General features: G+C 40.4%; 3 protein-coding genes across 5 annotated transcripts; all 3 read left to right on the plus strand.

Moving 5' to 3' along the window:
* Nucleotides 1-19,792: 19,792 nt before the first annotated feature.
* Nucleotides 19,793-23,671, plus strand: LOC141647002 (basic leucine zipper 34-like). Of its 2 annotated transcripts, none has more exons than XM_074455029.1 (5): nt 19,793-20,654; nt 21,015-21,105; nt 21,353-21,479; nt 22,622-22,829; nt 23,398-23,671. In XM_074455029.1, coding segments are annotated over exons 1-5 (1,089 nt in total). In that variant the 5' UTR covers nt 19,793-19,992; the 3' UTR covers nt 23,399-23,671. The 2 variants fall into 2 exon arrangements, with proteins under 2 accessions (XP_074311130.1, XP_074311131.1); XM_074455030.1 differs by having other exon boundaries at nt 19,885-20,654; nt 22,622-22,834; nt 23,398-23,505.
* Nucleotides 23,672-36,228: 12,557 nt separating this feature from the next.
* Nucleotides 36,229-38,671, plus strand: LOC141647004 (ABC transporter I family member 17). The gene is made up of 4 exons (XM_074455032.1): nt 36,229-36,580; nt 36,665-37,003; nt 37,985-38,172; nt 38,302-38,671. Exons 1-4 carry the CDS (start codon nt 36,532-36,534, stop codon nt 38,551-38,553), a joined length of 828 nt encoding a protein of 275 aa, XP_074311133.1. The 5' UTR covers nt 36,229-36,531; the 3' UTR covers nt 38,554-38,671.
* A 13,593-nt stretch (nt 38,672-52,264) lies between these two features.
* Nucleotides 52,265-57,267, plus strand: LOC141647006 (14-3-3 protein 9-like). Of its 2 annotated transcripts, none has more exons than XM_074455033.1 (7): nt 52,265-52,500; nt 53,610-53,916; nt 54,557-54,644; nt 55,734-55,843; nt 55,925-56,073; nt 56,849-56,898; nt 57,009-57,267. In XM_074455033.1, the coding sequence occupies exons 1-7, from the start codon at nt 52,437-52,439 to the stop codon at nt 57,012-57,014; spliced, it is 774 nt and encodes a 257-aa protein (XP_074311134.1). In that variant the 5' UTR covers nt 52,265-52,436; the 3' UTR covers nt 57,015-57,267. The 2 variants fall into 2 exon arrangements, with proteins under 2 accessions (XP_074311134.1, XP_074311135.1); XM_074455034.1 differs by having other exon boundaries at nt 52,296-52,500; nt 56,852-56,898.
* The last annotated feature ends 3,681 nt before the right edge of the window (nt 57,268-60,948 follow it).

Consider the following 60,948-nt stretch of genomic DNA (forward strand, 5'->3'; position numbering starts at 1 on the left):
TTCACCCAAATTCTCTTACTTCAACCGTGTTGTTAGCTCTCCCAAAGCTATCCAACAACTTCTTTTGTTTTCACGGTAACCTTTTAATGAGTGTTGAAGCCATGATTTGAAAACAGCGGGGGTGAGAATTTAGTAGGATAAACCCAAAAGCCATAATTTGAAAGAATTCGCAAAATTTAACTATCCGGTGCTTCATAATTTTTATTCTCCGGCTTGAATTAGTGCCCCTACTAACCCGCCTTCACCACTGGATTCTGCTGATTTTCTTAAAAACTACGAAGTACTCGTACTAGTTTTGGTTAAATGCTAATAATTCGAGGAGCATTTTGGCCCCTCGACAATGTATGACTATTGCCCCTTGCTTGATCATGTACTCCCTGGAATAATAAGACAATGGAAGGTACCAAGAAGGTCGTACTCTCTCCGTCCTGATCATTTATTGTTCTATTTTATTTTAGGGTGTCTCGGTTAATTGTTATTCTTTTTATTTTAGGATTGCATTTGATGAGTAATTTGATATTTCATATTCAATTTGGTCCACTTATTATCTTATAATTAGTCGCTTTCTCTTTTTTTGGTCTTTGTGCCAAAGTTAAAAAATAATAATTGATCGAGACGGAGGGAGTATAGCATAGGAGAGCATGTGAGTTTGATTTAGAGGTAAAGCAAAGAAATTAAGGAGAAAAGTTTAGAGACAAATCACATGGGAAGATGTCCATTGATTCTCTAATTAATATGCTCCCTCTCCCTACGTATCCTTACAAGAGCCAGCTCATCACTTTCTCTATTTCAATACGTAACAATTCTTGGATAAATATTTGTGTTATTCCTTTTGGTTTCACATTTCAGCTAGTTTTGTTTGTGACGGGCTAATTCCGTTATAAACCTGTGACCTCTTATAAAAAGGGAGAGAGGATAAGGTGGGGCACCCCCTTGTGCTTCCCACTCATCTCTAAATGGGTATTTTATGAGAGGAAACGATATCCGTCACAAACAAGTTTGTGACTGATATCGCCCGTCTTCAATGAAATTTTGTGTTCACATTTTTGCATTGTAACTGGTTGAATAGTCTTACTTCTTCTGTCCCAGTCATTTGTTTACCTTTAGTTTTACCATAAAGACTAAGGACGGATAATGAATGTGATAAATTAATTAGAAAATCTTTCTAATATACATATACTCCGTAAACAAATGAATGAAACACTTTAAAATGAAATAGGTAAACAAGTGATTAGGTCGAAGAAAGTATATCACTAAAATTGTCTAAATTTCATTTAAGGATATACACAAGAAGTCGATAGTTTGGAATAAATGGTAATGCAAGTCGTAAATTTTTATTTCAGACGGGTTATTTTCCCTTTGAAATAAGACGGACAAAATGTAGTCATTTTACGATAAAATGTTTTATTTTCTGATAAAATGTTACCATCATTTTTAGGATAGTTATAATATTTTATCATTAAATAGTTACTTTTTATTAAAAAAATAGTGACATTTAATCTGTCTTATTTCGGACCGTATGCAAAACTAATTGAATGCTAATTCAGTGACTCAGTGAGAATTGTGATGAAACAGCAAAAGAGTAGATGGAGCAGAGATAATATAAATGCATACAAATAGAGACCAATGATTGATGATGATCACCACTGACTTTCATGTGCTACTGAAGCACATGCATCTCTCGCATGCACGAATATTTTGATGCTAATTTAACCATTTAGGTTAGCCTTTTTTGCATTTCAGTGTACCCTTAGTTACATGAACGTGACTTTGTCGTACGAATATATGCACGGTCGTATATGCTGACACTTAGGCAAAATCTCACTTATGACGGAGATACCCGTCGCAAACTTGCGACGGGTACCGTTTTGTCTCACACAAAACCCATGGGGGGAGACAAAGAGCACATGGGGTGGGACACCACCTTGTCCCCCCTATTCGTTTTGTGAGTAGAAATACCCGTCGCAAGGATTCGACCCGTCGCAAGGGAGAATAGCTGATACACTTATACACTTGGTAAGTGGATTCACTTGGTCATGTTAGTTCGGACCGGGTTAATTTTGCGTTTGCAAGAATTCGGGCCATTTTTGGATTTGAGTCATTTTTTAATCAACTATTATCAAGTTATTTATGAATAATTAGTCAGTGTGTATCATATATTATATTAAAGCTGAAACCATCTGCCACGTGTCATCGGCAGATGGCTTCAGCCACGTGTTAAATGCAAATAATTTCAACCTTATTATAATTTTAATATAGTTACCTAACTCGAATCCCGTATTAAAAAATTGTGGGTAGATACAGTGTATACGTCGTGTAATTTTAGGATAACAATTGTTAAAAAAATGGAAACCTATATAACCATGCTCCTTAAAATCTGCGTCTAACCAAGGAAACAATTTTCTTTGTCCATAATTATCTTAATCTCTCATAGAGTATCTACAACATTTTAATTCTCAATAATTTGATACATTTATGGTATAATTATGCATGAACAAAGAACCGTAAATGGTTTCAAAATTGGAAGATATAAGATGTACTTCGTCTTGCCGACGAGTAAAGAATAGGCAGCCATTCACCATTTTTATTTCCTTTGCTTACTCATAAACCTTGATTACTATTAATGGGCTGAATGCCAAATGAAACGTAAGTGCACTAGCTTCTTGATTTATTCCTATTCTTTGCATATATAGTGTCTTAACTGCATATGTATGTAGCTAAATCAAACCTATTTATTACGAGTGTTAGCGGTGAGAAAAACATATACAACGGTTTTGAAATATGAATTCGATTTAGATTATACAAGGTTTCATACATAAGATACATATTTCCGTAAACGCGATACACGTTTTTTTAAGATCTTATTGGTTCAAGTAGAACGAAGTTTAAAATGTTTTTTTCTTTCTAAAAAAGAAATACAAGTAAGTAATCACAAGTTAGAAAACGGTAAAATACTACAAGAATCATATATCCAATTTAACCGGGTACTTGGAAACCGTATACCGATTTAACCGGGTTGGATTTGTACAGTGACATTTAGAATTTTAATTTTTAAATTAAACAGTATTTGTTCACCACTAGCGAGTGGTGGCCTAGCATAATATTGCACTTTGATCAAGAAAATAATAGGTAAAAAAAATTAGCACATGTTGTTAAGAATAATTACTTTTGATTTTTTATTTAAATTTTGACTTAAATATTACTTAAACTTTTTTTTAATCAACATAGAACACAACCTTACTTTTTTTTACCAATTTGTCCTACAATCAATTTTTTTTACTAATTTGTCCTAACTAAGACTTTTTTTACCAATCTGTCCAACAACCCCTACTTTTTTTTTACCAATTTGGTGCTTTAGCCGCAAAAAAATAGTAGTACAAAATGCTAAAAAGCGAAGTTAAAGTGCACTCTTAAAAACCTCAAAAAGTCAAGCATGAATAACATAGCACAAATGTCGGAATAATATTAAGTTGTAGGCATATATTTATGATAAGTATCTTTCTTCTCATAAATAGGTATTAAGGGTCGTATGGATTAGGTCATCTAAAACCTTTCTAAGTGAAAAATATTAAAGCGGTCTAAATCTACAAATATAATAAGAGTATCAAAAATTTTAAGAGTACTTTTAAAATCTAATGTGGTATAGAATATAAAAGGTATTTAAAAAATGGGTGGGAATAAATGTATATGTATATACTATAGTTAGATTTGGCATAAGTATGATCAAGCAAATGGTGGAAAACGTAATAAAAAGAAAAAAGAAGGGGCGGTGTCGAGGGTAGGAGGTCGTGATAAGGGAGGGGGTCGATCACAATGGATGGGTAATGATGAGATAAGGGGTTGAATAGGGGTAGGAGCAGGGTAGGAGGTCGCGCCTCGGGTAGAGTCGGGGGATGGAGGTGATGTTAATTATTAGAGGGACGGTGGGGGGCGTAGGGGATGGTGGAGGCAAGAAGAGGTATGGGTAGTTGAGGAGGTAGGATATTGGATTGGAGCTAGGTTGTTGGTTGTGAGGGGCTGATGAGATATGGGTTGAAAGGGAGGTCGTGATAGGGGATGGGTCATAATGGGTGGGTAATGAATAATGATGGGGTGAAGAGTAGCATAAAGGTTAAGAGAAGGGTCGGGTTAGAGGTTAAGCATGGGATGGGCCGGGATGGTGGTTATGCTAGAGGTACGATGGGAGACGTATGAGATTGTCGAGGCAAGAACGGGTTGGGAGGGAGGTCTTGGTCCGAGGTGTTGGGTGCAATCACCACGGCGATGAAGGGTCTGCTGGTGGGTCTTATGGTAGTAATGACGAACGCTGCTTCCAGACATCCATGTGATGACAAATGAGAGAAGAAATGAGAGAAAAGGTAGTGAATTGAGATGAGAACAAACAAGAGAGGTAATATAATAAAAAGGCGTAAAACAATGAGTAAAATTAATTGTATAATGCATAAATAAATAAGTTATGAAATTTACAATAATTTGATATCCACTTTTCAGATTTCACTTCTCATAAATTAAGAGTCGATGAAAAAAAAAACGAGTACTTCAAATAATATTAAGCAACATAAATTTATCAAAAGTGTAAGGTTAGATAAAATAATTTTTTTAAAATTTTAGTAATTTACCAACCAGAAAATACATAAACTTGAACGTTTAATAATAGTTTTCGTTACCACCCGTGCAGTGCACGGGTTTAAAAACTAGTTTAAGTATAGACATTCACGCTGGGGCTGGGACGGCTGGGTTATGGTCGTTATGCTAAGTCCGGTCAATTTAGATTCGGATCAATATCGAGTCTTAAGTTTGGGTGGTCGAGTCATTCTGATCGGGTCAATTTTTTCATATCTCAACTTATATAGAATTATTCTTACAATAATATGTTTAATTCATCTAGCACAACCGTAAGTTCGGAAGAAAAATAAGATAACATTCCAGTGTAGTGTAAAGTCTCGATATTATCCTCTCACTCACATTGATCATATATGAATCAGATATGAGTTATTCTTACATATGTTCAATTTATCTTAGCACAATTGTATGTTCAGAAAAAAAAAAGTGGAGTTTTGATATTACTCTTTCACAAATATTAACCATAAACAAGGACTATTAATAAAGCCTTACACGGAGTATAAAATAGTAGAAGTATGTGAGAAGATAATACTGAAACTCGGTAATATTCAGTGACTTGATTCTATTGTATACAATAGGTTTTTTTTTTGTCAAAATTACCTTGTATTTAGGGGTATTTGTAAAAATAGTATCTTATATTATTTTTCTTGTTTTAGACTATCTTTATTTTCTATTTTTTTATTGGTCAACAACTACCTATGCTGGAAATATGTCGAGATTTGGTCGATTTAGCAACAATAACCTATCTCACATAACTCTAATAACATCAAATAACAATTAACAACTGTGTCCAAACCACAATTTAATTTCAAATAAACAAATTTTATATTTTCACATTTTAACAATAACTACGAACATATACTAAAGTTAAGCATATGTACATCTTGACTTCCCAATATCGAACCTAAGCAAGATTAAAATATAAAGGGGAGTGCTATGGCGACACCAGGTGTTACCGACTTCGGTAACACCCTAATAAAATAATATATTTAAAGAATAAATAAATAATTTATTTTTATTTATTAATCAATTATGCAAAGGTTAAAAAACGGAAGTTTCGAATTGTTCCGGGTGTAATTCCAGAGCAGTATTGTTTACCACGCAAGCTTGGTGAATGGATGTCTTTCCTTGCCTTGACTCTTCCTCTCGGTCTCTCCTGAAACAATGAACGAACTGAGGGCTTGGCTTTGCACCGAGCGTACTCACTCCGACGCTCAAGTCAGTGAACTTAAAGGGATTAAGTTGTGTGTTACTTGACAAAGTATATTGTAGAGAGATAAATGAGTTTATACCAGATGAATAGTGAGTTTTAGGTTAGATTGTGGATCCTTTTCTCGTTGAGAGAAGTGGAGTATTTATAGACTTTCCCCTTTTGTCACGTAGTGGCCAAGTGGCCAAGTGGTTAGCAGGTGGAAAGACTGTTCTACCCTCGGCCGATGGACCCATGGCAGGCCGGTGGGCCCTGTTGACTCCGTGCCGAGGGGTCTTGGATGTGAGTACGCGGATGTGTCTCTCGGCTGACTGATTGACCAGCCGAGACCCAAGTGACAGGCCGACAGGCTGCGTCGGTTAGGCTGTCCAAGGTGTTGTCTTGCTGTGGATATCTTTGACCTTGCTCAATATGTTGACTTGGTCAGCGGGTGCAGAATATGCCCCATCACGAATAAAAGTTGTTATTGTTGATTCAACCCAGACAGCCGTTTTCTTCTTCGCTATTTCCGATTCAAAGCATCACTTATTAGTAATCAATCATACAAATTTACTTGTATGATTGATTATTAAATTCAATCTTTATGATTTTGCGTATAAATACAAAGCGTATTAGACGTCTAAATGTGTAATCCACCATAATTCAATTCAATCTTGAATTCTTGATAATTTCATAGCAATGGCGATCGATCATCTTACCGAAAAATTGTTGCGTTATATTTCATGCTGGCTATTCTTTGCAAATGTACAACCAGAAGTACTTTTTTCTACATTAATAAGAGGAGCAAATCCCATATGTTTACCCTAAGTTTGAATGCAACTCTTTCCATGGGATATACTTTGTGCGTTGAATCTTTGATTACTCGATTATTAATGCGGCTCTTGCAAATTAGAGTAGGTGTTTTTACTTGCAAATGCATCGATTATTAATTATGTCCTGCCGGAGATGAATTGTCTCATATTATCGTGCCTGTGTTTTTAGCGAACTTCGTCTTGAAAGCAAGTAAAATTTCCATTTTTACCCTTTCTAATGAATCTATTTATTTAAATGGAAAAGTTGAAATAATAGATAAATTTTACCAAAATACCCACGGTGTTACTGACTTTGAGTAACACCCGGTGGCGCTGTATCATTTTCCAAATATAAAAGCCTCATGTGAGATAAGTTAAAGCTGGAAAACTGGCCAAACTTGTCTAATCTCTTAGTGATGGGGCATATTCTGCACCGATGACCAAGTCAACATATTGAGCAAGGTCAAGGGTATCCACAGTAAAGTCAACGACTTAGACAGTCTAGCCGGTGAAGCCCATCGGCCTGTCACCCGGGTCTCGGCCAGACAACTCGCCAGCCGGGACACAAATCTGCGTACTCATATCCAAGACCCTCGGCGAGCCTGCCACAGGTCCATCGGCCGAGGGTATAACGGTCTTTTCACCTGATAGCCATTTGGCCACTTGGCCACTACGTGACAAAAGGTGAATGCCTATAAATACTCCTCAACCTTCATTGAGGAAAGGATCCACAAATTGACCTAATAACCACTATTCATCTGGTAATATCTTCCTTATCTCTCTACAATATACTCTTAGCCAAGTTACAACAACCTCTCTCTAAGTTCACTGACTTGAGCGTCGGAGTGAGTACGCTCGGCCAAAGCCGAGCCCTCAGTTTGTTCATCGTTTCAGGAGACCGCAAGGAGGATTCAAGCAAGGACATCATCCTACTAGCTACGAGTGGCAACAAACATCTGCTCTGGAATTACACCCGGAACAATTGGCGCCGTCTGTGGGGAAGACACTAGAAGCTAGTCACATTCATTCCCAAACAACAAAAACAAAAACACAAAAAAAAACCCACCCAAAAAGCTAAGATGTCGAAACAACAAGAGATAGTCGCAACCGACGAAGCCACATTCTACCAAGATGATACATTTCACCATTCTGGAGTAGTACAACCCTCCACCGGCGTAGTAGTCCAACCGGAATTCGGAATGCCGATAATACCGGACACGCCGCCGCCCGCCAACCAGGTCACCATCATGGGACAGGTGGTTGACGTAGCAAAACTGAAGACACTCCTGGACCTAATTGGGAGTACACCAGCTCACATAGGCACGCCGACACGAGCGGCGGGAGCCGTCCAGGAAACCAGGGCCCAGAACGTGACTCCAAGAAACTTGAACGGAGCATTGGGAGAAGCAGACCCTATCAAGACGCCGGAGGAGCCCAAAGTGGTCGTGGTAAACGTAAGTCCTTCTCGCACTCGGGAGAGGACATCGCCGCCGCAACACCGACGAGGAACACCCGGGAGAGCAGTGAAGCCCCGACTCGGGAGAGTCGGAGAAGAAGCCCGAGCCGGAGAAGAAGTCCCTCCCGCTACGAGGAGAGAAGCCGGACTAGGAATGCGAGGAGTCGGTCGCCGCGTTTCATCCGACACGTGGTCAAACAGCCCCTCAGTGATTATGTCCTAGACACCGCCGTGCCAACCAAGCTGAAGTTGCCGGCGTTCACATATAAAGGAGACAGCGACCCGACCGACCACGCCGAGGCTTTCGAGTCTTACATGTCGGTATGGGAGCAGCCCGATGAGGTCTGGTGCCGAGTTTTCCCAACGACTCTGCATGGGATGGCTCAAAACTGGTACAAGGGGCTTCCCGACGGTTCGGTATACTGTTTCGCCGACCTAAAGGACGCCTTCTTAGCCCAGTACTCTTGCAACAAAAGGACGGTCGTGGAGACGTCGGACCTCCTGACTATCAAGCAGGAGGAGGGCGAGTCTCTACGAGGCTATATGAAGAGGTTCGACGGCAAGGTCCAGCAGATTCGGGAAATCAACCCCGAACTCGCGGCTTTCGCACTGATGAAGGGCCTCCCAAAGGGAAACTTAAAGGACGAGCTCATCAAGCACGGGGGTTTGGGCCTGGACGCCGCCAGGAAGATGACCGATCAGGCCATCAAGGTAGAAGATTACCACAAGACCTGGGTAGGCCCCAGCGACGCCGAGCCCTCAGAGAGGAAAAGCCGCCGGGATGATAGCCCGGATGAGAGGCGCCGCGGCGACAACAGGTCACGGTCCGATAAGTCCGCCAGAAAACAGAACTCGGCGGGCGCCGGGGGGAGTTCGGCACCTTACTGCGAAAGCGAGCGACGATGATCACACCCCCTGGTTGTATCCGCGCAGAAGTCTTCGCTCCGAGCAAAAGCGAAGGTCGAAGTGGGAAAGGCCCCCTAAGCCGAGGGGCGACGGTGACACAAGCCAATACTGCGAGTACCACGGCTACACCGGCCACTTAACAAACGATTGCCGACATCTGAAAAATGCCATTGAGGAACTGATCCGGAAGGGAAGCCTAGGCAAATATATTGCCAGAGGCCGAAGAGAAGATGCCGGCGGATCAAATAAAAAACCCGTCTTAGAACAGAAAGGAGTAATTAATGTCGTCATCAGGGGCAACGAGGACGCCGAGTCCACTCGTGGGTACAAACGGCACCTGAATGAGCTATATCAAGCCATCAACTTTGTGCCCAACTTAGCAACCCCCGCTTCCAACATCCCCGATATGACAATCGGGAAGAAGGACTACGAAGGAGTCGTCGCTCCTCACAGCGATCCACTGACAGTCCACCTAGACATAGCCAACCACTTGGTGAAGAGGTGCCTAGTTGACACAGGCGCTTACACAAATATTATGTACGGAGAATGCTTTCTTAGCCTCGGTCTGAAGGTTGAAGACTTGACCCCCTGCACCAGCCCGTTGTACAGTTTCTCTGGGGCCGGCATGGTACCCCTGGGGTCAATCAGCCGCCGAATGTTCGGAGACCGAGGTGCAGCCAAGAACGTTATGTCGGAATTCGTGGTCATTGACGGCTCATCCGCCTACAACGTCCTCATAGGCCGAGACACCCTGAGTGAGGCTGACGCGGTGATGTCCATCCGGGCCCTGACATTGATGTATGTCTCTGACTGGGGGGAAGCGCATAGACTCGTCTCGAAGAACGAGAACGATGAGGTGGTGAATACCCAAGTATCCGCCAGAGGGTGCAACCTGCAATCCTTCAAAGCGGCGAAGAAATCAGAAAAGGGGAAGAGCCCATCCTTACGACAGGATGGCAAGCACACGGATACCACCGTCGGCATGGTAGAGGGAGCGGAGACCGAGGAGGTAGAGATTGACCCAGGCCGCGCCGTGACTATCGGTGTCGGCTTAAAACCAAAGTTCAGAGCCGCTCTCCTAGATCTGCTGAGGGAAAACAAAGACGTCTTCGCCTACTCAGCGGCCGAGATGCCAGGCGTGAGCCGGGAGGTAATCATTCACAAGCTAAACGTACTCCCCACCGCTCGCCCTGTCAAGCAAAGGATGAGAAACTCCTCGGCCGAGAAAGATGACGCCATCAAAGCCGAGGTAGATAAATTACTAGCAGCAGGCTTTATTATGCCTTGTACTTATCCTGAGTGGTTAGCCAACGTCGTAATGGTGAAGAAATCATCGGGGGCATGGAGAATGTGCGTAGATTTTACCAACCTTAATAAAGCATGCCCCAAGGATTGTTACCCTTTGCCTCGGATAGATAGCTTAATCGACGCCACGGCAGGCTACACCATGCTGAGCCTGCTAGACGCCTTCTCGGGATATCACCAGGTATTCATGGATGAGGAAGACATGCCTAAATGCGCATTCATCACCGCGAACGGCACATACATGTACAAAATGATGCCGTTTGGCTTGAAAAACGCCGGTGCAACGTACACCGATCGGTGGACAAAGTATTCCAAAGTCAAAAAGGGCGGAACATTGAGGCTTACGTCGACGACGCTATTGTGAAAAGCAAGTCCGACAAGAGCACTGGCCGATTTACGGGAAACATTTTGTTCGCTAAGGAAATACAAGATGAAGCTCAACCCAATGAAGTGCAACTTCGGGGTCCGGCGAGGTAAATTCCTCGGTGTGCTCGTCGGTGCGGAGGCATTGATGCCAATCCGATAAAGTCCAAGCAATCCTAAATCTGCCGGAACCAAGGAATCGAAAAGAGGTTATGATGTTGGCCAGGGAGAATGGCGGCTCTCGCCCGTTTCATCTCTCGATCAGCCGACAAAAGTACCCCATTCTTCAAAGTGTTGAAAGGGAATAAAGACTTGGTGGGGGAGGAACAGAGCGCGGCTTTCAAGCAACTAAAAGCTCATCTTCAGACTCTCCCAACACTTTGTCCAGCCGATACTAGGGGAGACGCTATACCTGTACATAGCGATTACCTCGGCCACGGTCGGGCGCCGTGATCATCGGGAAGAAGACAAACAACAACACCCAATCTACTTTGTCACCATACATGCCCGCCGAGAGAAATTACCCGCTAATTGAGAAAGCAGCTTTCGCCGTCGTCATTGCCGCAAGGAAGTTAAAACCCTACTTCGACGCTCATCCCGTGACGGTCCTAACCGACCAGCCTTTGGAAAAAGCTTTGGAGAAATTCGAACAATCCGGTAGGCTTATCAAATGGGCGGTAGAACTCTCTGGCTTCGGCATTCAGTACAAACCAAGGCCTTCGATAAAGGGGCAAGCACTTGCAGATTTCCTAGCCGAATGCACATATCAAGAAGAGCCAAACCCAGGTGTATGGGAGGTTTACACCGACGGCTCCTCCACGACGAACAGCTCGGGAGCCGGCATCCTTATCATCAGCCCAAACGGAGACGAGTTTGAGTGCGCCTTGAAGTTCACCTTCTCGGCCTCGAACAACGAGTCCGAATACTGGCGGTGATAACCGGAGTCGAGATGGCCAGAGCGCGGAGCGGAACACATTGTGTTAAAGACGGACTCACTTCTGGTTACTAACCAAGTCGAGGAGAGTTTGAGGCTCGGGATGACGGGATGGTAAGATACTTAGAAAGGGTAAAAGCCGACATAGCAAAATTGAAATCCTTCCAAATCCAATGTGTCCCCAGGTCCGAGAACAACCGAGCCGACGCTCTCTCAAAACTTGCCAGCTCAACCGTCAAAAACGTTAGCCGAACCGTGCTTGTAGACATCAGGAATGCGAAGAGCATCACTGAGACCATCGGCATGATAGGGGACGTGGAAACCGAGACAACATGGATGACTCCGATAATGAAATACAAACTCACAAGTGAGTTCTGGGATAACCGCAATCTCTCGGCTAAGCTCAAAAGGATCTCCGCTGGTACTTGGTATTCGAAGGGGAACTATACGAAGGTCCGTAATAAGACCACTCTTGAAATGTGTCGGCCCGACCGACGCAGAGCTAATCCGACGAGAGATTCACGAGGGCATATGCGGACACCACATGGGGGCAAGAACACTAGCCCACAAAGCTCTCCGAGCCGGCTACTTCTGGCCCACCATGCTTCAAGACTCCAGAACAAAGACCAAGAAGTGCACGAACTGTCAGATGCATGCCCCGGCGATACATGCTCCTTCCCGAGACCTACAACCGGTGCTTAGCCCGCTTCCTTTCGCACAGTGGGGGATGGATATGCTAGGGCCGTTTCCAACGGCCTCCGGAGGAAGGAAGTTCCTGATCGTCGCCGTCGATTACTTCACCAAATGGGTTGAAGCTGTAGCAGTACCGGCAAAGACCACAGCGGCCGTCGAAAGGTAACGGGAGAATGTTATAACCCGTTTTGGATTGCCCCAAGTCATGGTATTTGACCACGGCCGAGAATTTTGGAGTGACGATAATGAATGGTTAGAAGAGCTTGGCATCAAGTATGCGTATTCCTCCGTCTGCCACCCACAGAGCAACGGACAGGCGGAGGCAGCCAATAAGACAATCCTCAACGGTTTGAAGAAGACAGTGGAAGACCTTAAAGGAAGATGGGCCGATGAACTACCCGGCGTCCTGTGGTCCCTACGGACCACCGAGAAAGAAGCAACAGGGTACACTCCCTTCCATTTAGTCTACGGATCCGGCGTCCTACCAATTGAAGCGACGTGCGGCATTCGAACGGCTACCTTTAATCCAGTCGAAAATGAGGAAGGCCTTAAAGCCTCCCTGGATCTAGTCGAAGAAAGCCGAGATACGGCACGCCTCAACTTGGCAGTATACCAAAACCGGATGAGAAGAGCCTACAACCGAAGAGTCCACAAGAGGGACTTAAAAGTAGGAGATCTAGTCCTAAGAAAGTCGGCCGCCACCAACAAAGGAAATATTCACGGTAAACTAACGGCCAACTGAGAGGGTCCCTATAAGGTGATTGAAGAAATGAGGCCGGGTACATACCGGCCGTGCATGGACATGGAGGGCGTGCCTTTGATGAGCCATTGGAACACCGACAACTTAAGAAAGTACTTTGTATAGCGGCGGAGGTGTCCAAACCCAATGTGGACACCCCAACGCGTGATCTTAAATGAAGAAACAACCAAGTTTTCCATCCAAGTGCCTGTCCTCCGAAATCGCCACCCAAAGAGAAGAATTGCTACCGAGCCATAACCCCGTTACCTTGGCAATTGGCCGAGAGCGACGGGGACACAATGACCGGTACGCTAGAAGAATTGCTACCGAGCCATAACCCCGTTACCTTGGCAATTGGCCGAGAGCGACGGGGACACAATGACCGGTACGCTAGAAGAATTGCTACCGAGCCATAGCCCCGTTACCTTGGCAATTGGCCGAGAGCGACGGGGACACAATGACCGAGACGCTAGAAGAATTGCTACCGAGCCATAACCCCGTTACCTTGGCAATTGGCCGAGAGCGACGGGGACACAATGACCGATGCGCTAGAAGAATTGCTACCGAGCCATAACCCCGTTACCTTGGCAATTGGCCGAGAGCGACGGGGACACAATGACCGGTACGCTAGAAGAATTGCTACCGAGCCATAGCCCCGTTACCTTGGCAATTGGCCGAGAGCGACGGGGACACAATGACCGGTACGCTAGAAGAATTGCTACCGAGCCATAACCCCGTTACCTTGGCAATTGGCCGAGAGCGACGGGGACACAATGACCGGTACGCTAGAAGAATTGCTATCGAGCCGTAACCCCCATTACCTCCGCAACTTGCCGAGAGCGACGGGGACGCACCGGTCAGTACATCAAAGACGTTGCGCAGTTGAGATATGCATTCGAACTGCCTCGGCCGTACCAAAGGTAAAAACGAAGGCCCTCAATTAATAACGCAAAAAGGACAAACAAAGATGGTTGATCAATGCCTCGGCCAAGCCAAAGGCCAAAAGGATAAACTTTGTTAAAAGAGTTGTAAGAAGAATACAGACGACGGCCGTCCCCATAGGGGTAAGCCTAAACACAACCTACCAAGAAAGTTTTTACAAACAAGGGAAAAGAAAAGCAAAAGATTACAAGCATGTCAATTGAAGCGCCAAAAGATGGCAGGGAGGAAAGGCTCAATAGTTGGCCCCCGAACAGCTAAGGCTATCCGAGATGCCGGGTGAGTCCGGAGACGACCGCCCGTCTCCCTATGCCTGTTGCTTCCCTCCATCGAGGCAAGCAGCATCCACGGTGCCGGCTCAAGAGAAGGCTCGACATTTTCGGGCACCTTTAGCCTCTCGGCCTCCTTTTCGGCCTCCTTTGCATCATAGGCCGTCTTGGCCAACGCTATCCGAGCGCTTCGCCGCCTCCGCCTTCTCGGCGGCGGCACGCTTCCGCACTTCAGCCATCTCATCCAGGAGCTGGTCATATTTATCCCACGGGAAAATGCCGTCGGGATCGAGCCGATTGCCTCCTTGGCCGCCTCCTCGGCCTGGTCCGGAATGAACGCACATTTTTGGGAGGAGATCATCTTGAAGCATGTCAATATCCTTCTCTTTTTGAGCAAGGATAGCCAGGTGTCCCCGAGCACCTCCGCCGCTTCGGAACCGATCCTCCCACTCGTCCCTCTTGGCAACCACGGCGTCGTAGGCACCCTTATACCTCTCCAGTTCCTCCATCATCTTGGCCGTGGCGCCATCAGCCTCCTCAACCTTGGCCCTCTCGGCCTTCGGCGGCTTCTCGGCCTCCTCCGCACGCTTCTCGGCAACACGAAGATCCAGCTTAGCCTTACCGGCTTCCCTCTCGCGGCGAGAGAGATCAAGCTTGAGCTTTGCAATCGGTGGCCCAGTTGGGCCGCGGCCTTTTCTCGCTCCATGATGAGGGAGGCGGCTAGACGGCTCCATTTCCCCAACCTCTTATATATTCTCTCACCCTCCGCCACGAGCTCGGTAGGAGTAGCCTTCTGGGGTGAGGAGTCAACGGTGACATTCTTGTCACCCGCCTTCTCAATCGTCTTTTCAGTCGCTTCCCCGCTTGCTGTTCGGTGCTGAGAACGCCGCTGCCGATGATGGATCTACAAAAATTTACACAGGGCATCCATGTCACCGTGCATTGACACATCAGAAAGTCTGTCATCGGAACGTCCAACGAACCGGCTAAATCCGAACCACAAGTTAGATCCGTACCAGTTTGGACCCTCTTTTTGGAGGGTGGTAGAGGCGAGCTTCCCCGGCAAGATCGGTGGAAGCGGACGGTGGGTCTTTCCTCTTCTTCGGAGAAGGGACCTTAGCAACGGTCACCTCCTCCTCAGTAATGTTGATCACCTCCACATGATCCTTTTGGACCACCGGGGCGAAGAGGAGTTGGCGTTGAAACCGCCGCCGACTTGACGCCGCCTTCTTCGATCTTTTCGGCACGCCCCCAAGAACCCGTGCATGGGCCGTCTCCGATCCAACCCCTAGTCCGCTTTTCCATGATTTCGTTGGGGATAGCTGCGATCTTTCGAATCACCGTAGGACGCAGATTGACAACCTTCCCGTCCTTGTCAAGCCCTAGCCTCTTCAAGTCCTTCTCAGACAGATCCCGCCCAAACCGATCTGCAAGAAATCAAACAAGAGTTACATAAAGGAAGTAAAACAAGGCTCTGAAAAAGAAACATAACAAGCAAAGGTGGGCCTCACACCGACCCCACTCACCCCAAAGTGAGGGCCGGTATGAGGCCGACGCGGCATAGCAAACTCATCCTGGATAATAACCGAGTCGGGGCGCCATCCCTCCTTAGCATCAAACAATTTGACGCCCGCTTCTCATCCCAGAAGGGGGACAAACGAAGCGTCCATCTTAACCTTCTTCGCCCCGGGTGATGTGTTTCTCATACTCATCCGGGTCTCACACCGTAAGTGAACGGGGCTCGAAAGACCGAGGCAATGGGTAGTCATCCGGCACTGGACGTACACCCATCGCCCTTGCCGATCTTTGCAAGAAGTGAGTTTGTTCACAGAGACGTAGCCCGCTTCGTACGCTGTACCACCCCACTTTGCCGGATTTTGACGGCCGAAGACTATGGAGGCGGCGAAACAAGTTAACTGATGGGACCTCCCCCCTAAAAAGACAGATCCATACAAAGCTGACTATCGTCCTCACGGCCAACGGATGCAGTTGGGCCACGGCAACGTTCATAGCTTTGATAATGGCCATGACGTGCTCATTCAAAGGAAACCGGAGCCCATACTCCAGATGCCTAATATACACGCCAATATGACCGGGGAGGACAAGAGACCGCCCGACCCTCCTCGGGGATAACAATCTTATACCCCTCACCGAAGGAGAAATGATCTCCGAAAAGAGCCTCTCCGGAATCGCTTGCGAATTTATTCGTAAATACACGGTCGAGGCGGTCGTGCGAGCCTCACCATGATCCGGATAGTCGTCCTTCCACCATCAACGGAGCCCCCTCATCATCGACATCATCCTCATCCTCCAACTCCTCCGGAGAGGCGGACCAACGGCGGGAGAGGGAGACCTAGGGCCCCCAAACCTTAACGGGACGGCTTCTAATATCTCCTCCTCGTCAAAGCGCGACGGGGAACCCCGGCAGAAGTACTAGCCCCGGCATCAACAGAGGACATGTTCGCAAATTACTAACGAAATAAAAGAAAATTTGTTTGATTACCTTGAAGAAATACACTCGCCGGATCGAAGACCGAAGATTGGAAGAAAAGAAAGCCCTTGAAGGTTTAGAGAGATGAAGATTTTGGGAGAAAATTTTGAAAATTTGAGGAAATGAAAGTAATGGCCAAAATCACGGAGTAACTACCCTATTTATAGGGAAAAGCCCATGAAGAAGGACCAATCGGGCACACCCATGAAGCGTCAACCAATCAAAGCAAGCGGACACGTGTCAGACATGCAACCACGGAATGTCAATCGTTGCAACAGTTGAATGTCAATCAATGCTACAGTTACCAAGCATATTCAACACGCCCATTCACATCCCTTCGCCTGTTCATCTCCCTCAACAAATTCCTAGGCACCTGCTCTCCGCCGGCCGCATGATCGACCAGGCCAGGAAGCACCGGCCGGGGGCAATCAAAAAGAACCGGCACTCTCAGCCCTGGTCTCGGCCAGCGTCACCTCCTTTTCCACATCGGATACCCTTTACGCATCCATGTGGAGGGGGGATATGGTACGGCCTAACAAGAACCACGCCGATGCTTCAGAAGAAGCCGATGCCAGAAATTTTGCAAAAATACTTGCGCAGAATATACGCTCAACATACATCGGAGCCCATACCACGGCATAGACTACGCTGGGGGCAAATTGATGGGGCATATTCTGCACCGATGACCAAGTCAACATATTGAGCAAGGTCAAGGGTATCCGATTATCCACAAAGAAAGTCAACGACTTAGAGTCTAGCCGGTGAAGCCCATCGGCTGTCACCGGGTCTCGGCGGACAACTCGCCACCGGGACACAAATCTGCGACTCATATCCAAGACCCTCGGCGAGCCTCGCCACAGTCCATCGGCCGAGGGTATAACTGCTCTTTTCACCGATAGCCATTTGGCCACTTGGCCACTACGTGACAAAAGGTGAATGCCTATAAATACTCCTCAACCTTCATTGAGGAAAGGATCCACAAATTGACCTAATAACCACTATTCATCTGGTAATATCTTCCTTATCTCTCTACAATATACTCTTAGCCAAGTTACAACAACCTCTCTCTAAGTTCACTGACTTGAGCGTCGGAGTGAGTACGCTCGGCCAAAGCCGAGCCCTCAGTTTGTTCATCGTTTCAGGAGACCGCAAGGAGGATTCAAGCAAGGACATCATCCTACTAGCTACGAGTGGCAACAAACATCTGCTCTGGAATTACACCCGGAACACTTAGCATTAGATAGTTATTGACCAAAAAAAAAAAAAAACAAAGATAGTCAAAAACCAGAAAAATAATTTAAGCTAATATTTTTACAAATACCCTTAAATATAAGGTAGTTTTTGACAAAAAATAAAAAAAAAATAGATGTATCGAATTACTACAGGAGAAACATGGTAAAAAAGTGAGAATGGCGCCAAGAGGGGCCGACGGCACGTGGTGGCTGGATTCCCTTAAGAGAGAGTCTCTCACAAAAGAGGAGAATAGGAGTTAATTAAAGAAGAAAGGCGACTTTCCCAGTAAAACCGTTGAGAACAGACACTCAAACTTCTACACAGCCTGTTGCTAGCTGTTTCTTTATACCTTGTCCCATGTGACCCACCACTTGCACTATTGCACATTTGCACTATTACAAAATACTGCATTACCCTCTTCCTCTGGTCTCTCCCTCAACAAACCAGGCCACCATATGTCCATATGTACCCTTAACCGGTTTAACTAGTTATTTACGTTTTTATACTTGTGTTACGTCTTCTGGGCTAATATGTAGACTTGTTCATCAACTCAAGAATGTGCTCTAAGTTTTTGCATTGTTTGAATTGGTGCAAACTTAGGTCATGAGTGTAATACTCCATTAAACCGAAGATATTATTCGGGTGGGGTAACCCTTTAAAATGGTTCATTGGTTGACTTAAAATCTGACTAGTGGTTAAAGGGATTGAAAGTACTACTCATATCAACAAAGTGGACTTTCTTTCTGGTTATCCATGTGGAAGAACTCATAGTTAAGCGTGCTTAGCTGAGAATAGTCTTAGGATGAGTGACCTTTTGGGAAGGTTTCCGGGATGCGAATGAGTGAGGACAAAATGCGCTGGAAAGGACCCGTGTTGATATGTATGTCATGTATACAACGTGGCGAGCTACCGTGAGTGACCGCTCCCGACCTTTGGTTTGGACTGGGGTGTTACAACGAGGACTAAAAATTTAAAATTTGCTTTCAAGAAGCTTTACAAAATAGGTGGAAGAGTGTGCGTTTTCCTCTGATCTAATCTAACTTATCCAATTTAACCCATTTTTAGTCTTGAATAGGGGTGATAATGAGTCAAATCGAACACGAGCTAACTTTGCTAGGCGTGTGCTCATGAAACAAAATTCAAGCTCAGGGCGATCTCGAGCTTGAAAAAATTGTACTCATTATCAAGTTTGCGAGTTTAAACCCGAGTTTAAGTTCAGCTCAAGCCTATATATAATTTCATAGTTTTTTTCTTTCAATATTTTCAATAACACAAATGGAAGATAATATATAAAAATATTTGACGAATTGATGAGAACATATGATATGATGATACAAAGATATAATCATGATTAAAATATTTTCATAAAATAAGAGCAAAAGCTAATTTAATCACACAAATTCGAGTCGTTCACGAGTCTTTCAAGTAAAGCGAACGTTAATCCACCCAATTTTTGAACCCCTCAACTCACATTTGATTTGATATAGTATGATTGGCACAAAGTATCATTTAGTGATCTACTTTCAGTATGCAAACATATTTATCACAAATTCTTGTTTCATGCAGGATTATCCGTTATAAACTCAAACCAGTCAAATACCATATTATCAGCTTAGCTAGGATACAACAAAAGCAAAATCTTGTTTTATTTATATCAGTGATATTCTATTTAATCCGATTTAACTTTAAAACAGGTATCTTCGCTAATTACATGTTTATATCATACCTCAACTCATCAATAAAAAAAATAGACTTTAGAACTTGGGTCATGGGAGTTGGGAGCCACCATTTTGATACCTCCAAATTCTCCAAACATCTTTTAATCATCACATGAAATTCAATTTCTTTTAGTTAGTAGTTACACTTCCTAGTTCCTTCCCTCCTACATACATATATATACCACTCCAAACTTTTACTTAAAAAACTAATATTTCCAACATTTTCATACCATATAATACATATACATATAGATCACTATACTTACCACCATACACAACATTTTTATTTTTCTCAAAAAACTAAAACTATCATTTTCAAAAAATGGCACAATTACCTCCTAAAGTCCCAAACCAAAATTGGCCACCTACATTCCCTCCACACCAAAGAATGCCACCCTTAACCACCCCACCACCGCCACCGCCACAACAAAAAACCCCACAACCCACCTCCGCCTCCACAATGTGGGCCGACGAGTTCCTCGACTTTGCCTCAACAAGACGAGGGACCCACCGCCGGTCCATGAGCGACTCTATCGCCTTCCTCGAATCACCTCTCCTCGAACAATGCCGGAATTCCCTCCACGCCGGCACCGGCGCCGGCGGGTTTGACCGGTTGGACGACGAAGTTCTTATGTCGATGTTCTCTGACGACATTTCCGGTGGTGGTAATGGTATGGTCGGACAACCTTCTTCGCCGTCCGACCAGAATTCTAATAACGACGACGATAACAATAACAATAACAATAACAATAATAATAATAATAACCGTAATAACGGTAATTATGGGGGTAATGAAGGTGATTTACAACGTAAATGTTTACCTAAGAGTGAACCGGGTGAAGTTGAGAGTGATTATTGTATGGGTGGTGTAACTGTTGCTGCTGGTGATAATAATGCTAATATGAATGTTAATTCATCGGAGAATAATGTTAGTAATCATTATGATGCTGATCCTACTAGTTTCGATCCGAAACGTGTTAAGAGGTAAATTTTTGTATGTTTATTACTGTCGATTTTAACTAATTTAGTTGATAAAGTATACCGCTGTATCCAATAGGTGATATACTTAAAAAAGTCGGCTTTTATATTCATAATTCAGATGATTAATCAGATACCAGTTAGCTTAATTGGTAGAACGGTTAGATCAATGAATTTTATTTATAAAATCGAAAATATATGTCATAATTCAGATAATTTGTGATACCACGAGTTTAAACTTCATATATAAAGGACCGTTTCACGCTGTAAGTAGGTTTTGTTGAACAATTGTTAGTTTGTTACTCATTGTATGTTTTAAGTAGTGTTACTAATTAATTTTTGTTAATGAATGGTGAAATTAATCAGAATTTTAGCAAATCGACAATCAGCTCAACGATCAAGAGTAAGGAAGTTGCAATACATATCGGAGTTAGAGAGAAGTGTAACCTCATTACAGGTAAACAATTACTTGCATAAACATCATAATTTAGCCCTAGTAACATCATTATGAAGCCCTATTAGTTGACTAATTATCGTTTTACGCAATCGATCCATAATTTGGCAAATACAAGTCATAAACAACATGCAATTGATATATTAAGAATCAGGCAAATTATCAAATAAAACCGTTATTATATGTTGTATGTATACAACAGTCTTGTAATATTTGTACGTCTCATTTATTGTTTGTAAATTTATTTTAGACGGAGGTATCAGCCTTGTCACCCAGGGTTGCGTTTTTGGACCACCAAAGGTTGATTTTGAACGTGGACAATAGTGCGATTAAGCAAAGGATTGCTGCCTTAGCTCAAGATAAGATTTTCAAAGATGGTTAGTTGTTTTCTTAATTAATTAATTACCGTCTCTAATCTCGAATTATGCATCGGATTATCTTAAACAATTCTCAACTTGTTCTAGTTAATTAATTACAATGAATTACGAATTAATTGATATCCGTATAGGTATATTATTGATTTGATCGATTTCATCGATAACTAAATTAAACGAATAAGTTGTGTTATTTGTGTCATTGTGTGTAACGTCTTTTCAATTTAGATCCTCCCAATTTCCTCGTTTGTTCATTTCTTTCCATTTTCTCTCAATATCAAAATTTTGTTTCAAGACAATCTAATCATTATAATGATAATAATTTAGAATAGAGAAAATAGAAAGAAATAAGAGAAATTTAAATAAAAAGGATTCGTACTCCCTATTAGGATTTTGGATGTACAAAAGGGACGCTAATTATAAGTATAACATGACAATGTATATGAGTATATGTTATAAAATATAGTTATGCGTGCTAAATCGTTGTATTTTGATTACAATTTATAAGTCTAAAACTTTGGCCTTCATTATCGACTGAATTATGTGACATCGTCTATCGATAATTAGATAACACCCCCTATTCAAATATGCACCTTCATTATCGACTGAATTATGTGACATTGTCTATCGATAATTAGATAACAGTACCATATGTTCAAATGCACCTACCAGATTCTTATTTCTTTTAATTTGTGAGTATATTTTCTATGCAAATGTACATTGCATGAGGACCAATTAAATCAAAGTCACTTAATCAAGGGCACGAGGGTGTTAATGATACCCATCAATGCCTACTCTTTTTTGGAATAATTACGTAATGTGTACTATGACCAACTTTATTCTATACTATTTGATGCAAAGCATATTGACAAATGATCTTGAAGTACATTTGACATACTTGTTTATCAATCAGTAATTATTGCGTAAGACGATTTTACAGTATGGGATACCTGGTTTTACGTTGTGAATGGTTCCACTATATAAAAAGACAACTAATTTATTACAGAGTAGAAATGATTGATTTTTTTTTTTTTTTTTTACAAAAATAGAGTATCTTATAATATGACCGTTTTATTCTAAAATTTGTGTTCATAAGTCATACTGACATTAATGTAATAACAATCCAAATAATTGTACATATACAGCTCATCAAGAAGCATTGAAGAAGGAAATAGATAGGCTAAGACAAGTATACCACCATCAACAACAACAACATCAGCAACAGCATCAAAATATGAAGATGATGGGCGGTGTCGCCGCTAACTGTAGCAACACCGCCGCAACCGCTACAGCACAACCGTCAATATCCGATCATAGCATGGATTGTTCGGACAAGGAACAACTTATGACCTAGTAAGGTTTTGAAATAAAATAAAAATAATTATGAAAATGACTTTACAAAATGCAAAAAGAAAAAAAAAAACACTAGTGTTTAGTGGGATTTACAAACTTGTGCATTCACGTGACATGTTTCCCTTTTATTTTCAACCTTTAATTTTAATTATTTAATTACGAGTATTATTATTATTATTATTATTATTATTATTATTATTGTTTTCTTTTTTCTAATTATCATTTATTAATTAATTAATTTCTTAGATCTACATACACGTGCCACTCAATTATTCGAATTTTTTTTAGTTTTCTAAAATTTGCTATTTATCTTTATTTTTTAACTTTTTTATTTACTTATTTTGGCGGCTTTTTTTTTCATTCATAATTTCTTAATTTAGACAAAAAAAAATATTCGCATTTAAATAATAAAACGAGTCAAATAGATGGATGAGATAAAAAATAAATTGCGTAGGGAAGGACAAATCCTTGTCTGGTCTATCAATATGAGATAGTATTTGACTCGTTTTACTCTTAAAACGGATATAATTATCTTAACAGAAATTAATTACTCGTATTTTTTTACTAGGGATGTGAATTTTTGGGAGGGAGCAAAAGGTAGAAGGAAGTGTGGGGGAGGTGTCAGATTGACTGGGTGTATGTTCAATGTCTCATTGTCATGACTTCTTTACTTTTGTGAGGGTTAATTCTTTTAATTGTAATAACTTTGTATTTTTACGGTTATTTCTCTGATTATTACTCCATTATTCAACTGTATAAAGAACTTTTCATGGAGACATAAAAGTGTATTAATCTTGTGCTCAATTAATAATCAATTAATAATGTCTGTTTAAAAATGTAAATTCTTGTGTAAGACTGCCTGACACAAAAGTTTATGTAAAATTGATTGTGTTGTTTTGTTGATTCATTTTACACAAAAGTTTATGTACTATTCTACTCCCTAATAGTAGTTAGTTAGGACTTAGGAGAGTCTTTTTACTAAACCGATTTGATTCTTATATGGAGTAATATAATGTTCATCCTTCTGAGTAAACAAATAATTAAGACGGATAACATGTCGTTCCTAAGAACAGAATGCAAAATTGTTCTACACAATGTTCTAGTTCTAGATGAAGGCCATTTCATCAAAATGGGCCACTTCATTAATGAAGATTGAAGTTTTCAGTCCGTTTCATACATTTTCATACTAGTTAATTAGCTTTTTCTAACTCGAGCCCAAGTCCACCCTTAATCACTAGCCCAGGTTGGATTTACATGACACTCAAGTATAACCAGTTACTAGTTTGAATGCCCGTGCGTTGCAACGGGGTAATTAACTTATTTATAATGCAAAAAAAAAATGTTATAAGAGTTTAATGTTTACATTCTATGTCTAATGATTTATAATCATATAATCACCCTACCTAATCTTTCGATGTGGGACAATTCTACTATTTATAAGTAATATATTCACCAAACTTGGATTTTTTTCTGATGTGGGACAATTTTACTATTTATATGTAATATATATTCATCAAATCTGCATTGTTCTTCAATGTGGGACAAATAACATACTCAGAATTATACCATCTTTTTTGCACTTAGTTCGACATCCAACCAAATCCCGAATACCGACATTTGCTACTCATTATATCTAATAGTTATATTCAAATTTAATAATATGATCAAGTACTCTCCATTAATATTTGTACGTTGTTTTTCCTCAAAAAAAAAATTAACATAATTGAGATACAAAAATTTCAAAAAAAATAAAAGATTAATATATACGTGGGTTAACTCTTATTTATAATCATATAATCACCATACCTTATACTAATCTTTTGATGTGGGACAATTCTACTATTTATAAGTAATATATTCACCAAACTTGGATTTTTTTTCTGATGTGGGACAATTTTACTATTTATATGTAATATATATTCATCAAACCTGCATTGTTTTTCAATGTGGACAAATAACATACTCAGAATTACACCATGTTTTTTTGCACTTAGTTCGACATCCAACCAAATTCCGAATACCGAATAAAGACATTTGCTACTCATTATATCTAATAGTTATATTCAAATTTAATAATATGATCAAGTACTCTCCATTAATGCTTGTACGTTGTTTTTCTTCAAAAAAAATTTAACATAATTGAGATACGGAAATTTTTCATGGTACCCCTTAATTTTGTCAGATTTTCCATGTTACCCCTACTTTTAAGAATATGCCTATGGTACCCTTGAGGTTCCATTTTTTTGCCCATGGTACCCCTATTGTAAAGGCTGTTAAATGAACGTTAAGTTTGATGGTGTGACAATAAAATAACAATTAAAAAATAATACCCCCTTTTATTGTTTTATTGGTACGGATATCTCAATCTTTTAAATGAAAAATTAATTAACTATACCATTATAATATTGGAAATTTCTCATGGTAACCTTGAACTTTGATAGATTACACATGCTACAATGAACGTTTGTTTTCTATGTTTTTTTATCATAATTAAAATATGTGCAAATGATAGGAACCTATACTCTAATAATAGAATATTTTTTAACACAATTCTAATTATATTATTTAAACGTAGTATATTTTCCACACCTACATTATTTTTCAATATGAGACATATAAAATCTATAGGTAGAAAATATAATGATATAAACTTTTAAGAGCTCTCCAAGACAATATTTAAAAGACTCAAAAGATTTTGGGTTGATGTAAGTTCCAATGATGCCTCTTATTTATAATCATAGAATCACCCACCTTATGCTATATTTCGATGTGGAAAAATTCTATTTTTTATATGTAGTATATTTATCACACCTATATTATTTTTCAATGTGGGACATGCATATAATATACTATGAAATACACCATCTTTAATATGTGCAAACTATATGAAATCTATATATATATACTCTAATGATAGTATTTCTTACTTTGAATCTAATAATATTATTTTCATAATTTTTTTACCGACATTATTTTGCCAAATGAAATGTAAAAGCTTTTGTATAAAAATTAGAAACATCACTTGAATATAAAAAAAAGAAATACAGAGTATATATTATAATAACTAAAAGATTTTCCAAAGATTAACTTAGGTTAGAAATCATTATTGTAGTGACAGTAATACAAACTCTTTTAAGAGCTCTCTCTGACAATACTTAAGAGAATCAAAAGATTTTGGGTTATGACTTCTATTTATAATCATAAGATCACCCTGCCTTATGATAATCTTCTGATGTGGGACAATTCTAATATTTATACATAGTATATTCACTACACTTACATTACTTTTCAATGTATGACAAATAACATACTAAGTACACCATTTTTTTTTTGCACCTACTTTGACATCAACCCGATTTAATAATGAGAAAATACAATACAATACAAACTACTCTCTAATGATAGCATTTTTTTTTGTCACAATCTAATTATATAATTTTCATACGATTCTTTTTTGTCCAATGAACTATAAAGTTTTTATATCAAAATTATAAACATCACTTTAATATAATATAGAAAATGTATATATATATATATATATATATATATATATATATATATATATATATATATATATAGAGTAAAGTTCTAATGAGTCCACCATATATTTTGAGTCCCTAAGTCCTCACTACATCCCTTGGATATCCCACTAAGGATGGTTGAGATTGAAAGCAAAAAAGTATACTTAACACTAATGAGTTTCCTATACACTAATTAATCCACTTTATCTCTCTAGCTTTAATTATACATTCACTAATGGATTAATTATACACAAAAAAAAAATTTTGAGCATAATTTTTTTTTTTGGACTGAAACTTTTATACAAATGTTACTACACTTTCACTGTTTTAAAAGTGTAATTTCAACGGAAAAAAGTGTAATTTCAACGGAAAAATTTGCGGTTTGACGGATTTTATTTTGAAATTTCAACGGAAAAATTTTTGAAGTTTATGAAAATTTTGTTAACATTTTTCCTGTTTCGTTTTTTTTTTCATTTTTTTTTTCGAGACAAGTTTTCGACATTTTAGGATTTTACGAGTGTAATTCTAACAGCAAAAAGTGTAATTTTAAGGAATGTTTTAATTTTTTGTAATTTTATCACAACTTATTGTAATTTTAGCATTTTTCGAGTGTTATTTTAACGACAAAAAGTGTTATTTTAGTCAAGGAAAGTGTAATTCAGTCCAATGAGAGTGTTATTTTATTCCAGGAAAGTATTTTTTTAGTCCAGGCAAATGTAATTTCAGTCCAATGAGAGTGTAATTTTAGTCCAGAAAAGTGTAATTTTAGTCCAGAAAAGTATAATTTCAGTCCACTGAGAATGTAATTTTAGTCCATTGAGAGTATAACATTAGTCCAATGAGAATATGAGAATATGAGAATATGACCAAGTCCATTGAGAGTGTAACATTAGTCCAATAGAAAAAGTGTAATTTTAACAGAAAAAAGTGTAATTCTAACAGAAAAAAGTGTAATTTTAATTGAAATAAGTATAATTTTAATAGAAACAAACATAAAATGGAGTAAAAATATCGCATGAAAACATTGGAGGCGGGAATTTCAAAATTTGAATTTTGAAATCATTGGAAGCATAATTTTTAGCACACAATAGGTAAATTTAAACAAAATAAATTAAAAAAACGAAATAAAAATATAAATGCGAGATTTTTAGCACACAATGTGTAATTTTTAGCACACAAGACGAATTTAAACAATATGAGATTTTAAAAAATATAAATTAAGACGATATTTGACATATGAAATTTGAAAAAAACTTAACTTTTCAAAGATAGATCTAACTTTATGACATAAAACAAAAACAAAAAAACAAAACAACAAATCTAAAACTTAAAACAAAAACTTAAAAAAATAAAATAAAAACAAAAACAAAAAAGGGAAAGACAAATACAAACAATACAGAGTACAAAACACAACAAAATAACCACCATCATTTTACATAACCACCATCAAAACATTAAAAAAAAAAATGAAAAAAGAGAAATGAAGGACGAAAGGAGGCAGGCGGAGGGACAAAAATGGGTGATGGAGGACGGTAGGCGCGGCGCGCAGGAGAGAGTGTCGGTGGTGGAGGCGGCGTGAGGATGGCGGTAGTTGTGGTCGTGGGGGGAGGTGGTCAGTAAGGAGGTGGATTCGGAATGTGGGTGGGCGACAAGTGGTCGGCGTGGCGGGCGTGCAAGGAGGACGGAGAAGGTGACGGTGGCGGTGGTGGGTGTGTCGTGGGTGGTGGGGGTGGCGCGAGATGGTGGTGGTGTCGGGAATGGTGGTGTCGGGAGGGGGTGGGTGGGTGAGGAAAAGAGGGGGAATTTTTTTTTGAATTTTTAGGTTTTGAATTTGTTGGGTTTTTGATTTTATTGGGTTTTTTATGGAGAAGGTGAATGAATTGTGTGAGATGAGAGATAAATGGGTGTGATAATAAATTATATATAGTGAAATTAGTGATAATTAGGGTGGATTAGTTAAGGTAGTGAGAGAGTGGGCTTAATTAGGCATTAATCCCTTATTTTTGTCTTCAATCTCGGCCTTCCATAGTGCTCATCCAAGGGCTTTAAGGAGGACTTATGGACTCACACTTAGGAGGGGGACTCATTTGATCTCAACACTATATATATATATATATATATATATATATATATATATATATATATATATATATATATATATATAGTATAAGGATCAAGCAAGTCCTTCTATCCATATTGAGTCCATAAGTCCTCTTAGAGGCCATTGGATCTTGAGAAATGAAGGGCTTAGATTGAAAGGCAAAATAATGATTATGGGGGGTGATTAAGACTCTCCCTCATCTACTCCCTAATTAAACACTAATCCCACTACATATACCCTCCCCTATCTCTTTCTTACCTTATTCTTTTCAAGCTTACTTCTCTCTCATCCTAACAAAAAAAGACTCTCCTCTCTTCTCTCATTTCTCTACCATCATAACAAAAATCCCAATAAATAAAAAACCCAAAAAATAAAAAAACCCAAAAAATTCATCCACTTTTCTCTTCTTCATTCACCACCAACCACCACCACCACCCAAAAAAAAAAACCAAAAAATCAAAAACCCAAATAATTCATCTACTATTCTCTTCTTCATTCACCACCACCACCCAAAAAAAAAACAAAAAATCAAAAACCCAAATAATTCATCTACTCTTCTCTTCTTCATTCACCACCAACCACCACCCACCCGACACCACCACCGCCGCCGCCAACTCAACCACCACAAAATTACCATGATCTCGTTTTTTTTTTTTTTTTTTTTTTTTTTTTCGTTTTTTTTTTGGTGTTAACTTTGATATTTAGTGTCGTTTTTTTTCTATTTGTTTATTTTTGTTGGTATTAGTTTATTTATATATGTACTATACTTTTTTTCCCTCAAATATCGTCTTGTTATTCATTTTTATCTTTTTCAAATTTCGTGTTTTAAAATCTCACTATTATTTTGTGAGATCCTTTTATTTTAATTTTAGATCTAATAAAATAGATCTCATATAATTTGTTGATTTTAATGTTAGATCTACTAGATAAAAAATAAATTTATGAACAAAATAATCGTATTACTTCCTTGGTGGCCGGTGGTAATTGGTAGTGGTAGTTAGTGGTGATTGTTGTCGGTGGTTAAGTTTAAAGTTACACACGTTCTCTATTAAAGTTACACACGTTCTCTATTAAAGTTACACACCGTCTATATTAAAGTTACACACACGATATATTATTATGGACTAAAGTTATATTAAATTGCCTTAAAATTAAATAAATTTCAATTAATTAATCAGAATCAATTAAAGTTACACTATTATGGACTAAAGTTACACATCGGTGAAGTAAAGTTACAATCGAGAAAAAGCTAGATTTACATAAAATCAAAATAATGTATAAAACAGACTATACAGTTGAAGTTATAGTGTCAAGGACTAAAGTTACACCCTTAAAGAATTAAAGTTACATGATTTTGAATATATAAATTCATACAATTTATATATTATTTGAAATTACACATCTTGTGAATTGTAACTTTAATCCAAGTTAATGCAACTTTAGTTCTTTATGGATATAACTTTAACCTCTTGTAGTGTAACTGTAACAAAATTTGAACTTTAAGTATTGATTTATAAATTTCAATGAGTAAATTGATCTGATAAATAAGGTGATTTTGCATATAAAAACTTGAATTATATAATTTTAAGTCAATTTGATATAACTTTAGAGTTTTACAATTATAACTTCATTACAAATTTGCATAACTTTAGGTAAAAATTTAAACTAAAAAGTGATTTTGTAATTTTAAGAGATGTTTACGATAGTCAGTCAAGTTTATATGATTTTCGTCTTTTTTGATAAATTTATTTAATATCAAGTCAAGTTTTTAGTCCTTTTTGTGTAAATTTAATCTAAATTTGTACATCTTTCGTCCAAAATTGTATAATTTTAGTCAAAAATTTGTCCATATGTGAAACCAACATCTGAACAAGATGAGATTGAAGTTGCACATTATGCCATTGAAGTCACACATAATGATATTGAAGTTGGCATTAAAGTTGCACATAATTACCACAAAATATATAAGGAGACATTTATAAAAAAACAACAAAATCAACAAAACACGACATTTTAAGAAAATAAATATAAGATGAGATTCTCTTTACAAGTTACACATAGTGAGCATTAAAGTTACACATAGTGGCATTGAAGTTACAGTCTTTTTCGTTTTTTTATTTATCTCGAACCAACTAAAAAATGCAACTTTAATGTTTCAAGGATGCAACTTTAGTCGTAAATAGTGTAACTTTAGTCGTAAAATTCATTTTTTTATACCATATAACAAGAGACACAAATAAAGACAAATATATTTATCGTATTTCATATTTAAATAATCATTTTTAGTCTTTTTCAGATTTCTTATTTATCTCGAGAAACAAAAAAAAAAAACAAAAAAAAAGTGAAAAATTTAAAAAACCGAAATAAAAACCAATAATACAAGATCTGAAATTTAAAAACCGAAATAAAAATCTAAAAAAAAAAACCGAAATGAGAACAAATAGATCTGAATAATAAACACACCAAAATGGAGAACACCCAAAATATGGAAACCAGATGCAAAACCGAAACACACATAATTAAAAAAAAATACGAAACCGGATGCAAAACCAGATGCAAAACCCAAAACACATAATTTAAAAAAAAAAATACGAAACCAGATTTTAAACCCAAAAAGATAGAGGAAGGGCGGAGGTGTTGGAGAGAACGGAGGATGGAGGCGGCAGGGGAAGAGAAGCGGAGAGATATGTGGTTTGGTGGGTCATGGTGGCGGTAGATCGAAGACGTGGCAGTGGTAGGGTTGTTTTGGGTGGTAGTGGTGGTTAGTATAGTTGATGTCGTGCGGTGGTGGCAGGAGAGCGGAAGCCGGAGAACGACGGGAAGGGAGGTGGCTGCCGTGGTGTGTCGAGGGCGGCCGGAGGAAGGATGGGCTGCGGTGATGAATTTGGTGCGGTGGTTTGGGGTCGTGGTGGGTGGTTGTTTGTGTCGGGTTTCGAGAAATCTGGGTTTTGAGGCTTGGGTTTTTTTTTGATGTTGATTTAATTGGGTTTTGAGAAATCTGGGGGATGAATGTGGAAGAGTAATGAGATAGAGAGAGGGGTGAGAAATATAGAGAGATGATGAGGGTGTGATAATGAAAGGAGGGGTTGATTAAGTGAAAGTGATTGAGTTAAGGAAATAATTAGAGGAAACTCATTTGTGACCCTCCATTTAGATCAAATCTCAGCCCTTTATCCACTTCATCCAAAGGCCTATAAGAGGACTTAGGAACTCAATAGATGTAAGAGACTCATTTGAACCTTACTCTCTCTCTCTCTCTCTCTCTCTCTCTCTCTCTCTCTCTCTATATATATATATATATATATATATATATATATATATATATATATATATATATATATATATAGGACAATTCTATTATTTATACATAATATATTCACCATACCTACATTATTTTTCAATGTGGGACATATAACATACTAAAAAGTACATATCTTTTATAACAAAAATTTTTGGGTTAATACCTAAGTTTCAAGGATACTTCTTATTTATATTTATAGAATCACCCTACCGTATACTATTATTTCAATGTGAGAATTGAGATACATAATTTAATTATTTAGACGTAATATGTTCATCATGCCTACATTATTTTTCAATGTGAAAGATATAACATACCAAGAAATACATGTCTCTTCTTAAAAAAATCACTATTGTATACATATTATTTTTCTTTGAAGGTAAAACCACCTAGTCTCGATCATTAGATAAAGATCTCTACATTGTACATATAACGACTCATTAACGCTCTATTACTGCATTCAGAAGACAACCATTAGTAAAATTTTTAGTTTTGTACTGTGTCAGGAGACTACCATTAGTAAAACCTTAGTTTTAATTTTCTTGTACCATTAGTAAAACCTTAGTTTTAATTTTCTTGTTCATGTTCTTAACTCTTTCCCGGGTAGTTCCCAACGATTTCCACTTTATTTTTTATATCATATCGTAGATAATGATAGAAATTCTTAAGAGCTCTTTAAAACAATATTTATGAGACTCAAAAAATTTTGGGTGGATACATAAGTTCCAAATATGTCTCCTATATATAATCATAGAATCACATCACCTTATACTAATCTTTCAATGTGGGACAATTCTACTATTTATATGTAGTATATTCACCACACCTACTTATTTTCCAATGTGGGACAAAACATACTAAAAAGTACACAATTTTACGTATTAAGAAATACATCATCTTTAATATGTGCAAATAAAATGAAATTTATACTCTAATGATAGCATTTTTGACCACAAAGCTAATTATATTATTTTCATAATTTTTTTAACGATATTTTTTTGTCAAATGAAATGTAAAAGTTTGATATAAAAATTGGAAATATCACTTGAATATAATTTAGGAAATATACATATTATAATAATTAAAAGATTTTCCACTTTATTTTTTACATCAAAAATTATACTTTCCTAAATTGATTTTTGATGATGTGGACGCTCTCAGATCGCTCGAAAAAACTCTCTTTTATATATATATATATATATATATATATATATATATATATATATATATATATATATATATATATATATATATATATATATAGATTTGCCGACCAAAAAATGTACTGTATGTATTGGATCGATCGAGTTTTGTATAAGACGGTTTTACTAAACATCGTATCAGTGGCGTCTCCAGAATTCTAGTAACTAGGTTTGGTGCCCGGCTTTCCCCGGGCTATCTCTATTTACCGTTAAATTTTATTTTCAATGAAATAAACTATGTTGGAGTTGTCTAACTCACACGTTTACTATTTGTAATATATTTTTCTACGGTATATCCTGTAATTATGATAAAAAGTTAAATTTATTTTCAAATTATGAGACACGCTCACTACCCCGCTATTAATATTATTACTTTCACGACATTCTTTCTTAATATCATTACGTTCACTACTCCCGTGGTTACTATTGTTTCTTTTACTAATTCCTCTATTTTTTTTGTGTGTTAACTTCATTATTCCCGTTAATTTTATCCGGCTTATATTTAAATAAATAAAATATTTCCTTGAGTCGATTGGTTATTTAATTGTTCATACTTTTTTCTCATTGTTACCACTGTTACTTTCACTACATTTGTAGTTACTTTCACTACTCCCACTATCATTATTATAACTGTCACTATTCCCACATTAATACCGTTAATTTTATTAATCTCGTTGCGTTGCTACTATTACTTTTACTACATTTAATTTAATGTATAATACTATGATGATACTACTTAATTCCATAAGTGGGCATGTTAAATTTAAGGAAAATCACTATACTCTTGTGTTTTCTAAATTTAATTACTTTAATTTAATGTTATTTCCATAAATATTCTTCAGCAAGGCATCTTTATATTATACTTTTAACCAAAACTATATAATATTTGCATTGAGATCCCTTTATCAGGTCCATCACACAGTGCTATCGATTTAAAACTATATAGTATAATTAATTTGTATAGATTTCTTTAATTACATTGAAGTCCATTGGTTTCTGAAATTAATATATAGTATTGATTGATTGATTGATTGATGGGGGTAGTAATGGGGGTGTGGATTTCTACGAAAGTTTTTTATCATTGAAAATACCCCTCCTATTCACCCATTTCTTCCCTTTTTATTTTACACAAGAAATAAGAAAATGATTTTCGACCACACAAAACAGTGTGCCCCACATATAATTGATTTTGGATCACACAAAACCTTTCAAAAAAGGAAAGAGAGAAGAAAATTCAACTATCATAAAAACGGAAAGAGGGAGAAAATGAGTGAATAGAAGGGAGTATTATTTTATCATCACTACAAATAATAAAATAATAAAATATTTATCTTGGTCATCCATAACATGAAAACATAACAATTTATATCATCTATAGAATAACACTTAAACATATCGTAATAAAGGTTGCTTAAATGAAAATAAATTTTTTTAAGGTTCATACATAAATACATCCAAATAGCTAAAAGTACTAAATAATATAACTCAAATGCTATAGAACAGTCTTATAGAAGAGTTTTTGTACGGAGTAATAATGCCATGAATATACCAATCGTTGGTTGGCGCAGTGGTAGTATGGGGTTGCGCTTGGTAGGGAGGTCTGCGTATCGATCCCCCACAACTGCGATTGGAAGGGGTTTAATTGTTTAAATACCGTAATCCTTGGACACGCCCCGAAATACGGATCAGTCGGCCCAATGTGGTTCGGATTACCGGATGGTTTAGACAAAAAAAAAAAAAAAATAATGCCATGAATATATGAAATGGGCTAGAAGTTGGAATTAATGCTTGCGTTTTTTGTTGATGATATGGCTCATATGGGCCAGCAAATCTCACCACCCAAAGACCAAAATAAAATCAGCAACTCTCCTATAGAACCGTCCTATAGCATAAGACTGACCCAAAAGAAGAGAAGCCCAAAAATAAAACTTAATTTAATTTATATTTTAACAACACGACATTTTATGATAAAAACTAACATATTTAAATATACAAGTTATTAATATAAAACTTTAGGTTATCAAAATAAAATATTTTTTTTACAAGTTTATTAACTATTTTTTTTTTACTTTTGGTTATTTAATTAAAAAGGTGAGTTATAAGTTAATTGTTTGGGTTTTTGGATTATGGGCTGGTCTCATGATATAAGACGGTCCTATAGAACAATTTGTGAAATAAAATAAAATGCTAACTGTTGGATTTGAACCTGAATGGCAGGGAAAAGAAATTGGCACTCAAACCACTACACCAACTAAATATTACTAAGACAACTGCGCTGCTCTTTTTACTTATTTTTGAAGAAACAGGGGGTGCAGGTGCATCCACTGTACCCCTTGGATACGCCTATGCATCGTATACATTACATATAATGGAGGCAAGAAATTTTTTTTGTGTCTTCCGGGAAGACCATCCTCCTTATATCTAAAAACAATCCACCAAATAAATATTATAAAGTCTTGGGTGTAAGGATTACGGTCCTCCCAGAATACACGAGAACTTTTGTTGAGGCAAAGAGCACCCGAGGTTGATGATTATTCAATATTGTTGACGATGGAAACCATGACTTATATCCAAAAAATACCAAACAATATACTCCTACCTACATGAGTGAATAACCATTTACATGTAATGATAAAATGATTTTCAATAAGTTACTATAAACTCATTTATATATAACTAAATTATTATAGTCTTTTCTATTCTGAACTAAGAGCATCTTTAATAGTTTGTTTTAAGAACATATATTGCTTGCAATATTTTGTAAATATCAAGCAAATTTACGGAGTACCACTTTTATTGAACGCTATTTACCAATGTTCTAGTAGTTAGGCCTGACAAACTTACACGGACCGAAAGATCGGACTCAAATAACCCGTCGTCCTAAGTCAAGACATGATCTTTACCCGAATCCAAATTGACTAAACTCTATATTATTACTCGATCAGAATGTTTATTGTTACACATGAATTATTATCTATAAATAACTTGATAATAATTGATCCGAAAATATTTATAACCCAAAATTAACCTGATTCAAACTAACCTGACCCGATTAACATATTTGTCAAATTTACATGACTACATGATGTAGTGATACCTTATCACATGAATACAACGTTGCATACAAAACTTGTCGTAAAATGGTCTTCTACGTAATCCTTATCAAAACTATTAAGAAAGTGGACAAAATGAAAAGTGAACCTCACGATCAATATCTATAACCCCTCCACTCAAAACCCATTAAAAATATCCCAACTCTCCCACATAATACTCTACTTGTTCAATACAAACTGGTGAAGGTAGCTTCTTTCTCCCTTTCTCCATATCTCACCTTATATTCCAATTATGACGAGAGAACCCGCAACCGTTATCTTTAGTATGCACTGGATAACCCCCAGTACACATGATATAGCTAACAAAACAGCAAACCACATATACCAGGTCAATCACAAACGGGAATAAAGGTTCGAATTCGAGAAAGCATAATTTTATTATTTATTCTCAGGTCATAATATTATAATTATAGTATTATTATATTAAATCAAGTAATACTCCTTATAAATAATCATATCATCACATGGAACTCTCACACAACATCATGTCTCCAACAGCTGAATCTTTCTCAAGTACGTACATCCAACTCCCCCTCATTTTTTTTTACGTAAAACAGTCTTACACAAGACTAACATATTAATCCGTTACTGATGCAGGTGACGAAAGACAACATTTGCTACTAAACATAGAGGATAATGAACCCAATAATATCAAGCAAGGAGAAAACAAAATTGAAATAAGGAAATTATGTAGAGTAACGGATAAAGGAGTTGTGATATTAGATGGAGTTGACTTTGATATACCAAGAGGTATGATCATTGGTGTTATTGGACCTAGTGGTAGTGGAAAGTCAACGCTTCTTAGGGCACTTAATCGCTTGTGGGAGCCGCCGGCCGGTACCGTGTTTTTGGATGGCCGTGATGTGTGTGATCTTGATGTTCTCTCGGTTCGCCGGAGAGTTGGTATGCTCTTCCAACTCCCTGCCTTGTTCGACGGTACGTCTTTCATATTTTGTCTGTCATTTTTAAATCTGTTATACGATGTACAACGACCTGTATTAATTTATGCAGTTTTTTTTTTCTTTTTTTCATATTTAGATTTTCGATGATGAAATCATGTCGAATTACTAATGTCACATGTGAGTGTGGCATGATCAAGGTGTTATTTCACCAGTTATCAATTGGTTTTAGGATACGATTATTTTTTTGGGCTTATGAATTAGACTTATTATTAGTGCCCATGGTTTACAAGAATAGGGTTCGGGAATCACATGTAAGGGAAAGTGTGAAGAATGTGCTTTGCGCGATAAATGTCACATATGAGCGGGATGATAATTAAATTAATTATCGATTTCATTTAGTGAAGACTATTATGTGTTTTGGGTGTCTGGAAACATAAATAATCGACCAAGTATTGACCACTCGATTATTCAGACAAGGACGATAGAGTCACAGAGAATATATTACGGATTATTTACGGTAGTATGTAATTGTTGACATTCGATATAATGCTTGAATAAAATTATTGTTCAGGTTGAAGATATTACGGTATATTGTAATATACCGTAATCAGAATAATATAGTATTATAGAATAAAGTATATTATGCTACTAATATTAGAAGATACGATTATTATCTTCGGATCTTTAGACTAGTATAAAGGCGATATCATTGTAAGCTCAAACAGTTCATAGACTATACATCTGAGGTAGTACCTCTTATTGTTTATTTTCTGAGTTTTATTTTAAAGTTTTTGAGTTCTGCTTTAGTATAAAGTTTTTGAGCACATTTACTAAAACATTACAATAAAAAAATATAATATTGCTAAAAAACTATATTTATAAATGGTAATATGCTCAGAAAAAAATGTGTATATGCTCAAAAACTACCATCGCTCTTATGAATTATCTCTTCTCCATTTCTAATAGTTCATTTGATCGAACCTGAGAATTTGGAAATCGGAAATACACAATGTAGGCACAGTAGCGGATAATATACGCTATGGACCGAAATTGAGAGGCAAGAAACTAAGTGATGAAGAAGTTCTTAAATTGCTAAGTCTAGCCGATATGGATGCCTCTTTTATCAACAAGAAAGGAAATGAACTCTCTGTTGGCCAACAACAACGTGTTGCTCTTGCTCGAACTCTTGCAAATGAACCCGAGGTAAATCATCTACACATACTAGCTAATGTACAGCCTCTCATGATTTTACCAACTAAGCTGGTTGAAATCTGCGAATTTTCAAGTATAAGATGATGCTCAAAATTGGGTTATTTTGTTGCGTTGTTGTAGGTATTGTTGTTGGATGAGCCAACAAGCGCGTTGGATCCAATATCGACTCAAAATATAGAGGACGCGTTAGTGAAATTGAAGACGACCCAAGGGATGACCGTGATAATGGTGTCACATAGTATAAGGCAGGTGCAAAGGATCGCGGATTTGGTTTGCCTGGTCGTTAATGGTACCGTCGTTGAAGTCTTGAAGCCGGATCAATTGTCTCATGCTAAGCATCCTATGGCACAACGATATCTTGAACTTAGTTGAAGTATTGTTAGTTAATCATGTCTTGGTTAAGCTGTTTAATTTGTAAAATTGTTAAAATTGTATTCTGTTTAAGATATATTGAAAAGAGAATTGACTATGGATGGCCGAAAGTTACTTTTAAGTTTCGATGTTGTATAAATAGAAGGAAATTGAGATAGTGACACCCGTTGTTACTCAATTTGGGTAACACCAGTGGCATAATTGTAATTAACTTAGCTTTTTATGTTTTTTCATAAAATTTCAAAATTCAAACTGATAAAACTGTAAAGGGTATTTTTGACACTTGATTTAAAATATTAAGTCTAATTAAATTTTCTCCATTACTTGAAATTTGTAATCATCAGTTGGATTGGGATCTCAACAATTTAGAGATCCGAATTATCTGAAAAATCATAAATCATAAAAGAGTAAAAAAGAGGAACGATTTCTCATCTCATACAATAATCAAGTGGCTGGTAAATTGTTTAATGATTGGGAAAAATTTGTCAATAGGTAAAAGACGAGTACGTAAATAAATAGTCACTAAATTAATACAATTATTGTTCCGCTTCATGTTCTGCTTCGCTGCTTTGCCCAAGTTCATCTCTAATTAGTGGTGCTGTTGTGGCATCATGGCATGGCTGTGGTTGATCATTTCTGATTACAAATACAGTCAATAGTATTTGCTTACACTTCATTAACATCCTAAGTTCTTCATCGATTGCTAATTTTTCTTTATTTTGATTGACTCAACAATATTCGATTATATCTTTAAACATCTAAATTAATCATAAAAATATCAAAGTAAAAATTACATTTGTAACCTTTGTAGTTTTGACGCAAAATCTAAAAGTTGAAATTTTCACATCATTTATTTCATTATTTTATTAGGGTGTTACTCAAATTCAGTAAAACCCGGTGTCGCCCTAGCACTCTCTAAATAGAATAGTTTCAAAGTAGGTAGAGGCTGGTAGGGGTGAGCATCGGCCCAAGACCGGACCGAATTGGCCAAATCAGACCGAACCGAAGACCAAAATTGTAAATTTTGTGGACAGAAGACCGGGTCTAAAAGTTTCGATATTGGACCGGACCAAACCTGAAATATTCGGTCCGGCCCGATCTTCGACCTAATTTGAACGAGAACTATTATTTGTCACTAATAATCATGCATTAATTAAATTTAGTTTCGGCAAATCAAACATAATAAATAATCAAACTATCATTTGATTTAAATAATCGTTAATATTGAGTTTGTAACGTCTCTTGAAGGTAAATTAGTAAACTATTTCAAAACTTATAAAGACTAACCTTAAAAAACATCGAATTCGGTCTTTTTGGTCCGGACCTAAAATAACCGGTCTTGGACTGGATCAACCCGAAGATCGAAACCTAAAAAATTGTGGACCGAGGGCCAGACGAACAAGAATTCGGCCCGATTTCAGTCCAGACCAAATGATTCGGTCCGATCCATTTTTCTGGTCCGAACCTAAAGTTACGGGCTGGATTATGATTTGGAGATAGGGAGGAAATTTTTTTAAAAGCCCAATCTTGACATAATTCTAATGAATGCATGTAGAAGTGGACAAAAATGTGGGTCATGATAACCCAACCCAAAGGGTTTCTGGCCTGGCCCGGCTTACATCAGCCTAGCCCGATGCCCACTTAAGTGCATGAGTTTTTATTTAGTTCAAATGAATGCTCTATATCAGGGAAAAAATCAGAGTCCCAACTTCACGGTCAGAGTAAGAGTTCTGTAAGTGCATGCGTGACGAAGTGCCAATAATTTACTCCAAAAATCTTTTAACTCACTAGTTAAGTCATTGCACAATGATAAGATTATGGGGAGAGAATTGCATAAATGATTTGTATTATTGATTTGTGATAATTGATCAGAATACATAGAGCCGATAAAGGATATTGTTCCGGGTATAATTCCAGAGCAAGTATCGTTACCACCCGTGGCTTGTAGAATAATGTCTTGGGTTAGACCCTTCGTGCTTCTATCGTCTCCCTCGGCCTCCCCGCAACAATGAACGAGGCGAGGGCTTGGCTTTGTGCAGCGTACCCACTCCGACGCCAAGTCGGTGAACTTAGAGGTATAAGTTGTATGCTAAATGGCTAGGAATGTATTGTAGAGAGATCAGAGAGATGTTACCAGATGAATAGTGTATTTAGGTTTTGTTGTGAGATCCTTTCCTCAAAGAAGGTTGAGGAGTATTTATAGGCTTTCACCTTTTGTCACGTAGTGGCCAAGTGGCCAAGTGGCATATCGGGTGGAAAGACGTTCTACCCTCGGCCGATGAACCTATGGCGGGCCTGCAGAGGGTCTTGGATATGAGTACGCGGGTATGTGTCCCGGTGGCGGTTGTCGGGCCGAGACGCTAGTCAGCCGGCCGATGGGATGCATCGGCTAGACGATCTAAGTCGTTGACTTCTTTGTGGATATCTTTGACCTTGCTCGGTGTGTTGACTTTGGTCGGCGGTGCGAGAATATGCCCCATCAATTTGCCCCAGCGTAGTCTATGCCGTGGTATGGGCTCCGATGTATGCCGAGCATATATTCTCGCACAAACTTCCGCAAATTTCTGTATCGGTGTCTTCTTGTGTACCGGCGTGGCTCTTGTTAGGCCGCACCATATACCATATCCCCCCTCCACATGGATGCGTAAAGGGTATCCGATGTGGAAAAAGGAATATGTTGGCCGAGACCCAGGGCCGAGTCTTGGTTGACTTTGATTGCCCCGGCCCGGTGCTCCATGACTTGGTTGATCGGAGCCGTGAGAGTAGATACCGTGAATTTGCTTGAAATGAACAATCGCGAGAGATGTGAATAGGCTTGTTGAAGACGCTTGGTCATTGTTGCATTGATTGACATTCAACCGCTTGCGACGATTGACATTCGCGGTTGCATGCTTGACACGTGTGTGTTGTTGATTGGTTGACGCTTCATGGGTGTGCCCTGATTGGTTCTTCTTCATGGGCTTTTCTCTATAAATAGGGAAGTTATTAGTGATTTTGGCCTCCATTTTATTTTCGAAAATTTTTCTCTAAAATCTTCATCTCTCCAAACTTTCAAGGGTTTTCTTCTTCTTGATCTTCGGAGTTTTTGACCGTGAGTGTTTTTCTTTAAGGTAAACAAGCGAACTTTTTTTTTTTCTTGTTAGTAATTTGTTGTGAACATGTCTTCTCAACGATTTGGACCTAGTAAACTGCGTCGGGGGGCCCTAGGTCTCCTCTCCCGAAGTTGATCCTCAAATTCTTGAGGAATGGGAGGACTACGATTCTGTGGCGACTTTGGTGATGATTTTGGTGATGAAGTGGAAAGGTCTCGCCCTAGTGAGGGGGACAAGACATCATGGATCACGGCTATGTCCGTAAGATCCGCCTTGATCGTGCTTGGTCTCGTAAGCTTGTCCGTTGTTCGTGCGGGAAACTTTTCGAGGATCATTTTTTCTTGGGTAGGGGATACGAAATTGTTATCCCTAAGGAGGGTCAGCTGTATCCGCCCTCCGCCGGGCTATCTTGGCGTGTACTGCGGCATTTGGAGTTCGGGCTTCGGTTTCGTGAACGGGTACGTTGTGGCCATAATTAGAGCCATGAACGTTCTTTGTTGCCCAACCGCACCCTGGCCATGAGGACCATAATTGGTTTTGTCGGCTTTGTCTTTTTAAGGGAGAGGCTCGACGGTGAATTTATTCCGCCGACTCCATCATCTCAAACCGTCACTCACGGCCGTGTTGGGTGGTACAGTGTACAAACGGAGCGGGGTTATGTCTCTGCCGACAAACCTTCTTCTTGCAAGGGTGGCAAGGTCGGTGGGTGTATGTCGAGTCGAATGACTATCCGCCGCCCCGTTCCTTCCAAAGACAAGGTTAATGCGGTGTGAGACTAGGGCGGAGCATGACGGATGGGTCACTCGTAAGCATCTTAAAATGGACGCTAGCGGGGTCCCTCTTACGGAGGATGAGAGCGCAATGAGGCTCTTTGAGGTGGACAAGCGTGGGATGCCGAAAAGATGGATTCCCCAACGCGAGATCATTCTTCGGGATGAGCCGCTCTGCTATGTCGGCCTCATACCGGCCCTAGCACGGGGTGAGTGGGGTCGGTGTGAGGCCCTCCGCCGCTCTCAATGTTTCTTGATTTTCGAACTTCGATTCATTTCTTCTACTTGACTTTTGCTTTGTTTCTTTCGTAGACCACTTTGACCGGAACTACCGAGGATCTTCTTCGGAGAATGGGGCTACATCCGGATAAAACCGTTGCTAATTTGCATCCCAAGGCTCCAGCCCATGACCGCAGGATGTCGTCGAATGATCTTATGGAGCAGCGGCTAAAGGTCTTGGGCAAGGAGGAGGCGCAGGCGAGGGTTGTTACCGGTGTGGTGCGTCGGACGCGGAAAGCGGCCGCCGGTTTCAGCTCCGTCCCCCTCCCCTAAGAAGGTGGAGGTTGTTGAAATTCGATGAGGGGGACTACGATGCGGAGGGACCTCCTCTTATCTCGTAGGAGGAAAAGGACGGCTTCTATCGTGGGCAAGGAAGTGCCTCCTCCGGCCAAGAAGCCCAAACATGGTACCTATCTGGCTTGTGGCCTAAATTTAGCCGAACCATCGGTGTTTCGATAAGTCGGTGTTGATACGATGTTTTAATTGAATTCTGCAGATCGCCCACGATCGGCTATTGCTCACGTTGGGCGGCGGCGGTGGGATCCTCTGCGCACACGGGTTGGTGATCAATGCACCACCGTCAACCCTTCATCTCGGACGGCTTTCGTCTCCCGACCCACAAGGCTAGTGGCCAAATTGCCACCGTCGTCCCTTCATCCCAGAAGGCTTCCGTCTCCGAGCTTATAGAGGAGGGCACGAAGCTTATTAGGGAGCTGGCGAGGTGGAACGTGGCTACCATTTTGCTCGTCTCGGGAGCAAGAGAAGGCCGTGGCTCATTTGTTCATGAGCGTAATGCCACAAAGCGGTGGCTGCATCGGCGGCTGGATCTCCTCAACGAGCGAGAGGCTTAGGGGAGAAGCGAGAAGGCGCTCTCGGCAGAGAGAAAACTCGGGAGGACGGCGAAAAGGAGGTCCTTCACGAGAGGGCTAAAGCCGAGGTGCGGCCACCGAAGGCTGCAGGCTGCGGAGGAAATGTGAGCTTGCTCGGGGCGCGCCGACCTCTACCTCAGCAGAGGAACGAGTCCCGGGACCTATTTAAGGCTCGGGCGGAGGTGGTTCGGGGCGAGAGATGCCATCATTAAGCAAAAGGAGGCGGACATCGAGATCCGCAAACCGACTCCGCTTCCCAAGCCGTGCGCCGAGTTCCGGATTTGGCCGAAGATCTTTGCTAGGGAAGTTATCGGGAGATTTTCCCTCTTGATGGTTCCTTCCCGTGGGGCGGGTTCGACGTCTTTGCTTGATGACAAGCTCCGGCTAAGGTGGATGCCGCGGCGGAGAAGGCCAAGGAGGCGGTGAAGGCGAAGATGGAGAGGGAGGCGGCCGCGGAGAAAGCGCTCTTCTTTGAGAGGGCTAGAGTAGCCAAGGAAGAAGCCGAAAGGATGAGGGCGGTGAGGATGCCGAGACCAAGGCCGAGGCCGCTAGAAAAAGTCTTTGGGTTGCCCGCCAAGAAGAAGACGCGGCTTGATGAGAACAAGTTTACAGCAGATCTGTTTGACTCCTCACATGCTACCATGTCTTTGCTTGATGAGAACAAGTTTACAAGAGTGCCTTCGGCTTTCCGGGGTCAATTACTCGACCCTTCCTCTCCGCTATCTCTCGGTTCTGAACATAATGCTAGTTTTTGCCTCTTTTTGTACTGACCTTGGTAGATTATATTTTGGCTTATCCTGTGGGGGGACGCCGTCGTCTCGTATTCTTTTTACTTGTAATTCTTGTAACTTATCTTCTAATAATAGTTCTTTTCTTTCGCCTTCGGCTTTGGCCGAGGTCTTTATCTCATCTTTGTCGAGTTCTCCCGTTTTCCTAATTGAGCGCTCTTTTCGTTTCCGTCTTGACCTGGCCGGGGCCGTCTTAAAGTGTGTATCTCGACTGTGTCTCAATGCTTCCAAGACACTTTTGCTTTTGCGAACGTAGTGTGCGGCGGCCGTTCTTGTCGTGGTATCCGCCTTACGAGGGTGGTTGCGCTCTTATCGGTGCGACAGTGTGAGTGGCTCTAGTTTCTTGATGGAGACCGCCGCTCTTGTCGGTATGACGAGTGTGAGCGCGTCATTTCTTGATAGCGTGTTACGTGGCGTCTACCACTTGGAGTGGCTGCGACGGCATCAAACCTCTTGGGGTGGCTAGTGGCGTCTACTACTGGGGTGGCTGCGACGGCGCTAGTTTCTTGATGGAGAGCTGCCGCTCTTGTCGGTATGACAGTGTGAGCGGCGTCATTTCTTGATAGCGTGTTACGTGGCGTCTACCACTTGGAGTGAGCTGCGACGGCATCAAACCTCTGGGGGTGGCTAGTGGCGTCTACTACTTGGGGTGGCTGCGACAGCGCTAGTTTCTTGATGGAGGCTGCCGCTCTTGTCGGTATGACGGTGTGGCGGCGTCATTTCTCGATAGCGTGTTACGTGGCGTCTACCACTTGGAGTGACTGCGACGGCATGGTCAACCTGCGGGGGTGGCTGCGTGGCGTCTACTACTTGGGGTGGCTGCGACGGCGCTAGTTTCTTGATGGAGGCCGCTCTTGTCGGTATGACGGTGTGAACCGCGTCGTTTCTCGATAGCGTGTTACGTGGCGTCTACCACTTGGAGTAGCTGCGACGGCATGGTCAACCTGCAGGGGTGACTGCCGTGGCGTCTACTACTTGGGGTGGCTGCGACGGCGCTAGTTTCTTGATGGAGCTGCCGCTCTTGTCGGTATGACAGTGTGAGCGGCGTACGTTTCTCGATAGCGTGTTACGTGGCGTCTACCACTTGGAGTGACTGCGACGACATCAAACCTCTGGGGGTGACTGCCGTGGCGTCTACTACTTGGGGTGACTGCGACGGCGCTAGTTTCTTGATGGAGACTGCCGCTCTTGTCGATATGACAGTGTGAGCGGCGTACATTTCTCGATAGCGTGTTACGTGGCGTCTACCACTTGGAGTGACTGCGACGGCATGGTCAACCTCTGGGGGTGACTGCCGTGGCGTCTACTACTTGGGGTGGCTGCGACGGCGCTAGTTTCTTGATGGAGGCTGCCGCTCTTGTCGGTATGACGAGTGTGGCGGCGTACATTTCTCGATAGCGTGTTACGTGGCGTCTACCACTTGGAGTGACTGCGACGACATCAAACCTGGGGGTGATCTGCCGTGGCGTCTACTACTTGGGGTGACTGCGACGGCGCTAGTTTCTTGATGGAGACCGCCGCTCTTGTCGATATGACGGTGTGAGCGGCGTCTGTTTCTTGATAGATGATTGATGGCAAAATTCTGCTTTGATGAAAGGCTTTTTACTAGGTAAAAAGAAAAACATGCGTCGGGGTGTCCACAGCTATTTCGGACACCTCATGACTACATAAATTTTACGAGATTACCAATGTCCTAACGGCTCATCACGGGCACATCCCCCCAATCAGCCACTAGTCGTATCCATGAGGTCGCCCCCCTGTTGTAAGGACGGGCTTTTTCCTTTTTCGGACTTCTTCGCCTCTTTGAGGGATTGCATGTTGCAACCTCGGGCGGCTATCTGGACGTTGACCGCCTCATCCTTCTCGTCTTTGGAGACGAGCTTATGCGCTTCCCCCCGGTCCGAGACGTACATCAGCGTTAGGGCCCGGATGGACATTACTGCGTCAGCCTCGCTCAGGGTGACTCGGCCTATGAGAACGTTGTAGGCAGACGAGCCGTCAATGACGATGAACTCAGCTAGGATGTTTTTAGCCGCGTTCTTTTCGCCGAACGTCACCGGGAGTCTAATTGATCCCAGCGGCACCAGGCCGGCCCGGCGAAGTGTATAGGGGGGTTGGTGCGGGGGCTTAAGTCCTTGATCTTCGAGGCCAAGGCCGAGAAAGCACTCCTAAACATGATATTCGTGTAAGCACTGTGTCAATCGGGCACCTCTTGACCAGGTGGTTGGATATGTCCAAATTGACTACAAGCGGGTTTTGTGAGGGGCGATGACCCCTTCGTAGTCCTTTCTTCCGATAGTCATATCGGGGATGCTTGCAGAGGGGATCCTTGAGTTGGGCACAAAGTTGATGGCCTGGTATAGCTCGTTTAGGTGCCGCTTGTGCCCATGAGCGGACCCTCCGTTTCGTTGCCCCCCGATGACAACATGAATCACGCCAATTCGCTCGAAGACGGACTTCCTATCTGAACCGCCGGCGTCGGTCTTTTGGCCTTTTGCAACGTACTTGCCGAGGCTTCCTTCCGGATCGGCTCCTCATGGCATTCTTCGGATGGCGGCGATCGTTGGTTAAATGGCCGGTGTGGCCGTGGTACTCACGATCTTGGCTCGTGTCACCGTCACTTTTTGGCTTGGGGGTCTCTCCCACTTCGGCCCTCGTTTTGCTCGGGCGAAGACTTCGGCGGGCGATGCGATGAGAGGGGTTTTTTCACTATACCGCCTACGGTGGTACGTTCGAATTCCACCGGCGCCCGCCGAAAGTCTTATTCCGGTCGGATCTGTCCGACCGTGATCTGTTATTCTCGCGGCGTCTTCCTTCGGACCGCGAGCCGTTGTTGTCGCGGCGTCCTTCGTCGGGGTTGTCCGCCTGTGACTCTTCTTTCGGAGTGCTCGGCTTGCGGGGATCTTCCCAGGTTTTGTGGTAGTCTTCCACCTTGATGGCCTGGTCGGCCAACTTTCTCAGCGGCGTCCGGGCCTAGGCCTCCGCTCTTGATGAGCTCGTTCTTTAAGGCTCCCCGTGGGAGGCCCTTCATCGATGCGAAGGCTGCCGGCTCGGGATTAATTTCTCGAATCTCTTTTGGACTTTTCCATCGAACCTCTTCACATAGCTCCGGAGAGACTCGCCCCCCTCTGTCGATAGTCGGGAGGTCGGATGTCTCTACGGCCCTTCTCTTGTTGCAGGAGTATTGGGCTAGGAAAGCGCCCTTCAGGTCGGCGTAATAATACACCGAGCCGTCAGGAAGTCCTTTGTACCAGCTCTGAGCCATCCCATGCAAAGTTGTTGGGAAAATTCGGCACCAGACCTCATCGGGCTGCTCCCATACCGACATGTAAGACTCGAAAGCCTCAGCGTGGTCGACTGGATCACCATCTCCCTTGTACGACGCCAGGTGGTAGCTTGAGCTTGTTCGGCACCAGGGACTTCTAAGACGTAGGCGTTGAGGGGTCGCCTAACCATGTGTCGAACGACACGCGCGATCGGCTTCTTGCGTCCCTAACTCGGCTCCTTCCTCCGTGACGGGAGGGGCTCCTTCTTCGACTCGGGCTTCTTCTCCAACTCGCCGAGTCGGACTCCTCTGGCTTCTTCGGGGTGAGCCTCGTTCGTGTGGCGGGGACGCTGTCCTCCCCCGAGTGCGGGAAGGACTTAGGTCTACCGCGCCCACTTTGGGCTCCCCCGGCGTCTTGATTGGGCCGGCTTCTCCTAGTGCTCCGTTCAAATTTCTCGGAGTCATATTTTGGGCCCTGGTCTCCCGGACAGTTTCCGCCGCTCTTGTCGACGTGACAGTGTGAGCGGGCGTATTACTAATTAGGTCTAGGAGCATCTTGACCTTGCCACGTCAACCACATGTCCCATGATGGTGACCTGGTTGGTAGCGGCGGCGTGTCGGGTATTGATGGCATCCCGAACTCCGGTTGGATTACACCGCCGGTGGAGGGCTGTACGACTCCAGAATTGTGGAAAGTATCATCTTGGTAAAATGCGGTTTCGTCGGTTACGACTGCATCTTGTTGTTTCGACATTTTCTTAGCTTTTTGGGTGGGTTTTTGTTTTGTGTTTTTTGTTTGGGAATGAATGTGACTAGCTTCTAGTGTCTTTCCCCACAGACGGCGCCAATTGTTCCGGGTATAATTCCAGAGCAAGTATCGTTACCACCCGTGGCTTGTAGAATAATGTCTTGGGTTAGACCCTTCGTGCTTCTATCGTCTCCCTCGGCCTCCCCTGCAACAATGAACGAGGCGAGGGCTTGGCTTTGTGCCAGCGTACCCACTCCGACGCCCAAGTCAGTGAACTTAGAGGTATAAGTTGTATGCTAAATGGCTAGGAATGTATTGTAGAGAGATCAGAGAGATGTTACCAGATGAATAGTGTATTTAGGTTTTGTTGTGAGATCCTTTCCTCAAAGAAGGTTGAGGAGTATTTATAGGCTTTCACCTTTTGTCACGTAGTGGCCAAGTGGCCAAGTGGCATATCAGGTGGAAAGACCGTTCTACCCTCGGCCGATGAACCTATGGCGGGTAAGCAGAGGGTCTTGGATATGAGTACGCGGGTATGTGTCCCTATTTTGGCGGTTGTCGGCCGAGACGCGCTAGTGGCCGATGGGATGCATCGGCTAGACAGTCTAAGTCGTTGACTTGCTGTGGATATCTTTGACCTTGCTCAGTGTGTTGACTTTGGTCAGCGGTGCAGAATATGCCCCATCAGATATATATATTAAATCACAGTACTCTAAACCCTAGACGGTAGCCGTCATATCTCGTAACCTAACTGATCAGAATACATAGAGGATATATATATTAAATCACAGTACTCTAAACCCTAGACGGTAGCCGTCATATCTCGTAACCTAACCCTAATGGGCTTAATATCCTAATACATAATGATATTCAGGATTTGGCATGTTGCTCATCACAAATTTTCATTTGTGATTAACAGTATCCGTTATAAGTTTGTGATGGGTTAAATAAAACCAACATGGGTAGATAAAGCAAATGATATATGACTTCTTAGGCTCTAGTTTTGTTTTATCTACTCATGTGGGTGATATTTGACCCGTCACAAGGGAGACTCACAACGGAGTAAAATAACCGACATATCCTCTAATCTGGTGTCGTATATTTCTTTTAAAATTAATATTTTAAAATGATTTTTTTCCGATCATAAGCCCTTTTAAGAGAAAAGTAGAGAAGGAAGTCGGCAAGTGTGCCATTGGGCTAACACTCCCCAGCATGGCACATGAGTACATGACCATTTTAACTCAACATGGGATCAACATGACTTAGCAAGGTACAATATATCATGGGTCGTGAGACGCAGTGACGATTCTAAAGAGGTTGCAGGGGATTCACCTACATCCTCTTTGTTTCGAAATATTTAAAAGTTAGTTTCAAATAAGGATCATCAAATGTTTAGTGGTGTAGTGGTTGAATACTTGGTTTGTAGTGGTTTGGTCATGAGTTTCACTCATGTGGCTATCATTTTTGCACTTTTAATTCATTTAGTTATAAATTGCGTCTTTAATACTATTTAATGCCTATTTTTAGTCCTTCATTTCCAGAATTTTGTTAGTTATAAATTCGTTCTATTATTTTTGTTGTCATTTTTCCATTTTTATCTCATTTAGTTACAAAGTATTTTATTTATACCTATTCGAATTATTGGATCCAATTTTATTTTAATATAGTGTTTTACTTTAATCTCACGAATTTTTTGTGTTCAAATTTTAGTTCCCTTCGCCGAAATCGTTGTTAAGTTTTTGCACCTCTTATGATCAAATTCTAGAATCGCCCCTGGTGGGACGTGCTTAGGCCGAAGTTTAGGAAAGAAAGTCGTGACAAGTTCAGGCACGACACAATCACACAACCCACCTGGACACAACACACTTGGAGCAAGCCCCATAAATAAAGCTGAAATGGAGGAATTGCTTAGGTACAACCAACCACATCACTACACGTCATGAGCTATGCCTAAGCTACCTTTTTCCATTTCATTGGTAGGACAAAGCCCACATTATCATGCTCAGACCGTGTCATTTTGCTCCGGGCAAGGTGGACCAACAGTAAGTACGGATCACTTCCATCTCAAGAGGTGAGAGGAAAGCAAGCATTTTCAATTCAATAATCTCATGTTTTTGAATCCTATTTTCAAAAACACCAAACATCTGGATTCAGATTCAAACTAAGAATAGAAGCCAAAATCTGTGGATCTAACAACTAAAAGGCAACAAAACAAACAAATAATTTGTGATAATTGAGATCCACATGAACAAGTTGGTCTAGAATGTCCTTCATGTCCTACAAAAATATTGGTAAATGTACTACAATTTCTACAACTAGTAATGTGCCTTTTACTAGTGGGGTAGCAGACAAGACAATCCAAATCCATTGAGGCCCAATCAAAAATAATCCAGCTCACAACCACCAAACTTGGCAATCACTTTACTCCACATGTCACTCCATTATTAGTTGTCCTTTATCTCAAATGACAATCATGATATTTAACCAAAAAAATACATGAAATAAAAGAAGTAATATAAATAAATAAATCACTGTATAAAAATAACTATTAAGGAATTTTAATGTGATTTAAAGCGTTTTTGTTGTCGTTGATTGTGTAAAATTATTTACACTGAATACGGAGTATATAGGACTAATAATAAACACATAACTCAAATGCATTTTAATCACATAAAAATTAGGAGTATAAACAATACACCTAGTTAGTGTGATTTGACACTAAATAATACTCCCTCCTATTCAGCCTAATGTTCCCCTTTCATTATAATACTCCTCACATATATTAGAGAAAGGGGAACTATAGGCTGAATAAGAGGGAGTACATTTTACGGGAAAATATTTACACTGAAGTTAGTCAAAATTTTCAGATAGAGATACATATATAAACTCTCATCCATTTCAAGTTAGAAGTATAAAACTATAAATAGATACAATTGGTCTCCCTTATGACATATTACCATTTGTGGCGGATATTTTGTGAGATAAAATGGTAACAAAATGGGTTAGTGGAGAAAGGGGACCACATGAATAGTGTTGCAGAGAGAGAAAAAATGGGTACTTTGTTAGGTAAAATGGTATCCGTCACTCAAGAGTGACGGATATGTGCCGTCACAAACAAGAATTTGTGAAATAGATATACTTGGCGAACGTGGTGGCCCAACTTAATAGAGCCCGACCTCGCCTAGTTTCGACATCCCGATGTGTTATTCCAGCACCGCCCGCTCCCCCTACATGGGTCGACCAACCCAAGAACTCCTAATCCATCCTGCTCGTCCCATTAAAAAAACACATGCAGATAGCCTAATTTGGTAGGAGCCGGGCTAGACTTAAGGGAGCCCCGCCCAACCCTGCCTGGCCGCTTAGTCCGCCAAATAAACTCGGGCCACTCTATCGCAACCTAGGTTATCCCGTTGACGACCTCTAAATATTAGTATGATATAAAATGTGCGGCGGGTTCAGTTCAACCCACTTTGTTTAGTTCTTCTCAACTTATTTTAATTCAATTTATCTTAATAAATTTCAAATAATTCCAGCTTAGTTAAACTACATTCGGCTAAACTCAATTCAGCTCTACTCGGCCTGAAAAAACAGGGCCTTACATATCCGGAGTATTCTACTACACAAATTATTGTTTGTGACGGCACATATCCGTCACTCTTGAGTGACGGATACCATTTTACCTCACAAAATACCCATTTTTTCTATCTCTGCAACACTATTCATGTGGTCCCCTTTCTCCACTAACCCATTTTGTTACCATTTTAACTCACAAAATATCTACCACAAATGATAACCCGTCACAAGGGAGACCAATTGATTCTACTACTGTGAATTGGAAACCGAAGCACGCAACTATCCTCGGATTTTTTACTTACCATGGGCGACGTGGCATAGTTATCCATTACAGTAAGCAGTAAATTTGAAAGTCAACAAAAGCAAAAGCCAAAAAACATGCCCCTCAATTAAAACTCACCAACCAATCACAGCACACTATATTATCAATTTATCACCAACCGCCGCCATTATAGCTGCCATTATCAAACCTTGAAGATCAACATAACTTTCTCTACCAATGGCTCAACGCGACAACTTGGTCTACATTGCTAAACTTGCTGAACAAGCTGAACGTTATGAGGGTATCATCTTCTTCTTCATATCTTCAATTCTTACTGTTTTTTTTTTTTGTGTTTTTTTTGGGTTGTTTATGGTGTAAATTGGGTTAAATTAATGGGTTTTGATTAGTTTGTGAAATGAGTTAGGAATTTTTAAAAAGTTTGACGATTGATTATGTGGGATTTGTTGTGGGCGATTGATTTTAGTCAAAGTTGATGTTTTTGGAGGGTTTTAGTTAAATGATTTGAGTATAGTTCGATGAAATTTGGAAAATTAATTTTCCGAGTGTCTCAAAGGATCCCGCCTATGGCTCTGGTTAAAGAGTAGGATGTAAATGATATTTTTCGAGTGTCTCAAAGGATCCCGCCTATGGCTCTGGTTGAGGGTTGTATGTAAAATGACATTTTTCGAGTGTCTCAAAGGATCTCGCCTATAACTTTGGTTAAGAGTATGATGTACACTTTACTATCATGATTGATTTTAGTCAAAGTTGATGTTTTTGGAGGGTTTTAGTTAGATGATTTGAGTATAGTTCGATGAAATTTGGAAAGATTAATTATCCGAGTGTCTCAAAGGATCCCGCCTATGGCTCTGGTTAATAGTCGGATGTAAAATGATATTTTTCGAGTGTCTCAAAGGATCCCGCCTATGGCTCTAGTTTAGACTTGAGAGTTGGATGTAAAATGATATTTTTCGAGTGTCTCAAAGGATCCCGCCTATGGCTCTGGTTGAGAGTTGGATGTAAAATGATATTTTTCGAGTGCCTCAAAGGATCCCGCCTATGACTTTGGTTAAGAGTATGATGTACACTTTATTATCATGAACCATTGAGTAAGGCTACTGCCTTCCTTCCAGAACAAACTAGCCGCTTTTCAAATTTCTCCTCATATATTTGTGGGTCACGGATAGTTTGGTTTGGATTGGAGAAAATAGTTTTGTGTAAAGGGTATCTTCAACGATGCTAATTGCTGTTGTTCTACTCGCTGCCTTGAGTTTTTATGAATTTAGGATATCCATTGACAATGTTATTTCTTCGGAAATTACCTTTTTACATTAAAATAAGGTTGCTAATGATGATAAAGTGAAGTTATTATGTATTTGATTATGGATGGGGAAAATTGTTTTGGTGCAGAAATGGTGGAGGCAATGAAGAAAGTAGCTGCCCTTAATGTGGAATTGACAATAGAAGAGAGGAACTTGTTGTCGGTTGGGTACAAAAATGTTGTGGGTTCAAGAAGGGCAGCTTGGAGGATCCTGTCATCCATAGAGCAGAAAGAGGAGTCGAGAGGGAATGAAGTGAATGTGAAGCGGATTAAGGAGTACAGACAGAAGGTGGAGTCGGAGTTGTCGACCATATGTGGGGACATTATGACTGTCATTGATGAACATCTTGTTCCTGCTTGTTCTGGTGCTGAATCTACTGTCTTTTACTACAAAATGTGAGTTATAGAAAAGTTGGTTTTGTTGCGTGTTTCTGCTTTAAAATAGTATCTTTGATTGCTCGATATTTGTTCACCTTTAGGCTGTAGCATTAGTTTCATGCAGGTCTTACTGATGTTGTGACCGTTTCAGTTCCTATTCCCATTTCCCAATTTATTATTGGGTTATACACGTTCTTGTCATATGTGTTTGCTGTCGAGAACTTAAGGTTGCTTCTTTTAAACTATCATCTTTGTTTGCTCCAAGATCATCGAACATTCCACATTAGTAGGGTGATGTGTTTGCTGTCGAGGACTTAAGGTTGCTTCTTTTAAATTAAAATCTTTGTTTGCTCCAAGATTATCGAACATTCCACATTAGTATGATGATGTTGGTTTTCATTGCATATTGAATATGTTGCAGAAGGGTAGTTGTATCATCTTTTCTGTAGATTTTCAGCGCAGGTGCTTCTCGAGCACCTGCATACAAAATGTTGTGTAATTTAGATATGAAATTTTGGCTTAAGGTAAAGGTCAATTGTTAGTTGTTAGTACCAGGTATCACTCTTTGAAAATTCATGGCTGTCGTTTGCTGGGCGGCCGATCTTTCACTTGGAATGCAGGTTTCTAACAGCATGAAAACCGTGTCACTTCTTTTCAGGAAAGGTGACTACTACCGCTACTTAGCAGAGTTTAAGTTTGGGAATGAGAAGAAAGAAGTGGCTGAGCAATCTCTTAAAGCATATGAGGTAGTTTTGCCTTCTGTCATCAATGCAGTCATGAATCAATTATTTACATTATTACAAATATTATGGCCAATGGTTGTGGCTTGACCATTTTGCTGTCGCATTACTTACTAGTGTAAGCTTATTACTGTGGTCATAAAAGATTCCTTTTAGCATTCCCAAGTCTTTTTATTTGGTAAATTTATAGACACTTTTACGTGTTTACTATCTTATTTGTTTTAGACACTTGCAAATTGGTTATTCACGTTTGTAATATGTCGGGTAATTTGGGGTAGGCACTGTTGTGCCGGATCTTTTTGAACCGGGGTCTGTTTTAGGTGTGTTGCCATTGGCGCATGTCAGATCAAATGGCTATAGGTCTGGTTATTCGGGCCTTAATCGTGTCACTATGAGTTGTGTTCATCAAGTTTTTATTGTATATTGTTATGTAGATACACTTAAGAGTGGTTCCAGTTTGTCAACTCGAGTCACTTTGTATCGTCTCATATTCAGATCAAGTGATTTTGGGTCGATCATCTTTGATCGAGCTATATTAGGCTTTTCAAAGTTGCGACTTCTGAGCCACTTGAGGGCCCGATTGTCAAAATTTGTGTCTATTTTGCAAACAGATTTTTAGGCCAAGTTTCCAGACCAGGTCAGTTTTGCTTGTAGCATGTAGATTTTTTTTTATTTGCTTTGAAACTAGGTGCATCAGGGGACATAGTATTTTTAACAATGGTGAACTGTGACGTGGCCGATAGACATACTTGACTGATAATTCTTTGATCATCTTTTGGAAATTTTTGGTTTGCTTGCAGACTGCTTCAAGGCATTCCGGACCCTTAATTTTATTTCGGTTTTCAAAATCGTTTTAATCTTTTCTCTCGATGTAAATTTTAAGTTTTTATAAAAGAAATCCGGAATTCGATTTTAAAACCCCTAAGTTTACCTTGACTTTCCATTACATTTTCGTTCTCCCTTTTTGTTTTTCATTTTCCCTTTTTATTCGCTTTTTGAGTCGTGTGTTCATCCATGGACGGTTCAAAAGAATGATTCATGTCAGCCGACCCCAAATCATTTTGGGATTATGGCTCTGATGTTGTTTGCTTGCAGACTGCTTCAACTACTGCAGATACTGAATTATCTCCAACTCATCCTATCCGCCTTGGACTAGCTTTGAATTTTTCGGTTTTCTATTATGAAATCATGAACTCGCCCGAGAGGTAAAACAGAAACACTTTACACCTGACTCATCAATGTTTTCGTGATGAGTTATTGAAAGATAATTACATTATTTACGACAGAGCTTGTCACTTGGCGAAACAAGCTTTTGATGAAGCTATATCAGACCTTGACACACTCAGCGAGGATTCTTACAAAGACAGCACCTTGATCATGCAACTCCTGAGGGACAACCTGACTTTGTGGACTTCTGACATTCCCGAAGAAGGAGGTACGTCCAGTAGTTAGTTAGTTAGTTTAATTTAACATAGCTCATTGCATTGAATTCATAATTTTTATTGGATTATAGCTCAGCGGTCATTGAGAAATAGTTTAAGATGCCGCTGACAGAAGAAATTAAATGAATGGAGGAAGTATAGTGATTGAAAAATAGTTTAAGATGCTGCTGTCAGAAGAACTTGTTCGATATATTTTGTCAAGTTTATGAAAAGTCGACACTAGGTTTAACTACTTAACGTTTAACATTGCTTGTGACACTGAGAACGTCTATATAAAGGGAGTTTCAAGGGCATTTTCTGATTGACTTTCACAGTTGAGTATTATCTCTCGTTGACTTTACTGCCTATATTAGCGGACCTACACGTCCTAAGGTTGTCGTAATGATATATAAGAACATTGCTTGTGACACCGAGAACTTTCTATCTAACGGGAGTTTCAACTTTCGAGGGCAATTTCTGATTCTGGCTCTCACGGTTGAGTATCATCTCTCGTTGACTTTACCGGCTATATTAGCCAACGTCCTAAGGTTATCGTAGTGATATATAAAAACATTGCTTGTGACTGAGAATTTTCTATATAAAAGGAGTTTCAACTTTCAAGGGCAATTTCTGATTTTGGCCGTCACAGTAGACAGTTGAGGATCATCCCTCGTTGACTTTACTGGCTATGTTAGCCGATTTTCCAACTTTAATCAAACACGAACTTTGTGGCATTTACTTATGTCGGGAATTTCTTCTCTTATTCTGTGTCTTTTATTTGCACCACAGAAGACACAAGAATGGATACTGGCAAAGCTGATGGTTCTCAAGATGCTGAGGTTTGTGATTAGCCCATTTTCTCATCATTATCACGTTATTCGGTTAATTCTCGTAGTGTAGAAAGAATACTCACTTTTCCGTTATGTTCTTGCTTATTCTGTGAATACAGGATTAAGGCCAAGGCATGTTTCTTGCATCTCTCGGATGAGTATGGAATGAAAATGCAGTCGTGATAATAGCGTAGTGGAAAACTTTATTATTACTATTTATCGGAGAAAACATCGCAAATGTTTCCTCCATTGTGAAATTTAATCGGCTACTTGTATTCCGTATGAAGTTTTCGTATCAATCTTAATTCAATGTTCTGTGTGAATGATTTCGTTGAAAGATATTTGCTAGTTTAAGCAACATTATAATTTGCATCTTCATGAATGTTTTCGGTTTTGGAAGGAAAGAATTGGTCAATATTGGCAGTAGGGGTGTTGAAAAACGGTTTCATTCGTTTAATTCGTTTCGAATGCGCGGTTCGGTTCAGCCAAACTTGAAAATCCAGTAAGTGGCTTTTCTATGGTTTTAAACTTTAAAGGGTTCGGTTAAATATTTAAAGCAGTTGTAAACGGTCCTAGGCCGAGACGTAGTGGTTCCAAGTCCATGCACGTACAACCTCACTATCTTTGTATAAAAATATTTCATCATGGAGAAACGACATCTATAACTATTAAAATCAAATTAGTTTAGATCCCGAAATCGACTACCCTAGGCTAGGAACCTTTCTCTCTCTATCTAGCAGAGAGCTTCTCTCTCTTTCGAGAGCCTAGTAATCATTTTCCCTAATTCTAGCTTCCTAATTGGGTTTATTCTGTTTAGGATCCTTCCATCTTCTTTTTGTTTCTCCCAAATTTGTGTCAGATCAGTTGGTTTTTTCGATTGGGGAAGCTCAAAGGGCTCATTTTCCACCTGCAATTTTTTCCCTCTTTTTGGTTCTTCAATAAAGTTCAAGCAATCATTTAAATTTGGGGATTTCTACTGGGTGGACGAAACCCTAGAATCCTTTTCTGCGAAAAGGGGAAGATCTTTTAATCCAATATCCCTTCTTATTCCTGCAATCATTGAGGAGTAGTGATTTTTATTGGGGGTTATTGAGGTGTGGGTGGCTCAAGATTAATTCTCTAGCTGATTGGGTAATGCCTTCATTGATTATAGTGTCGTTTGCTCTCCCTCTTCGTAACGCGTAATTTTTCTCCTATTTAAACCATCTGTAATGGCTGTGGGTTTCTCATCTAGCTCATCCCATTACATCAATCTCCTAAATACTAAGAAAAAAACACGATACAAATTACAAAATTGTCAGGGTTTGGAAACTCAGCCTTCTTATAATTTCTCCTTTTCTTCAATCCAAAATTACATCATGAATGCTGAAGGTATGGCAGGGGGAAATGATTATGAGACCGGGGTTAGAAATGGGGGATACCAGCATGTGGTGGATCATCAGCCTTTCCCTGATGCTGAGTTTCATCCTCTGAACCCTGTCCATGCTAATATATGGAGGTTTCCAAGATGGGGGGGGGGGTGTCATTAATGTTGACCCTTCTGCTTTAGGGAAATCAAGAGAATTTTGGGAATGCTGTGTGTTGGGGTTTCTGGTGGACTACCGTTTGTTTGAAGCTGAGTTGGTTAACGATGTCATAAGGAAGAAGTGGACTAAAAGGGGTAATATTACAGCTTTTCGTATGAGCGAAGTCTTTGTGTTTCACTGCTCTGATGAGGAGGACAGGGAAGGTCTTCTGCAAAGGACTACTGCTACCATTGATGGGGCAGTTATGGTCTTCTCCAAATGGTTCAGAGATACAGTTTCCCGCACAGTAAGATTCCCGTATGCTGAGATAGGAGTACGGGTATGTGGGCTCCCTTTTGAATACTTGACTATGGAGGTAGCACAGATTGCAGGTAAGTTGCTGAGCCATCAATATCAGGTCGAGCCTTTTCATTTGGTACCTGATAATGACTATCTGAGACTAAAGGTGTATTTAAGACTAAATGAACCCTTAATGCCTGGCTTCTTTTTGGCAATGGAGGGGGTTTATCTGTTATGGGTACAATTCAGGTATGAGGAAGTGTTCAAATATTGCATCAAGTGTGGTAAAATCGGTCATAGAGGGTCACAATGTAGGGAATCCCTAGTGTCAGTGGTGTCTAGCATTAATGGTATGTTAGATCGGTCGGTTAATAAGGGTTTCCTAGTGTATCAGGCCAATAGTAGTCATACTATGTTTAATCTTGATCTTCGTGCTACACCATCTACCACCAAGTTTCTGTCTTCAAGGGTCAGGTTGGGTGAGGCCAGGGGACAGTCTAGGAGAAGGAGGAGGTGGGAATCACCTGAACGGGTTGTGGATTTTGACTTGGGAACTACACCAGGGGGCAAGTTCTTCCTGGGATGACTTTTGCTGTTACGGCCCAGCCCTTTGCTGGGCCAGTGGTCTTTCAGGTGGGTACTGGGGTCATGGTCATGGTGTAGGGACTGGTGGAAATGCTAATGGAGCTGTGAGGCAGGAACATGGGAGTACTTCCAATGGGGGTACTTCCAATGGATTTGTTAATGTGAATATTACTGGGGATGGCATTGCAAATGAGGATGTGGTTATGGCTGACTTTTAAGGAGTGGAAAATGGGGAAGTTCAGGGAGCTACTAATGCTGGTCAGGTGCAGGAAGTTGAGATGCACACTGATGTTCAGATGACCAATGGTGGGGGTATACCTGGTGCGGGGGGATGGTTGGAGGAGGAGGATACTACTCAAGAGATGTTTCACAGTGCAGGAGAGGAATTGGAGGGTCAGGAATTGGAGGGACAGGAGGACTTGAATCTATTGCAGCAGGGGGTACTTGTTCAAATGCAAGCAGAGGATCCATATGTTATCTATCCAAATCATGATAGTCTAAGTGGGGTGGTTGATAGGGATGAAAGGATTCAAGCTGTCATTAACTACATGATTGAAGGAGATATGGACTGGGCTCAATTGGAGGATGAACAAAGGGGATACAATCAAACTTTTGAAGAACCTGAAGGGGGTCTAACTTCCTGGTACCACTATCCAGAGGGGGTTGTTACCAGGCAGGTGGGACAAAGCTCAAGGCAAGTGATTGACAATGGAGGAGAAGATGAAATCAGGGGTGAGATGGCTGAAATGGCGGTGGATGCAGAGAATGAGGGTAATAATGCTGTTGATGAAAATGAGTTCAATGTAATGGTTTCAAATGACAGGGAACAAACTGCTGATGCTGTTGGGTCAGACTCAGGATCTGGTGGTTCTACCAATCAGGGGACTGCTAATCAGTGGTCTGATCATCAGTGGCTTAATAATCAGGAAGACAACACGTCTGAGGACTCCTCTGCTGCTAGAGAGGAGGATGAGGTTATCATTATCTCATCTGACAGTACTGCAGTGGTTAATACTGATTTGCATTTGGCTGTTGGAGGTGGTTCTGGGACCGGTGAGAGCAAGCTTCGAATAGTGATGACATAAAGACCTGCAGGGCTGTCTCCCTTACTTCAGCTGCTATCATCAGGAAGGGTAAAAAAATTGATGAAGGTTCATCAAATTTGGTGCCATTGGAAAGAATGATGCAGGATGCATATGAGAGGGAGGTGGGACAGATTAAGGGCATGTCTCCTTTTCGTGGCCAGAGACTTAAGTTTTTTGATATTCCAGAAACTGGGGCTAAGTCCAAACAGATTGCTGCATTACCAGTAGAGAGTACATCTGCCGGATTCTTAGGTTTGGCTGATGCTTATCATGCCTCTGACCCGCGTGAGACGTTTAAAGAGGAAATTATGGCTGCAAGGAAGAGGAAATGTTGCACTAAGGCTGAAGATTATATCATCCCTGAGGATGTGAGGTCCTCTCTGGAAAAAGCTAAGAGTTATTTGATGCGGATGGCTAAGAGAGGCTGCTGGGAACAAGGGATTCAGAGGGAGGTGCAGCAACAACAAACGTGGGGTTTTAGGGTTAATGTTGAAGATGTGATAATGATTGACTCAAGTGATTCTTCCATTCCTTCTGTGAATGGCATGGCGGCAGACCCGGATGGCTTTGCGGAGGTTGGGCCT

Source organism: Silene latifolia, chromosome 3 (genome assembly GCF_048544455.1).
Source record: "Silene latifolia isolate original U9 population chromosome 3, ASM4854445v1, whole genome shotgun sequence".
Classification (NCBI taxonomy): Eukaryota; Viridiplantae; Streptophyta; class Magnoliopsida; order Caryophyllales; family Caryophyllaceae; genus Silene; species Silene latifolia.

Excerpts from the sequence above, each read along its gene's own strand:
- LOC141647002 (XM_074455029.1), top strand. The coding sequence starts at position 19,993 with ATGGCACAATTACCTCCTAAAGTCCCAAACCAAAATTGGCCACCTACA. Across the intron at positions 21,106-21,352 it reads GAAGTGTAACCTCATTACAG|ACGGAGGTATCAGCCTTGTC; the intron begins GTAAACAATTAC and ends AATTTATTTTAG. Across the intron at positions 21,480-22,621 it reads AGATAAGATTTTCAAAGATG|CTCATCAAGAAGCATTGAAG; the intron begins GTTAGTTGTTTT and ends GTACATATACAG.
- LOC141647004 (XM_074455032.1), top strand. The coding sequence starts at position 36,532 with ATGGAACTCTCACACAACATCATGTCTCCAACAGCTGAATCTTTCTCA. Across the intron at positions 37,004-37,984 it reads ACTCCCTGCCTTGTTCGACG|GCACAGTAGCGGATAATATA; the intron begins GTACGTCTTTCA and ends TACACAATGTAG. Across the intron at positions 38,173-38,301 it reads CTCTTGCAAATGAACCCGAG|GTATTGTTGTTGGATGAGCC; the intron begins GTAAATCATCTA and ends GCGTTGTTGTAG.
- LOC141647006 (XM_074455033.1), top strand. The coding sequence starts at position 52,437 with ATGGCTCAACGCGACAACTTGGTCTACATTGCTAAACTTGCTGAACAA. Across the intron at positions 52,501-53,609 it reads ACAAGCTGAACGTTATGAGG|AAATGGTGGAGGCAATGAAG; the intron begins GTATCATCTTCT and ends GTTTTGGTGCAG. Across the intron at positions 56,074-56,848 it reads TGACATTCCCGAAGAAGGAG|AAGACACAAGAATGGATACT; the intron begins GTACGTCCAGTA and ends TTTGCACCACAG.